Source organism: Magnolia sinica, chromosome 11, assembly GCF_029962835.1.
Source record: "Magnolia sinica isolate HGM2019 chromosome 11, MsV1, whole genome shotgun sequence".
Lineage (NCBI taxonomy): Eukaryota > Viridiplantae > Streptophyta > Magnoliopsida > Magnoliales > Magnoliaceae > Magnolia > Magnolia sinica.
Window position 1 is genome coordinate 8,688,071 of NC_080583.1, and position 67,383 is coordinate 8,755,453.

Consider the following 67,383-nt stretch of genomic DNA (forward strand, 5'->3'; position numbering starts at 1 on the left):
CTCGTGAGCCGGGCATGGTGGAATGGGACACTATGTCCGAGCTGTCGGCCTACGCTGGGGTGACGAGCCTCCCCGTAGTGACCGCGAGCGACCTCACATTCAGCTCCCCCCATGTGCTTGAAGTCGGGGATGGGGGAAACCCGACAGGGTCAAGGATTGCTGGGTCTCGGCCACATACATTGGGGGGTCTTGGCCTCTCAACTAGTTCAGGGCATTTGATACGTGGGGTATATCAGATTCTCAAATCTGCTGGATGAATGGACTTAACTAAGAACCCGGTTAACATCATTATTGCATGGCATTAGCTAGGTTGGCGACTCGGCAGTCGAGGTCGCACTGAGGGAGTGTTGGCATTGGCGATCGTTAGATGTTGTCGTACGAGGGAGTGTTGTGGTGAGGGCATACATTATATCATCCTGCATGCATGCACATTAACAAGACTAGATAGATGTTTATGATTGATTGCTTTTCATTAAATTCTTATTAAAATTGATGCCTGTTGCAACTTAAGACTAATAGCACCCACTGAGTTGATCACTCACTCCTACTCTGGGACGGTGTTTTAAAACACCAACCAGACTCTTTAGTAGTTGCAGGTAGCGATGAGTTCGAGGAGGACGAGCTATTCTACTTCCAGCTGATGGGCGGTTCATCATAGATTAGCAGCCTATTGTGGATCGCTGAGTGGTGAACTCAGCTTATCATCCTTTTTTAATATATTTTTGTAATTTTGTTGGGCAACGCCTTGGGCGACCCTTATATATTCTTTTGGGCATGTGTATATATATATTTATCTCTTTTTATTTCAGTAGACTAGTTATGGTTGTGTTCCATGTTTCAGGTAACTCTAAGCTGTGCATTTAAACTTGATTTAAGCGCATATTAATGAAAACCAGTTATAAGTGACCCCGGGAACTCGGGAGTCGAGCGTATGCACGACCCCCGATTTCCAGGGTGTTACACTTAAGCTAACAAGATATGTCGGATTTCTCTCTCCCAAATAGACATGTATACTCTCGACCAACCTAATCAACCCGTCGAGCCCTCTTGGGTTGGGCTTGGGTTGAGAATTCCCAACCCAGGTTAGGTCAAGGTTTAGGTATATGAACCTTGGGTTGAGTTAGGGTTGAGCACCAACCCAAACCAACCGGCCCGACTTTCAGCCCTAATTTCATATTTGCCCTGCTCAATTTCATGTTTTACCTGCTAAATTTCTCGTTTTCCACACTCAATTTCATGTTTGCCCCACTGAATTTTCAGTTTGACCGCGAAGTGATTGAAATTGACCACGAACTGAATGAAATAGATTTTCGACCATCGACCCGATGGAATCTTGGAAAATAATTAGGTTGGTTAGCTTAATTAGCTTCTCCTACCCCAAAATCATATGTGGTACGTTAAGTAAATCATTCTAGTTTAGGAGATATGCTCGTTAAATAAATAGACAAAGAAATGAATTGATAGATAGAAAAATATTTTTATATACTTATATATACATATTTACTTAATTATGTATTAGAGAAAAATGTAAGGGAGAGAAAGTTCTCCATGTAAAAAAAAATCAGCTGGGCAAAATAGAAAATCAGCAAAGGAAACATGAAAATCACATTAAATGTATGTAGTATATCCATGTCGTCCATCCGTTTTTCCATCTAATTTTAGCGGTTTAGCCCCCAAATTAAAGCATATCAAAAGATCAAGTGGGTCACACCACGGGAAACAGTAGGCATAATGATTTCCACCGTTGAAACCATAATGGGCCCAACAGTGATGTTTGTTTGTTAACAAACCTATTCATAAGATCACACAGACATGGATTAATAGAAAAAATAATTATAAGCTTGATCCAAAACTTCTGTAGCCCCTAAGAAATGATCAACAATAGAAGTTCAATTCAAAATTTCATTTGGTGTGGTCCATTTGAACATTGGATACGTTTAGATTTATCGGCTCAAGCCATGAAATTATCTGTTAAGTTTGCCCCGCTGATTATCTAGTTTGCCCCGTTGAATTTCATGTTTGCCCCGATCAATTTCATGTTTGCCTCGCTGATTTCCTAGTTTGCCTCGCTGATTTTCTAGTTTGCCCCGCTGATTTTCTAGTTTGCCCCGCTGATTTTCTAGTTTGCCCCGCTGATTTCCTAGTTTGCCCCGCTGATTTTTTAGTTTGCCCCATTAATTTTCTAGTTTCCCCCGCTGATCTTTTAGTTTGCCTCGCTGATTTTCCAGTTTACCCCGCTGATTTTATAGTTTGCCCCGCTGATTTTTTAGTTTCCCCCGCTCAATTTCATGTTTGCCCCACTAATTTTCATATTTCCTCCACTGATTTTCTAGTTTGCCCCGCTGATTTCATAATTTGCCCCGCTGATTTTCTAGTTTGCCCCACTGATTTTCTAGTTTCTCCCGCTTAATTTCATGTTTGCCCCTCTGAATTTCTAGTTTGTCCCAGTCAATTGCATGTACGACTGAAAGTTGGGCGGGTTCAACCCAACCAACCCGTGACTGACCCGACATTGGGTTAGGCTCGGGCAGGATATATCAGGTCTGATCTCAAGCTTGGGCTATACAAACACCAACCTGATAAAACTTAGGTTGGACTTGGGTTGCCTGACCCAACCCGAACCCAATCAATATATTAGTTACTTATAAATTATAATTGAGTGTGGATTGTTTGTGTAGAAGGTATACTAGTGATGTCGGGTCTCATTTGTCCACGTCATTTCCAAAGACTCAAGCTAACAAGATATATCGGATTTCTCTCTTCCAAATAGATTGCGTGCTATGCTACATGATTTTTTAAAGGAGTAGTCCTATATATTTAGCTTGGTTTTTTAAAGAAAAAAAATGAATTTCTTTATGATGAATAATTACGTATATAATTAATAAAATCATAGATACAAAAAATAAGTCATATATTGAAATATAATAAACTAATGTAATAATGAAAATATTAGCACGTATACACCCGACCAACCTAATAAAATCATAGATACAAAAAATAAGTCATATATTGAAATATAATAAACTAATGTAATAATGAAAATATTAGCACGTATACACCCGACCAATAGATTGGGTTGGGAATTCTCAACCTAATCAACCCGTCGAGCCCTCTTGGGTTGGGTTTAGGTTGAGAATTCCCAACCCAAGATTGGGTTGGGTTGGGTCAAGGTTTAGGTATGGGAAACTTGGGTTGGGTTAGGGTTGAGCACCAACCTAAACCAACCGGCTCGACTTTCAGCCCTAATTTTATCTTTACCCTTCTCAATTTCATGTTTTATCGGCTAAATTTTTAGTTTTCCCCACTCAATTTCATGTTTGCCCCGCTGAAATTTCAATTTGACCGCGAAGTGATTGAAATTGACCATGAACCGAATGAAATGGATTTTCGACCATCGACCCGATGGAATCTTGGAAAATAAGTAGGTTGTTTGGCTAAATTACCTTCTCCTACCCTAAAATCATATGTGGTATGTTAAGTAAATCATTCTAGTTTAAGAGATATGCTTGTTAAATAAATAGACAAAGAAATGAATTGAAAGATAGAAAAATATCTTTATATTCTTATATATACATATTTACTTAATTATGTATTAGAGAAAATGTAAGGGAGAAAAAGTTCTCTATGTAAAAAAAAAAAAAGTCGGACTGCCGCGGCACTATCGTCGGTTCGGCTGCCACCAAAACGGCAGTAGTGCCGCAGCCTTCGGTGACTATATATGTGATATATATGTGTATATATATATATATATATATATATATATATATATATATATATATATATATATATATATATTGTGATGTTACTTTTGTGGGTCCCATCATGAGGTCTGTGTTATATCCAAAATGTCCATCTATTTGGCGAGCTCATATTATGTCACGCCCCAAACTCGGAAACCGGGGTCACAAAATTTTCGATCGCCGAATCCGGCGCCGACAGCCTCCGTATAACCCCATTCTCGGCTCCCAGCGCCTATTCGTCAGGTTCCGATCCTGGGATGCTACAAGGAGGATTTTCAACATCAGTTTGATTCGTAATAAGCATAACCAAAGGCATAACCCACAAACAACAACCAAAAACTCCATCACATTTACACTATGATCAAAAACTTTACAAGTACAATGAGCATAAAGGGAAATACAATGAAGATGAACAAAACTTCAAAATGATCTGCCACGCGCCCAGGCCTCAGCGCTGCTGCGATCCAACGTCACCTGCACGCAACAATCGTGCATAAGCTTATAGAAAGCTTAGAGGGTGGTGAAAGTGTATGCTCAAGGTGGTAATGCAGTTATGCAGTATCAGAGTAATGCGGAACATGTTGATGAAGGCTAAGAATACCATAGCCGTACTAAGGCCATGCGATGCAAAGCATGAATGATGTCGGCCATACCAAGGCCATGCAATGCGAAATGCAACTCAAGCATACAAATCTTCATCTAAGTCCACATATCGATACAGCTCAAAATTTAAAATATCACCGGATTCTAGTACACTCCAAGCTAGATTGCCGCCCCATCGCGCGCAATAAGGTGAGTGGAAAAGACCTCACTATCCGCCTGCCAATATCGAGCCCGGCTTGTCAATAGCGGACCCATTCCTCGAGCTGGTCAGACTCAGCCTAGCTTTGGCCCCTCCTCTTAGGTGGGTAAAGCCGCACCCCCTTCCAACCGACCACGACACAGTGGAAAGCGTAACTGTCTGGTAATCGGCACTCGACGCTCATGTACCCACTTGGTCTAGACGTTGGAGTAACCTCTTGGTACCATAAGGGTTTAGGAACTTTCACCCAGGGATATCTATAGCACCCCATGTAGAACAGTATTTTCGGTATCCAATTCTGCCAATCACGATACGTCTGTGAAGGCTACGGCCCTGATGTCGCTAGGGCGTACAGTAACCATATCACACAATGCGAATGTATGAATCACACTATCCAGTCATACAGCAATCCTGCGCGTATCGTGCGCTCATGTAGGGCAACACCCCCTGTACGGGAGCCCCTAAATAATCTGCCCAAAGGCATATGCTATGATCAGTCATTCTCATATCAAGCATACATATGATGCATATGATCATGAGTCATGGAACTAAACATGTTATATGGGATGGATGATGTTCACAACGAAGATGGGCCTAGATGGCCTACATATTACACGTATGGGCCCTAGGGGAAGTCATAATGCGGACATTTAACCAACACTATACTTGCAATGGGGACGTCAAACCGCCATTGCTCCCAAGGTATCGCTCATCGTAAATATCATTACATAAATCATGTTGGGATTGCACATTGCAATGGACCTTAGGTATATCCCATTGGGCCTTCAATACATCAAATGAGCCGTATCATATGGGCCTCATATTTATCAAGTGAGCCACATCAATGGGCCGCACCAATGGGCCTTATGTGCATTGCAATGGGCCATAACCCGTGGGCCTTAGAATGCATCAAATGGGCCTAATCTTATGGGCCTTAAGTGTATCAAATGGGCCACACCAATTGGGCCCCATATGTACATCAAATGGGCCTCAACCCATTGGCCCCAGTACATCTTAATGGGCCTTAACCCATGGGCCCCTAATACATCAAATGGGCCTCGACCCATGGGCCCCTAATACATTAAATGGGCCTCGACCCATGGGCCTTACATATATATCAAAGTGGGCCTCAACCATGGGCCATAAGTAAATTGAGATGGGCCTCCCACCACCAGTATATTAAATATGATATAATAATATATATATAGTACATATAATATTATCTATAATATAATATTATATATATATATAAATATACACACACGCGCACACACAACAGGCCCACCGTCCCTGGACGGTGGGGATATAACACAAACATCACAGCGGCCTCCACCGTCCGCCTAGACGGTGGCAATAAAACACTTACATCACTGTGGGCTCCATGTGGGGCCCAACATAATGTTTACGCTCCATCCAACCTGTTGATAAGGCCACGTGGGCCTAGATGAAGGGTGAAAACAAATTTCACCCTGATCCAAAACTTTTGTGGACCCAAAAAGGGTTTCAAAGGTAGAGGTTCAATCCCACTGTTTCCTACGGTGTGGGCCACCCGAGTGCCGTATAGATCTGAAATTTTAAGGGGGCTCACTGTTGTGAGTGGCCCACCTCATGAACGGATTGGATGATAACTAAACATCAAGGTGGGGCCCACAGCTAGAGCCGTGGGTTGCTGCCTGTCCGCCTGTCCGCCTGTCCGCCCGGGCGTTGGTGCGCAGGCAGCGCCTACTGCCTCTTTGACACAGCAGCAGCAGCTACTGTGATGGTTTTTTTTTTTTTAAAAGATGTTTTCCTGCGGTTTTTCACAGGTGGGGCCCACGTTTGATAATCCACTCCGTCCAATGGCCCTCCATAGCTCAAGACAAGCAAAACAAGCCCAATATTGGACCTGTTTCGGTGTATAGAAGCAATAGGGGATATTTCAATGGTAAACCCACTGTTTGCCATGTTATGGCCCGCCTGAAAATCTGATCGGTCCCATCTTTTGGCTCAACGCCTAAAACAAGCTTGGAAAAGGAATGGACGACGTGGATTAAATACCTAAATCAAGGTGGGCCCTATAAGAGTAGGCCATCCCAAATGCTTGTTAACAAGCAAACATTTGTGCTTTCCCTTTTTGTCCAGCGTCTAGGGACGCTGGACGGTTTGGTAGCCCACATGCGTTGGGGTGGGCCTTGCTTAGGTGGGCCATCAAATGATGGATGGTGTGGGTACTACACATATAAGGTGGGCCCCACTTATAAATGGGCCGGATAAAATACCTACCTCAGGGTGGGGTCTAACCTAATGGGCCACACAGCTTCATTATCATCACACATAAAAAAAAGGAAGTAGAGAGGGAGAGAGCAATAGAGAGTGGGACTCGCGTGATGGAGGGACCCCGGCACTATGGGCCCTCCCTTGCACTAAATCATACATCAAGTGGGTCCCATTACACATAGGCCCATTAAATTAAAATCCAACGGTGGAGATCACTTCTCCACTAAATTAGACGGTCTAGATGACCCTAAATATGCAAGAAAAATAAACATCATGATGGGGTCCATGGAGAATGGCCCCATCATGGAATGATCATGATGATCCAAGTGGGCCATCGGCCACATCTTAGGGTCCAAAGTGAGATCCAAACCATTGATCGGTTGGCCTCACTTGGCCCATCTTAAAAACATTAAAACTACCCTGTCAAAGCACCCCACCGCTTGATCTTCTTGCTCCATTGGCTTCCTTAGCTTCTTGTGCTTCTCTTTGATGGAGGAAGATGAGAAATGGATGGCTAGGATGGGAGATCTAGGGATGGAAAGGTGGGCCTCACATGTAGCTTGGAAGAGTTGGAGAGCTCATACGTATGGAATTTTTTTACTTTGGGAGAGTTTGAAAATGAGAGAGAGACTTGTAAAGGGAGAAAGAGAGAGGGAGTGATGGGTGATGGAGTGATGGATGTGGTGGTGATGGGTGTAAGAGGCTTTTTTGACTTTTGTGGCAAAAGTTGTAAGAGAGGGTATGGGTTGTAAGAAACTTTTTGACTTTTAGGGCTTGCTTGGGAAAGGGTGAAAGGTGATGTGTACTTGACATGATGGGATTGATGGGTTGATTGATTGATGTGACACCTTGTAGAGATTCTCTCGAAATTCGCACGCGCGGCGTTTTTCTCGCACCGAACATTGGCCCACATCTCTTGGCCAGAGTATCACATCAGCGCGCGAGTCGTGGCATCGGAACCGCGTCGACGGCGCGGTTGCTATGATATAAGTCCTGAGTTGAGTCTACTTGGGCTGACGGCATGAGAATCAGGGTAGCGCGCAAATACCGATTAAGGGTCGAAGGTTGCCGGAATTCGACTGGAAAGACCGCGGAAGCCTATGGAACGGTACGGTTTAGAATACGGGGCTTACATATTAAAGCTTGAGAGGAAAAATAAGATAGATCTAACTATCAAGTGGACCATACTGTAAAAGGCAGTGGGGAATTGAACGTCTACCGTTGAAACCATTTTAAGGGTTACAGAAGTTTTGGATCATTATGAAATTTGTTTTTCCTCTTCATACAGACCTTTGTAACCTTATGAATAGATTGGATGGAAAATAAATGTCACGGTGGGCCTTACAAAATTTTTAACGATGAAAATCAATTTTCCCACTGCTCTTTGTGGTGTAGTCTAGTTGATCTTTGGATATGATTTTTTTTTTTTTTTGGGATAATGCTCCGAAATGATCTCGAAATATGTATGAACGTTGTGGATATAATAAATACATAACTGTGGGGCCATGTAACTTTGATCTCTTTTGAGCCGTTCGTACAACTCTCGGTTGGAGGAGCGTTAGCGCTCGTCTTCGAAAGGAAGGCAGGGGTATTTTCGTCCTGAAATTCTAACTCCATACGAGGAGGTCCAGGTGCGTATACTAAGTTTGTATTGCTTCCAAAAAATCACTGGATAAAAGGTGGGGTCTACAGACGTAAATTTCTCTACATTCATTCATGAACATCATTTTGGGATATGAGTAAAAAAGTGAGGTAGATCGAAATTGCGAGTGGACGATGCTAAAAAATTAAGAAAATGACGTGGACTATTGAAACTTTATTTGAATACGCATGATATTTATTTGAGACCCAACCTGTTCACTAAGCTAATATATGCATAAATCAAGTGAAAACACAAATATTGGATTGAAAACTTACATAGCCCTTAAAATTTTTTAATGGTGGGCGTCACTCTCCCCTTGTTTGATGTGGTGGGGCCCACTCAAGCTTTAGATATAACTTATTTTTTTTTTGTTCATTCCCTAAAATGATATTTAAAAATGGATTCATTGATGTGGATACAGACTATATATAACAATGGGGCCTGACGTCACTTCATTAGCATGGATTCATTGATGTGGATACAGACTATATATAATAGTGGGGCCTGACGTCACTTCAGTAGCAGGGTTCGCTACTCAACCTGTCGGTAGCTAATCCGTGTTCGATTAACGTGGTCTCACATTTTTACGGTGGATGTGATGTTTTGGACGGGTTAGATGTAAAACACACGACGTGTGGGCCCTACGGTACAGATGCTTGCGCGGTATAGACCACATGAATGGAGGAAGCTCGTGTGATAATAGTCCAAAGGTTGGGTGGATCCCTGACTATGGGGCCCACTGTGATGTATGTGACATGCATCTCACCGTCCATCCATTTTGAAAGCTCATTTTATCGAATAATCCCAAAAATGATGCAGATCCAAATCTTAGATTCACCGTACAACCGAAACAGTCGGGATGCTATTTCCACCGTTAAAATTTCATTGGAGCCACTGAAATGTTTATTTTCCATCCAACCTGTTGATAACGTAAAAAAAACAGTGATGAAGAGACCACACGAGTATTATCTTGATCCAAAACTTTTGTGGTTCACGAGAAGTTTTTAATGGTAGATTAACACTGTTTCATTATTATGGTCCACCTGAGAATTGGACCTGCTTTAATTTTGAAATTATGCATTAAAAAGAGTTTTCAAAATGTATGGACAGCGTGGATTTAAGGAACATGCATAAAGGTGGGCCCCAGGGTCAGGGATCCCACCCACCCTGGATCTACCGACGCCCCCCGGGTTACGGGTAAGGTCTGCGGGAAACGGATTGCGTACCGAGTAACTCAGTACGCCAAGGGTACCACAGTAAACTTTGTGGGGCCCACTGTAATATATGTATTTTATCCACTCCGTTCATCCATTTTACCAGATAATTTCAGAGTTTTATATTGAAATTAAGCATGTCCAAAGCTCAAGTAGACCACACCACACGAAACAGTGCGAATTGAGCATCTACCAGTGAAAAATTCTTAATGGCCATTGAAGTTTTGGATCAAGCTTATATTTATGTTTTCCCTTCATCCATGTCTACGTGATTTTATAGACAAGTTGGATGAACAATAAACTTTACTATGGGGGCTATAAAGGTTTCAACGGTGAAAATCATTATTCGTACGGACGTGGATTGCGTCCTACCCCACCTGGACAGGGCTTTGTGGGGCTATCCTGATGTAAGTATTTTATCCACTCGGTTGATCACTTTTTTCAAATTATTGTAAGGCATGATCGTAAAAATGAAGCAGGTCCACATCTCCAGTGGACCACACCAAAGGAAGCTGCAGTGATAATGACACCCTACATTGAAACATTTCTAAGTGTCCCTGGGATGTTTTTTTTAATATTTTTTTAATAGCAACGGAGCTATTAATAAGGTCATGCAGGCGTGGACGAAGTAAAAAAACAAATATAAGCTTGATCCAAAACTTCTCTAACCCCAAAGAAGTTTTTAATGGTGGAAGTTCAATCCCCACATTGTGATCCACGTAAGCCATGTACCTGCTTCATTTTTTGGCTCATACTTTAAAATAATCTTAGAATAACTATGAACGATATGGATAAAACACTTACATCACGGTGGGCCCCACAGAGCCCTGCCTGGACGGATTACCGTCCAGGAGGGGTAGGACGCAATCTGCGTCCTATTCCCACAGTTTCCTGTAGTGTGGTCAACTTAACCTTTTGATAAACTTTATTTTTGGGCTCAACCATTAAAATGAGCCGTAAAAATGGATTAACGGCGTGGATAAATCACATACATTCACAATGGGCCAAAAGAGTCTACTCAGTAAGATAAATGTGTACTAAGTAACTCAGTACGGAATCTGATTTCAAGTTTGTGACCGAACTATCGTCGCCTCAATTCTCCACCTCGACCCTTGATGCACAATGTGGCCAGTAGACAGATGGCACATATCTCTCACACGTGTGCAGAATCCAGTTAAAAAAAATTCTTTTTCCTTATCCTTTGCATCTCCAAAAGGCAAAGATGCGGAGAAATTACGCTGGTCGAAAAGCCAATCTGATTTCAAGTTTGTGACCGAACTATCGTCACCTCTATTCTCCACCTTGACCCTTGATACACAGCGTGGCCAGTAGACGGACGGCATATATCTCTCACACGTGTGCAGAATCCAGTTCAAACAAAAAAAAAAAATCTCTTTCCTTATCCTCTACATTTTGAAAAGGCGAAGATGCGGAAAAATTACGCTTGTCGAAAAACCGTCGCATGGTTTGTATTCGTCAACATGCTCTGTGCGACTACTTGCACCATTTCCATCTCTCGCTCTCTCCCTCTCCTTCTTCTCCGCTCTTCCCATTTTTACCCCCGGCGTTTGCCAAAATCACATCCTTGCCCCTTTTACTCTCCCTGCCTCTATAAAACACCTTTCAGATCCACCTCTCCCATCTCTAGCTTTTCTCCTTTCTGCTCCATGGCTTCCGAAAGTGCCCTCGAAGATAATCTCGGTTCTAACCCTCTGCTTCAGGACTTCGTCTTCCCTCCGTTCGACGTCGTTGAACCGAAGCACGTCCGGCCTGGGATCCGAGCGCTGCTGAAGAATCTCGTACGGGATTTATTGTAGGTTCTGCTTTTGGATCGTCTGGACAGTTGGATTCTGTGATTGATGGATTGGGTGGTTTGGATTTGCAGGAGAGCGATCTGGTTGAGCTGGAGAAGAAGGTGGAACCCACGTGGACGGGCTTGGTTGAGCCGTTGGAGAAGATCGTTGACCGTCTGCAGGTGGTTTGGGGGATCGTTAATCACTTGAAGTCTGTGAAGGATTGTTCAGAACTTCGGTCTGCTATCGACGAAGTTCAGGTGCTTTTTTTTTAAAAAAAAAATTTGAATTCTAGGGTTTGAATATTTGTGTGAACAAAATGGGAAATTTCTATTTGGGCGGCAATAATGAGGTGGGCCCACTGTGCTGCTATCTAGACCGTTCGTCTGGTGGGACCCATTAGCAATGATGACGATGAGTCGACGACTGCAGACCATTGGCTGAATTGCCATTTTCAAGCAAACTGTTATTGACGGTTTTTTTTTTTTTTTCCTCTCCAACGGTGGAGATTATTGCAGCATGACTGGCCATCTGTGATGAGGTTCACCGGAAAGACTGTTTGGAAGGTCGAAATGTGGGCCTGCATGTGCTGTTACCTACGCCATTTGGTTCAGTTCACTGTTTTTTAATACCACTTTCCTCTAGAGGTGTTGTATGAGTTTTGGATGTTGGGGCCCACCTTTCTGTAATCTACCGTTCATCTTGTGGGCCTGATCATGAACGCGCGGTGAACTCCAATTTTCGTCAATACAAAGTCCCATATCACTCATTTGGTAGTTTCTTTTTCTGCTCTGAATGTCATCGTTGCCTAAACTGTCCATTTGCAGCTCATCGAGCACCTGACGGTTAAGATCGTCTGATGGAGGAGGCCATTTTGTTTGCTGTATGGGCTATCCATGATGGTGCAAAGTGTTTACAATCTTTCCTCTGATATTGAAAGCTGAAACCAACATGTTTATGGCCCAATCCATTCTTTACTACTCCTGCATTATAATGGTTGCTTGGACTCCTCCGTTCCAACTTCTAGATTTTTAATGCTGCTTGTGTTTGTTTCACAGCCAGAGAAGGTTAAATTTCAGCTTAGATTAGGACAAAGCAAACCCATTTACAATGCGTTCAAGTCTATTCAAGAATCTTCATCTTGGCAAACATTGAGTGATGCTCGCAAACGTATAGTGGAAGGTAATTATTCTGCACCTTATTGACTCCATATAGCATTAACGCATGCAATTATGCAAACAATATAGATTTCATTAGAAACCAATTATTCTATAGTTTCTTTGCAGTGGGATTGACCCTTCAATATTGTAGATAGTTCACGGCATCTGATATTGGAAATTTGAGCTTTGCAAAGCTCAATCGTGTGTGCAATAAAGTACATGTACACACCATGCATGTGCCAACATTGCACATAGGTGCGAGATCCAATCCATCCATCAGGTGGGTCTGATCTTGTACATGTTGGAAATCTGGTCCACTCAGCACATAAGCTCCAACATTGGAAACACGTCAATGGGTTAAAAAACTTCAGGGCTGTCCATTTGTTTTGCAAAATGTGGCTGGCGGCTGACCTGACCACTGGACCAACCTGATTCTTGTGCTAGGGCATCAATGTGGTGGTGCTGTTCTGATAGATAGAATGGATCTCAGACCTACTATGCCATGCTAGCACATGTGTGGTGTGCGCGTGAGCTTTATTGCACACACATTTGTGCTTAGCAAGGCTGTTGGAAATATATGTTCTTCAATATATTTTTACAAATATTTCCTTTTTTTTTTTTTGAGAGATAACACAAATTCATTAAAAAAAGGAGCGAAACTACAAGAGAAAAGAGAACAAAAAGAAAGAGAAAAACGGAAAAACAAAGAGAAGGCTACGCCGAGCTGACGTAAGCCATTAAGCAACAAGGAAAATAAAATCCACTTCCCTTAAGGAGGTGTCATACGTGGCCCATTCGATCACCAAATTGAGTGCTTTGAAGGCAACTTTCTCCGCGGAGGAGGAGGAGGAGTTGCGGAAACATCTATTGTTTCTTTCCAACCAAATTGACCACCAAATGGCAAGGATGGCCATTCTCCAAATCTGCGTTTTTGGCTTCCCTATCCTGACGCCGTGCCAGGCTTTGAGCAGCAGATCAACCGACCCAGGAAAGCACCATTTAATGTTGAACCTTCTGGTGAATACTGTCCATATGAGGTAGATGAAAGGACAGTGGACTAGAAGATGGTCAACCGATTCCACTTCCTTCATGCAGCAAAGGCAGATGTTGGGTAGCATCATCCCTCTTTTTCTCAGGTTGTCGATAGTCAGAATGCTCTTGTTGGCAACCAACCAAGCAAAAGCTAAGGTTTTTTTTTTTTTTGGGGGGGGGGTGTTGTAGAAGGACTTGACTGTGAATCGCGAGGACTTGTCCGATTTCCAAATGATTATATCCTCTGCGATGGGGTTAGGATTAGTCCTGTAGACGCTTCTAGCAGCTTGGCATAGTCGGAGATCTCCCAATCTTCGAGATGTCTTCTGCAGCAGATGTCCCAAACCAGCTTTCCTTCTATGAAGGAGAAACAATCAGCCATAGTTATGTTTGAGTTGGAAACCAATCTGTCAATAGTCGGGAACACATCTTTGAGGGGACTGTCACCTACCCAAATATCCTTCCAGAATATGATCTTGTTGCCCTTACCGAGCTCAAAACTGACCCCTCTGAGAACCTCTTTTTGAAGGTGAGAGATGTTCTTCCAGATGGTCGAAACCTTGTACTTAGACTATGGGTTCGTCCACCAGCCCCCGTGCGATCTTCCATATTTGCACTTGATTATCGAACTCCACAAACTGCCATCTTCCAATCCTAACCTCCAGATCCATTTCCTGAGCATAGCCCTATTCATGCACCTGAGATCCTTGATGCCTGCTCCACCCCCTTGAAAATGTAATTTGACTGGTTACCATTTTGTTCACTGGCCACTTATATGTAATTTGACTTAGGAAACTGTCTATCCATGTTTTCTTTCTTTTAATTTTGAACTTTTAAATACAGAGTTGACACCGTAAATGCATATTATTGGAGTAAGAATGCTTTAACTGCCCCTCTTGGTTTGGGTGACTCGTTCTTTGATGTGCAAGTGGTAACCATTAAAATTTAACTGGGGACTATTTTTGGAAGTGTCACCATGGTTCACACCGCTGCAGTGCAATTGCTCAATCTATATTGGAACTGAGATGGGGAACCATGGGTCACTAACGCATTAGGCTATTTGATGCTAGTGTGGGCCACTTTTTTTTTTTTTTTCTTTTCTTTAAAATTATTTTTAACCATGGATGTAAACTGTTACCTTTTAAAAAAAAAAAATAATAATAAAATTATTAATCGATTATGGAACTTTGGTAAGAAACAGACTGTTAAAAAAAGAAGAAGTAAAAAACTGAAAGTGTTCAAGCCTGTAGTTCAATGGTAGACGGGCGTGTTTCAACATTGAGGTCTCAGGTTCCAGCCCAGCTTACCTATAAAATAAGTAAGAAATGGAAAGGATGAAACTATCCATTAACAGTTAAAGGAACTGATACATATCTGTCCACACAGCTCCCTTCACCAAAACACCAGGTAAGAGTTCTCACCTACCTGATGAAAATATATAAAAAGGGGATGGCAAAAGCCCCTTCAAGATGCATGGGTAGGGCACCTTCAAGTTGCATGGATAGTGCATGGGTAGTGCTGGAGTCCCAAGAAATAGCACTCTTAGAATCACCTTCAACTATTAACTGCTCCAAAGGGCCTACAATTTCTCGAAACAGCTGCATGTCACACCTTTGTCACTTCCATTTCTGCCTGATTGCTGTCTCACATCTTGATCAGGCCCACAGATGGCAGAATGCAAGCTTGATTAAGTCTTCCTTGTCTCCTACTGCACTGCCAACACCAGAAACCCCTGGTTTCCCAGCAAGCAGCCATTGACATTGAACTGGTGGGCCCATTCAACTCTTTCTAAGTACTTATTTTTCTCATGATTTCTAGGCTCCCAACTCCCAGAGAGGTCAGACTCTGAAGCTCCTTGGAGACTATGCTTATCACTATTTTAAAAGCCTATGCTTTTCTGTCCAGCTTGTTAGCTATTCTGATACTTTTTATTGGTCATCTGGTTTCATGTGTTTGTAATATGCATGAATATAGTCATTGGTTAGCTTCTTGTATTTAAAGAATTTGTGCAGTCAATCCAGAGCAATTTTACCATATAACTTAATCTTGTGTTTTTGCAGCCCAGATAAAGGAAGCGGTTCTCAATGGTGTTTCCCTCGAAGATGATAAAAGAGACCAATTTAATAAAGTTGAGCAGGTGTGCATCACTGCATGATATTTCCATTTTGTTTTCTTTAATTAGACTGATCCTAGTGCTGTCATATGGGGTTGTTTTGGCATTTAAGAAGTTACTTGCCTCAGGCATTTTATCTGCATCTCCTTGAATTGTACTGCAGGAACTGGAAAAATTGTCACAAAAATTTGGAGAGAATGTTCTAGATGCCACCAAAAAGTTTGAAAAATTGATTACAGATAAGAAGGAAATTGAAGGCCTTCCTGCTACATCACTTGGTTTGGCAGCGCAAGCAGCTTTGTCTAAGGTATCTCTGTTTGAAAGGCCAGGAATGAGCATCTCATTGTTTTGTTGGTTGAAATATGTCCTACCTAAAAATAAATAAAAAAAATATGTCCAACCTAAAGTTTTGCTTTTTGGGTTGTATTTTACTTTAATTACTTCATATGGTTAATATGCCTTCTGTTTTCACATTAGGGTCATGAAAATGCTACTGCTGAAAATGGGCCATGGTTGATTACATTGGACGCTCCATGCTATATGCCTGTTATGCAACATGCACGGAATCGATCTTTGCGTGAAGAAGTGTACCGTGCTTTTGTAACCCGTGCCTCAAGTGGAGACCTTGATAATACACCAATTATTGATAAAATTCTGAAACTTAGATTGGAGAAGGCTAAGCTTCTTGGATACAATAACTATGCTGAGGTATGATGCACTGCTGCTTTGCATTGCCCCTCTCTTACATACTAATGAAGTTTTTTCTTCTGTCAAGGTAAGCATGGCAATGAAAATGGCTACAATTGAAAAGGCAGAAGAGCTCCTGGAAAAGCTGCGTACTGCTTCTTGGGATGCTTCAGTCCAAGGTAGCGTGCTGCTTGTTTTGTACATATCAATTCTCTCATATCACGCTGAGGATCATTCTTTCAACAATTCTCACTCTCTGTGAGTCTTAAGCTTATACGGTGGATGTCTGTAATCTGCTTCAAATCATATGAAAAACTGCAAAGTTCCTCTATTAGAAGTTTTTTTTTTTTCTTTTTTCTTGGTACTAATTTTTTATTCGAAGATCACTATTGCTTAGATAGATACACGTGATTGAAAATTTTTGGAATTACCTTATAACTGTGAATGCCAAAGACAACTGTATGAGGCCAATATTGTCTCCAATAGCCTGACCAGGATATAGGAAAATCTGTCATATTAGCATGACCATGTGGTTCCCATTTGAAAGCGGCCACGATCTAATGAAGCATAGTGAATTCTTGAAAGTTTTTTGGTGGAAAATACTTTCCAAGGAAAATGACATTTACCCCTGATTGGAAGTTCACTTTTGGTGGAAAACATTTTCAAGAATGTGTTTTCATAGAAAAAGTATCAAAAGATATCCTACGTGTCCCCTATATATATATATATATATGATTTTCTCTTCAAAGTTCAAATGCTTTCTTGGAACCTTGATGGAGCAGAATGGCAGAACAGGATTCATGTCCAACCTCAATTACTTGGGATAAGGCTTAGATGATGATGATGTTTTCTTGGAAAATAACTTTCAAAGAAAGCGTCACTATACTTTTATTTTCCAAGCTCCCAAACAGAACCTTAATAGAAAAACATTTAGGTCGTGATTTCTTTTTATTCTGAAATTGGTATTTTCCAAAGTTCTATGACCATGTCCAATTGTATGATAGCTAATTCAACATTTAGTCAATCAAAACTCTATCTTTCCATCTCTGTATGCCTCTATGTTTGCCTCTTTGCCACAGCAATCTAATAATGCAGAAAAGAGTTTCAGTGATCTAATTTTCTTTTGTTGTATGTAGATATGGAAGACCTGAAGACCTTTTCTAAAGATAAAGGTGCTGAAGAAGCTAATGATTTGAATCATTGGGACACTGGCTTTTGGAGTGAGAGGCTTCGTGAGGCAAAGTATGACATCAACGAGGTAGATTTGATTCCATACCTCCCCTCTCTTCTAGTTATGAGTTCTGGTAAATTTGGGAGATTAGGAAGGATGACATTCAGTCTGTGTCTTGGAGTTCTGTTCAATGTTTTAGTGAAGGAGATTGGTGATATTTGTTGGTGAATGGATGTTTCTTTCGTGCTTCTTCTTTGGGAGGTAAATGGGTTGGTGAATTTGTCAGCCAATGAAGGTCTGTTGAGATCAACAGTGTACCTTTTTTTTTTGAAAAAAACAGTGTACCCTTTTTATGTGTTATCATGTCTAGAGATAATTTTTTAGCAAATTTTTTTTTTTTTCAAGCTTCTAACATCAACCTCCAATGGTTAGCTTCATGAGGCTGTGATTTACAGTAGAGAACTAGCGGTTCTTATTACGTAACTCGGAACTCAGAGTAGTGGCTTACCTTTTCTATTCCAGTCTTAAGTGTCTGAGATTTAACAATGCCATAATTAAGTAAAATGGATACTATAAGGTTTTGACTGCATGCATTAAAGGCAATTTGTTAACGGCATGCTCGGATAACTATTAAGGAGCGCAAATGAAAGTACATATTTCTTGATGTTGACAAATACTTGTGTGTGCATGCTTGCAGAGGCTGATGTTCTAGCTTAATGTTGTATGAGGTTCTTCGTGGTAAAAGAAGCTACTTAAAGCCTTGTTCAAATGGTTTATTTGTTTTCTTCTGTTTTTAACTCTGCAGGAAGAGTTACGCCCATTTTTCTCATTGCCAAAAGTTATGGATGGCCTTTTCAGTCTTGCCAAGATGCTTTTCGATATCAACATTGAATCAGCTGATGGCCTAGCCCCGGTAACATATAAGCAGTCTCATCATTGCCTACTCTTTTGGTCCTTTTAATGTTAAACATACATGCTGATCATACATCTTCACTTGTTTTCCAGGTTTGGAACAAAGACGTCAGATTTTACTGTGTCAAAGATTCAGCAGGCAATCCAATTTCGTACTTCTATTTTGACCCTTACTCTAGGCCTTCCGAAAAACGTGGTGGAGCGTGGATGGATGAGGTTGTTGGCCGAAGTCGTGCACTTGCACGTGATGGTGCCTCTGCTAGGTTGCCTGTTGCCCACATGGTGTGCAATCAAACTCCTCCAGTAGGGGACAAACCTAGCCTTATGACATTCCGTGAGGTAAACATTGTTGCTTACTGGAATTCATTTGTTCAAATGGCGTTTATATTTGGCTATTTCACCAAAGTGCTTTAGAAGAGCTTTACAGGTAACAACTTGTGTTAAGAATCTTTAAAAAAAAAAAAAACACTTGTTTAGAATTAAGCCATGCATTTAGCGAACACATGAGAAAATGGGTAGTGTGTGAATACTTTTGCAGATAGTTGTGTAATCAGTGAACGAGAACGCCAATGCTCAACTGTGTAGATGACTTGGCCCGAAAGTCAGGATGGTCCACTTCTCGCTCAGGCTGATCTTGTATGTTGAATGTGGACTGTTGTCTTTTCTTGGAACCGTCTATTTCTTTTTCTTGTATGTGGCCTACCTGATGAGTTGACTGGCCTGATTTTTGGGCCGGGTACAACGCGGTCCAATGCATGCCTTGGATGTGTGTGGGGCTTGCAGAGCACTATGTTTTACGTCTTGGTAAAACTACCTTTTTTATTGCCAGCTGTGATCTTAACTGATTTCTATGTATGTAGGTTGAGACTGTCTTCCATGAGTTCGGTCATGCACTTCAGCATATGCTCACCAAGGAAGATGAAGGTCTAGTTTCAGGTATTCGGGGAATAGAGTGGGATGCTGTTGAACTGCCTTCCCAGTTCATGGAAAATTGGTGTTATCACAGGTACCATGGTCTAAACGAAATTCCTCCCTACATTATATTTCTTAAGCCAATTCCATTATTCTGTCACTGCGTTTACTGTCTGTTGTCAGATAATTTTGCGTGTCAGAACTAAATGCATCACGTTTTACAGCGTGTTGAAAATGAATTGCATCCTCCTATTGGTATTGACTGCATATATTTTATTATCTCGTTGGATGCTGCAGGGATACTCTGTTGAGTATTGCAAAACACTATGAAACTGGAGAGAATCTTCCTGAAGAAGTTTATTTGAAGCTTCTTGCAGCGAGGACTTTCCGTGCAGGCTCACTAAGTCTTCGACAGGTTAGATTCATGTGCTCATCGATATTGGGCCAATGTATGAAGTTCTGCAAATTGACAGTTTTGATTGTGGGGCCTGCCATTTGGAATGTACAACTCTGATTATTTATTTATTTATTGATCCCTAATGCATTGTCGAACACTGACCCAGTTAGCGCGGCAGGCAGATAAAAATGATCCGCCTGGACAAGCGGATTATTCTCATCTGCCCAGGCACTGATCTTCTAAAGCTTAAGGTGAGGCCCACCTTTTGTGGAGTCCATAGGTTACAATGATGGACAGTCCTTGCTGATGCAGGACAATTAACCACTTGCTCTAAAAGCAGCTCGAACTGTTAGAGCATGGCGAATCAATCCCTTTATCTCATTACCCAGGCCCCACATCTCATGGGTTAGGACCTCGGCCGAAACCCCCCTCGTGGGCCCCAACTCACATGGGTACTACCTCACACGAGCCACCCGCCTCACACGGGCCACCCACCCCGAGTGTGCCTCTGCATCCCACAGGCAACCCCACTAAAGCCCGGTGTGAAAATGCCCCTGCATTACTTGGCATCATTGATCCTTCATCGTGGGCTTTATTTTAATGATTTATTCTACTAATTTTCTTTTATTTTTTAAACATTGATCTTTGAATGAAGATGTAATCTTTAAAAAAATATATTTAATGAAGATGCATTTGATGCCCAATCCCTTTTGCATTTACTCATTAGGAGTTCTAGTTTTGATTTTAGAATGATACCTTCTATCTTACGCAATACTATTATGACGTTAAACTTGCATTACTTTTTCCATGTTTTGAAAGATGGTACAGTGGAGCTCTGGTAGCACTTCCAGTTGCTTTTGGTTGTCTTGCTAATGATGATGCCCCCAATTTAGCACAATGCATCATGCTATATATTTATCATAATTTTGATTGTATATTACTACGATATATTTATCCTAATGACGGAGTTCTTCAGTTGGGAAACTCATCTTGTTGCTGCATAGGCAGCTAGATACACAGACCTGTTTAATCTTAGGCATGCATCACAACTCTTCGTAGTTGGCAAAAACTTGAATTGGAATGAATATATAGCTCCAAACTTTGATGGAGTCCAAAGTCCACCTTGATCGCTGTCAGAACTGGATGTTGAAACAATGTCATTTATTTTCTGAAGAAATAACTTGGTACACACGATTTCTCCTATTCATAATTGCAAGATATGGTTCCTGCTATCCTGGAGCAAGTGGAGCTATAATTAATGCATTTAATGTGCCACCTTGAAATTATTTGCAGAGCCCTGTTAGTTGCTACCACCCCAATCCTAGATCCGAGCCATTTGCCAGGCTGGCTCTACTGAATTTGTACCATTGACAATCTTCAAAAAACTAAAAAAACAAAAAGAAGAAGCAGCAGCAGAAGAAGAAATCTGTACCATGGATCCTAAATCAGGCTCATCAATTCATTGATTGGGCTTCACGTGTGATTTTTTTAGATACATCGGGCCCACTGACGATCTGACTGGCTTGACTTTTGGGTTACTGAACATAGGGCTGCAACTTGGGTTTGGGTCAACCTGAACCTGATTGACCCAACCTGTCTGTTGGGTGGGGTTGGGCTGTCATGGTCCTTGGGTTCGTGTTGGAAAACACCAACCTGATTTGAATTCGGGTTGGGTTCGGGTTGAGCTTATTCAGGTTAGGTTACGTTGGGTTGGGAATAATTAAATGTATTTTGGTTGGCTTGAGGTCAGATCAGGTCGAGTACATAGGACTTTTGCTTTGGGTTTGAGTTGGGCACCTCGATTGGGATTTGGGTCTGGTTGGGTTGTGGGTTGGGCTTGGGTTGACCCTCAACCCAACCCAACCCGCTCAAGTTGCACCCCTAACAGAACATACATGGTTGGGGTCCGCATCAACCCACTAGATGATCCGGGTCTCCCCAATCATGTGAAATTGGCTTGTGTAGGTTTAGTAGGATTCAAATGGCTAACCTTTTGGGCCCCCTTTCTTATTTTAGTGGCTATCCTGCTATGTATTTTGTACTGTCCTTTTAATGCGTCCAGGTACATAATAATTTGCCACCTTGTTTTTATTTTACAGATACGATTTGCAAGTGTAGATTTGGAACTGCACACAAAGTATGTTCCTGATGGGTCAGAATCTGTCTATGATATTGATCAAAGAATAAGTAAAAAGACACAAGTCGTTCCGCCGCTGCCAGAGGACAGGTTCCTTTGTAGTTTCAGCCATATATTTGCAGGTTTGTTTATTTTTTCTATTATTCTCAGTGTTCGAAATATCAATATCGCTCTACATATCGCATCCTTGGGATACAAATACGTATTGGTTATCGCATGGAATATATCGTTTGTACTGGGTAATTTATCGTACTTTTTAGGAAACATGGGGAAACATTGGGAAGATGGTTGAATTTTTCAATAAAACTTCATGGATTGTTAAGAAAGACCTTAATGCACACTTTTAAATCATAACATTTAAAAAAAGAAAAGAAAAAGGTAACAGAGATTATATTGATGAAACCGAAGAACAACAGACGAGGATCCTCCCGTTGAGTTAGCAAGAAAGACAATCTCCGATGCTTATCATATTATATTCCTTTAAATTAATCAAATTATAACCCCATTCTGCTAAGTATTGTTGAACTCTCTGAATTGTTGAACCTGACGATTTAGAGGTTCCGTTGAAACATCTCCCATTTCTTTCTTCCCAAACCGACCACGAAACTGCCAACAGACACATTCTCCACATCGTGGTTATATGATTCCCTAATTTTGGCCCAAGCCAAGCTTTTAGCAGACCATCAAATGAGGGAGGGAAGCACCAAGAAATATTGAAAGAACTGAGGATAGCTGACCACACGCGAACAGTGTAGGGGCAGTGAACAAAAAGATGATCCACCGATTCCTCATCGGCCATACAACAAAGGCATATGTTAGTGATTATCATTCCCCTCTTCCTCAAGTTGTCGATGGTCAGTACTTTCTTCTTCCCTACTAGCTAGCTGAAAAACCAAGATCTTTGGAGGAACTTTGAATTTCCAGACTTTTCCCATCATGATATTTTCCACCCTTGAAGAGTTTGAAGCTATGGACATATAACTAGATTTGACCGAAAACGGTTTAGATCTATCTCACCTCCAAACAAGCCTGTCTTCACGCATATGATCTAGATTACAACTGATGATAAGACTTTGTAGAGACACATTCGTCGATCTCCCAATCATGTAGATTTCTTCTACAGTTGATGTTCCAAACACCTTCGTCCCCGACTCTAGAATAGCAATCAGCCACCAGGATGGATCGGAACAGAGCGAGCCGATACATGTTCGGGAAATTTTCTTTAAGAGGTGAGTCCCCCACCCAAATGTCTTCCCAGAAGCGAGTTTTGTCTCCTTTACCTATTGCAATGCTAATCCCTTTGAGAACCTCCCTTTTCGATGACAGGATGCCTCTCCATATAGTCGAGACTTTGTAGGCTGAAGAATCTTTTGTCAACCATCCTCCCTCTAAGCAACCGTACTTACTTTTTATAAGCGAGTTCCACAACGTCCCATCTTCTGTTCCCAACGTCCACAACTCTACATCCATTTACCTAAGAGAGCCCTGTTCATGATTTTTAGATCTCTGACCCCTGCACCCCCTTCCTGAATCAAATTGAATGCATAACATTTAGAGTGTATATGATGATCATTTCATCGAACACTCCTAAATACTTTAAAATTAGTCTCAATTGATAGCTGGTTGAAGGGAAATTTCGAGAAAAAATTAATATTTTAATAATTTTTAATTAAAAATGATTTTAATTTTCTAAAAATTGATGACGACTTGACAAATCAGTGGATCGGCCCTCATATATGCTTGATTTCGTGTTCGGAGTGTAACATTACAAGCAATTTAGGAAAAAATGGGGAAATTCCAAAATTTCCCAAATCGGACCTCCTGCACTCAAATTTCAAAATTAGAGTGTATGTGATGATCATTTAATCAAATACTACTACATACTTTGAAATTAGTCTCAATCGATAGTTGGTTGAAGTAAAATTTTGAAAAAAAAATGGAGAACATGAAGAACCAATGGATATCGAAATCAAAGCTCCAATCCATGATTTTTCATGCAAAACATGAAGAACCAATGAATTTGTAACTATTTGACACTGATTTAACGTAATTTCAACAAAAAAAAAAAGGGATCGAAAATTGAAAATGCTCATTGGATCGAACATGTGGGATATATCGGCACTACTTGTGCATTTCATATCTCACAGGTGAGATACAAGATATATCGTGGGATACATCGGCTGATATCGTCGATATTTAAAACATTGATTATTCTTAAAATTTCCTATAATTTTCTAATACTTTTAGCTCATAAGATTCTCCTCTGTTTTTATTTATTTATTACCTTTAAAAAAAACTTATTTTTTCATGATTTGTTCATTTATAGGTGGATATGCAGCTGGCTACTATAGCTACAAGGTATCTTTGTTACTCTTTTCATCTGTGTTTATATTGTCCTTTTGTGTTTATTGATCTTTCTTTAAATCTTATCCATAATGATTCACTTTTGCAGAGGCATGCTGTGCTTATTCTGCTCATAACAGTAGATTCCTTTGGTTGTTAATTCTGAGCAAGTTTTTGGAAATTCCGTGTTCTTGAATTTGAATTTTGAGACGTGTTTCAGATTTTTGTGTGTAAGAGTTCTCATAGTCATGAAAAATAATTCCGGTTGAGAAATGCTATAGTGATTAGTGTGAAGGTTGAAGAGGTGAATTGAGGCCAACATGCCAACACAACACACTTATTCAAGCCTTCGAGGTCCAGGCCAACTGCGGACATGTCCGGTCCATCCGCCAATCCAATCGTCAGGTGTGCTACACCTGTTTGAGGAAAATGGACTGTTAGAAAGGAAATCAACAAAGGCCTTATAGTCGATGTATGAGTGTGACCGACCTGATGACCGGACCAGCCTGGCTTTTAGGATAGGGGTGTGTTTAAGTTGAGCCATACATGAACGTGGTCTAGATCTTGCACATGCATGCATCTTTGGCACGCATTGGAATCCACCTCTTCAGTCACTCATGGTATTGGAATTGTCTACAACACCTTGTTTTACGCAATGCTTAAAACACCCCAGCACTTTGGGGCCACCATGTCGTACATGTGAAATCTTAATCCACCCATCACCTGTAACCTTATTTTCTATACACACAAAAGATCATCCGTGAAGTCTAAGCTTGAAAGATTTCTAGCGTCAAAAAGGCATCCATCCTTCCTAATCATGGGTGGTCTTTATGATGATGATGTAACTGCAGGCTCTCTGTTATTTGTTTTCTTCTTCTCATTTTTTGCTATTATTTTTCATGCTTCTTTTTTATACTTGGATATGTTAACACCCAGTGGGCCGAGGTGTTGTCAGCTGATGCTTTCTCGGCATTTGAAGATGCTGGGTTGGACAACCATAAGGTACGCCTCTATTCTTAGAATGCCCTCCGTAAAACACACATTTGACTGCTTTTCAAACAATATTTCTTGGCATGATCAGTTTTTCTAAATGATCTCTGTTTCTTCTCTAATGTTATTAATATTGCCTCTAGTAGTCACTTTCCTTTTGTGAGTTCATATGACTCTTTTGCATGTTAAATCCATCGTCTTGAATTTGGTATGATTGGTTGATTGATTGATTGATCTTCTGTACTGCAACAGGCTGTTGTAGAAACAGGTCACAAGTTCCGAGAAACCATTCTTGCTCTAGGGGGTGGAAAATCACCGCTCGAGGTAAGACATTAATTGAAAGGTTTACCTTGACATTTTCAGATTGAAACAATCAAATCTACATGGTTGCCCCATTGTCTGAAGTCGGGTTTGAGCACATCTCTGATCCTTCTTTGCATTGGCAATGCCTTTCATGTGTTTGGGTTGTTTTTGCATAATTCCTGATTCCTGTGACTGTGCTCCCAAATCATGTTTTATGGGGCTTCCTAAGCCCATACATAATACATTGGTGATCTTAGGGTGACGGAAACAGTACTGCCTTTTCCATTATTAGCTCAACCATGATGTGGTGGCATTGCATTTCATTGGCCTTGAACAGAGAACCCCCAAAAGTTTTAGTAGATTTGTTAAATCAATGACCCTATGAGATTTGAAGGAGAGTTAATGTACCCAATTTCGTGTGTTGTTTTCAGGTTTTTGTGAAATTCCGTGGGCGTGAACCTTCCCCGGATCCCCTGCTCAGGCACAATGGCCTATTACCGGTTCCCATATCCGCTTGAGGTTGACCCAAGATGGCGCCGAATGGTGCATGTACACCTACAATTCTAAAATCCGTTCCATGTTTGGTGAAATCTGCAGAATGTCTACATGTTAAGATTCGGGGCAGGTTTTAGGAAAACCAAGGCACTGAATAAAAGCTTATACAAGTGATTGGAGGTTTACAACTCTGGGTACGACTCGACACAAGTCACATAGAATCGATTTGCATGCACTCTTTGTAGAGTTCCATACTTTTGATACTGCTTTATATTCGTGCACCAAACATGGTCTAAATATCGGCAGATGCAAATTTGATGGTTGAGATCGTATCAACCTGCTGCAAACTCAACAGCAGCAATCATATCGGTAGTTTACTTGGGTGATTGGACACATGACTTTGGAAGTGTGACCCAACTTCCATTGCTCATTGTGGGCGATTTCAACCTTATTTTTGAACGTGTCATGAAAACTGCATGGTTTTGCCATTTGCAAACCCGTGGAATAGATCTTTGTTGGCTCCTTTACAAGGGGAATGATATAGTAGAGCTGGTCGAACTGTAATAAGGTAGAGCGGTGGTCAATGTAAGCCATATGGTGTAACTAAAAGCAATGTTTTCAAATGCTTTTACATGCTGCATGGCATACACTGGTATGTACTGTATCGTTCCCCCATTTGCAGTTGGGGATATGCATACCTATGTTTCCACAGTAACCATCTTTCGATTTGCCAACACTCTATTGGATTCTATGACCTTGTCTGAAATTGTGTAATTCTTCTCAGCTTCTGCTCTCGCGTCTCCCATGAGTCTCATCCCTTAACACAGACTTGGAGCAGATGGACGGTTGGTAATGACCACTGGCCATAATCAAGGTAGTCTGTGCTCAGATTGATCCCATTGAACTCGGTAGGGCATCTGATCCTGCCCTTTCCATGAAGGTCGGCACTTAAGAGCATAGCCACATATACAGTTTTCATGATTTCAGATGTTCATTTGTACTAGTCAATTCTTCCAAGAGAAGAACTTGGATACTCTGCCATGGTGTGAGGTTTGATACGCAGGCACAAAGGAATTGTACATTTGGCATGCAAGTTGCTCATATTAAAACCTTCAAATTGTGAGCCCCAGGTTAGATGGATCATGAACCAGTGGATATGGTTACTTAACTAGGCCCTTGGTGGACATTTAATAGAAGGTTGAGATGAGAAATATCCAATGGTTGTAATTCAGAAAACAAGTGTCCATGGATCAGAGGTAAGAATTTAGGGTGGGTCCTGCAATTCAGAGAATTTAATTTGAGTTGATGTATTGCAAGCGTGTAGACTTTGTGATTGCCTGCGTATCAACCATCTCTCCGCTAGAGCAGTAAGTATGGGCATTGGAAACGGCGATTTATCATTTGGTATCGCGGATCTAGTTACACTTGCATGTCGAATGGTTGAGTCGTCAGGGATCGAGGACACTAGCCAATAGCCATCTAATCAGGGAACCTCCACTGGTGAACGGTCAAACATCCACTGGGGGATATTGAATAAAAGTGATGGACGGGAGTGTCTGGTAAATGTAATTTTTAAGCATAAGCCGTCCATGATGGGGCCCAGTAAATGGATGGACCCTAATGATACATCACAATGCCACGTCTGGCATGGAGAGATGGCTCTACCATTTGGATACATGGCCCTGAAAGGGGGGTTTGAGAAGAGAGTCAGCAATGGTCCCATTTAATTGAAAATTTCAAAATTTGTGGTTAAGATCTTACAATGTTGGAAATTTGAAGGTCACATCCCGTCCAATCAGTAGTGGGGGCAATAGAACAAGGGTCCGGATTACCTACGCTGATTGCCTGCAGCCCTATCTGATATCCCGAGCACAAGTTCTGTGGGGCTACTGTGATGCATGTGTTTTATATACACTGTCCATGCACTCTGCCAGCTGACTTTAGGACATGATACAAAAAGTCCGACAGATCGAAAACTCAAGTGTACCACACCAAGGAAACAGTGGGAATAAGGAGGCCAACTGTTGAAAACTTCCTATCCCACACTGTACGCAATCCAATACTTCAGGGAAGTGGATTGCCCTGCCCTGGACGATAATCCGCCTAGGCAGGGCTCTGTGGGGCCCACCGTGATGTATGAGTTTTATCTGTGCAGTCCATCCATTTTATTAGATCATTTTATAACATGAACTCAAAAATGACGATCGATCTCTCATTTCTTGTGATCGGCAGAAGTTTTGGATCAATCCAATATTTGTGTTTTCCCTTCGTCTAGGTCTGTATGGCCTTTTGAACAGGTTGGAGGCAAATAAACATAACCGTGGTCCCTAGGACTCGGATTGCCAGTAGCATGACGTGGCCAAAACTCTGTGGTGCCACTGTATGTACGTGTTTTATCCTCACCGTCCATTCGTAAAAGGAAGCAGATCCAAAGCTCAAGTGGACCACACCACATGAAACACTGATCAAAGTACGAAATGGAACCGTCCGGGCGAGTCCGACGATTTCAACCGTCCATCTTTTTACTGCTCTAGTTTGAGATGTTTGCTAAGCCCACACGTGTGCGCAACAAAGCTCATGTACACACCAGACGTGCTAACATTCACAATAGGTCCGAGATCTAATCCATCCATCGGAATGGCACCACTGTATCGAGGTCCTAGACGAAGAATTAGGTTGATCCACTGGTCAGGTAGGCCACGGTTCGCAAAAAATAAAAAATAAAAAAATGTACTGAAGCTTTCTAACCCATCCACCTATTTCAAGGCCCACACGCTAAGTGGACCAGATATATTGTTGGAAAAGCACGTAAGAGGTGGGACCAATCTGATGGATGGACTGGATCTTGCACCCAAGTGACATGCTGGCACACGTGTGGTCTATGCATGAGCTTTATGGCACACGCGAAAGGTCCTATTTTTATCTACGGAAAGTGTCGGTCACAATCGTACGTTTATTTTTAGGCCTTTTTTCTACAGTGGCCACATAACATAGGCTCCACAACATGGACGGTTGTGATCATTGGATAACTCTGCATGTGGGCCCCAGTGGCAGCAACGTAATTTGCTACTGGAGGGTGCTCTGTGGGCCACACCATGACGTGTGTGTTTTAATCAGGCCGTCCATCCAGTTTTATAGATCACTTTAGGGCATGATCACAAAACTGAGGCAGATCCAGATCTCATGTGGACTACACCACTGGAAATAATGGTGATTGGACCCCACCATTAAAAACTTCTCGAGGGCCACAAAAGTCTGGGATGAAACTGATATTTAATTTTTTCCCTTAATCCATGACCTTTTTTTACCTAAGCAACAGGCTAAATGGAAAATAAACATTACAGTGGGCCCTAGGAAGTTTTTAATGGTGGGCATTCAATCTCCACTGTTTTCTTGTGGTGTGGTCCACTCAAGAATTTTATCTGTCTAATCTTTTAGCTCACAACATAAAATGATCTGAAAAAATAGATTGACGTCGTGGATAAAACATATACATCATGGTGGGTCCCACAGAGCACTGTCCAGTAGCCACCTGGCTGCTGACAGCGTCAGTAGGCAATCGCGTCCAGTTGCGACTGAGGAAAGACGAACACTAACGAGAGAAACTTTGATATGTAAGTGAGTAATGGTTGACGCTCATGCACTCAGGAACTGTACACGTGGCACACAATTAATTTAAACTAACGATCCAACTTTTGGGTCCTGAGTTAGATAGGTCGTAAAACGGACAACGATTTTGATCTCTTAATTGGGGGACACAGAAATGAAAAACAATCAACGGTCCCTGATTCAAAACATTATTGCCCATGTATCGGAGGTTAGAGCTGATCAATCAATCTGAAATTTGGAAGATAAAATAACTATAGTAGGACCCACAATTTGATCGGTTTAATTTTAGTTTATATTTATCACGTGCATAGCATCTGAGTGTCTGTGTATCAACCATCACACTCGGCCGTGTATCAAATAACTCCCCTCCGTATAATTCCTCTCTCTCTCTCTCCAAAACCCTAAAACCCAGAGCCCGGAAGAAGAAGAAGAAGAAGAACAGATAAGATACCACTGCAATGACGGTATCTCTCTCTCTCTCTCTCTGTGTGTGTGTGTCTTGTTATGGCGCGCCGTTTGATGGCCTACCGCTGGGAATGGCGATGATGGCTAGGTTAGAGAGATTTCTTGCAGGCATGATCCACCCACTATTGGGTGGGGCCCGCCATCATCGCATTCTCTTGGCTCATGCTCCAAATTGCATTTACGTTACTTTCAAGTTGGATTTGAAAGTTTTGTAAGTGCGATTCGAGGGCTGCTTCTCCATTGTAAGTGCTGAGAAATGCAGTAAAAGAGAAAAACTTTGTTACTTGGGCGGAGTGTGATGGATGATACGCAGGCACTCGGAAACAGCAGTCTAGGCAAATCATGTATAGCAAATTAGACCGCTCAGATAGTGGCCCAACTATCTGAGCGGTCTAATTGTGCCTTGACCGGTTGATTAATCGACGTCTAATAGACGGTCAATATGAAGTACAATCGCTGTTTCTGATTCAACGAACAAATCTCCATAAATCAGAGATTACGAACATGCAATTTGATGTTGTTCTAATATTGTAAAATATCGGCAGTTGGTTGCATAATTTAGAAGGTCTTAGAGAGTTTTATTTATTCATACACACATATATACATGAACCATTTGTACAAAAGCAAGTGCATGTGTATCATTGTTCACACTCGGCCAGAGTATCAAATGTTTCCTCGGCAATAAACATAAATAAATTGATTATTTCACTTAGTTGAACCAGTTATAGCAATTCAATTCTAAAGTGCATCCAAACACAATTGGAACTTCTTGGTTGGGTGATTACTAGGATAAAGTCTTGAAACATGTGAGCTTGACTTCAGGTTAGTGATGCAAACAAACCGAGAAGTCAAGCTTGCTCCCAATCGGAACTTTTTGGGATATTATTGGGAAATTCTTTGTAAAAAAATTGTTATAAATGAAAATTAGTTTGAGGTTTTTAGTATGGGTTCTTATGGGGACGTTAGCAATGTCCCCAAATCTTCTAAATGCCATATGGGATGCCTATCGTCGATCTGAACCATCCAATACAACTAGGGGCAACCCATGATGAAAATCACACCGTTAGACGATCATAAACATCTGATCAATGGCATGGAAAATGGGCAGGCAAGATTGAGCAGAGGAACAAGGTAGTTCAAATCATCATCTTAAAACATCTATTTGATATATTCCACTCTCTATTGCTTATGATTCCCAAGTAGCACTTTGGTTTGATGATTCTGACCATGTGATCTGTGACTAGTAAGCAGTGGACGGTTGCAACAACTTGGCTCATTCAAAGAGATAGGATAATCTGATCAGTGTGATCCTAGCATCATGGCTTGCTCCCAATGGTACTATTGAACGAACCGTCTCAATTGAGGATTGGGCATACCACGTGTCATTCAAAAGGATTGGGGACATTGCTCACCTTTTAAATATAATTATATAGTTATTTAGCTAATATTCAAGTAATGTTAGCATAAATATTGGGATAATTTCTTGATAAAATTGTGTTAAAGAACTGGCGATATTGATGTTGTTATTGATGGTTCCTCATCATCTTTGCTGTTTTTTTGGCTTTTTTTTTTTTGGACTTTTTTTCTGTTAATAACATCTCTGCACAATTCAGATGGGCATACACGAGTATGACATCAAACCAAATGTTACCTAAATCGCCAACCCCCCTATGTTTTCCCATGATCTGGAATATGGTAGCCGATGAGATAATTAATGAGGGACTTGGAAGATGATTTGGTGCCACACGAGGATCGTAGACCTAGACACTGAGTCGAGCTTGGCACAACTCAGCTCGGTTAGGCCAGCAGCCTACCCCAATTCGAGTTCGGCTCGGCTCGGTCCTCGAGCCTGACTGGCCAGCTCAAGCCAAGCTCGAGCCTTTGAGCCAAGTTCGAGTTTTCCTTTTAGTTTTTATACGGGCAGGCCCTTTTTTAATATTATATATAATATAAAATATAATATATTAATTAAGTTATATATAGCTCAAGCCGAGTTCAAGTTTTCTTTTTAGTTTTTATACGAGCGGGCTCTTTTTTTAATATTATATATAATATAAAATATAATATATTAATTAAGTTATATATATATATATATTATTATTAGCTTATAACTCAAGCTAAGCCGAGCCGAATCGAGTCGAGTTCAGGCCGAGCCAACTCGAGCTCGGCTTGAAATTTTTCTGAGCTCAAAAAATCAGCTCAGCTCGAACCCAACTTTCAAGATAAGCCGAGCGAGTTAACCGAGCTAGCTCGGTTCATGTCCAACTCTAGTTATCAACGATGGGGCAACATGCTAACTCCTTACATAAGGTAGTCACAGGACCTCACACAGGTCGAGGGACAATCGACCAATGCCCAACAATGAAGCCGAGCCCCAACCCGAGGGGAGGTGGTTATGGACGAGGGGCTAATACACCTAAGATGGGGTAAAAACAACACTCATTTTGCATGCTTTAAGTGCGAGCGGCCGGAATATTGCTCTTTTCAATGTCATGAATATCAATCCACAATTAATGAATTTGGTTGAAGGAGGAGAATATATTGAAGATACTCTCGACCGTATGAAAACAAATGATGACATAATATGAAAACATGCATATGAGGATGGGGTGCATGCAGGGAAAGATTTTTTTTTTTTGAAGATAACGAGAACTTTATTGATGCAAAGAAGAAAAACAGAAAGAAAAGGGAGAGTTGGACCGCTAAGATAGCCGACCAGCTACTCTTCTAAAAAGAGCAAATTACAACCCGTAAGCTTTTCGACAGAAGAGGCCCACTCAACTATAAAGTGAATCACCCTATGAACAGTAGCCTCAAACGAGTTCGAAATACCATTAAAACATCTCCCATTCCTTTCTTCCCACACTGCCCACCAAACAACCAAGAGAGACATTCTCCAAAGCTTAAACCTTTGCTTTCCACACCTCATACCATGCTAGGCCTGAAGCAAGCCACGAGCTGAATTTGGAAAGGTCCAGTGAACTTGAAAGCGAGATAGAATTTCTGTCCAAATCCAGTATGTGAACGGGCAATGGACAAAGAGGTGGTCCACTGTTTCTTCATTTGCCATGCAACATAAACATATATTATTGATGAACATGCCCCTTTTTCTTGCCAACCAACCATCTAAAAATTGCTATCTTTGGGGAACTTGATATTTCCAAACATGATGTGACGAAGCCTCTTCAATTGAAGGAGGATTGGTAGCAATATAACTGTAGAGGGACTTAACCGAGAATTTTCCTGATTTGTCGAGACGCCAAACTAATCTATCTGCGATGGACTGATCCGGTTTGCTGTTGTAAATACGATTAAGGAGTGCTACATATTCTTCTACCTCTCGATCTCGAAGATTTCTTTTGCACACCGGATTCCACACCACTATTCCCCCAAGGACCGCGTAGCAGGCATCCACTGTGATGGATTGATTGTGGGTGAGACGGAAAATACGCTGGAAAGCGACTCTAAGTGCTTCATCGCCCACCCAAATGTCTTCCCAAAAACAAGTGTGTTCGCAGTTTCCAATTGCGATACCAGTGCCTTTGAGAACCTCCGCCGTGGTGGACAATACTCCTTTCCAAAGAGGTGAAGCTTTGTAGTTGGAGGAATTCTTTATCCACTAACTTCCCTTTGAGCGCCCATACATAACTTTTGACCAGCTTGTTCCAAAGAGTTTCATTCTCGGTCCCTAGCCTCCAGGTCCATTTTCCCAATAGAGCCTGATTCATAATTTTAAGATCTTTTACGCCTGCCCATCCTTCTTGGATATGCTTGCAAACTTCCTTCCAACTGACTAGGTGTAATTTTTTCTTGTCTTCCTTCCCATGCCATAGAAAATCTCGTCTAAGCCTTTATAGTATTACCAATGTCGACGCTGGACATTTGAACAGAGACATGAAATAAAGAGGGAGATTCGACAGCGCTGCCTTGATGAGGGTGAGTCGACTGCCCAGAGATAGGTATTTGCATTTCCATCTAGCGAGATACGATCCAAATCTGTCGATGACCTTGTCCAATAATGACTTCGGAGGCTTTCCGATACACAGCAGGAGACCCACAAACATGGTTGAGAAATGACCCGCCGAACATCGAAAGAAATCTGCATATTTCTTTATCTCATCTTCCTCCATATTTACCCCGAACATTTTGGACTTTGCCATATTAACTCTCAAACCCGAGACTGCTTTCAAAGCATGCTAGGAAAGATATAACAAATGCGTATAGTGATGGGGGCGAGTTGTTGGTTATCTAACGGACTATGCTATTAGTTGCCTCAGGTGGTTGATGAGGAGCGATGGTTGATGATAACCAGGTTGCACCAGTAGTATACCATGTAGATGTTCCCGTATCATAGCAACTCGTGATCTAGATAGCCTTGCATAAGACTATACATGCTTATGATATAAGACGGCATGTATGCAAAAACCATACATGAATGCATGATCATACAACTGTGTATGCAGCCATACCCATAACATGCATGCTATATTTCAAGTAGTAGAATAATATCAATAGTTATGTAATCTCTTTTCGGTTATTTTAGAAAGATCAGATTGTGTTCTAATTAGTAAAGATGTTTGAGTTGAAAAAGGAAACTCTGTAAAGTCTATAAGTATGGCCTAGGGCTATACATATGAGATGGATGATGAATATGTCGTATAAAATTGAGTTTCTGTGATGGGAATCATATCTGTATTGGTGTGATGCCTTCAAAAGCCCTAGGGCTCAATGCGTTGAGTCTGGTGATCCGTGAGCCTTTAAAAAAATTCTCTACGTTAATTCTAATCTGCAAATGGTTTCTTCCTTTTCATTCTAGCTGCATTACAACTGGAATGAAGCATTCCCATTAGCTCAGCAGCATTCGAGCAATTGATCAAGAAAAAAAACATTTCAGGTCAGATGTGTGCCCTTTGAGAAATGAGTTACTGTAGATGATTTATATGTGGTGGATTGCCTATGGTTATCAGGTTATGTGGTTGATGAAGAGCCAATTGAGATGGCTTGCGATGTGCTATCTATGGCAGCAGGAAGTGGCCCCAATAAGATAGGGAACTTCGATTTGGATTGAAGGGCATGAGAAGAGAATGAGGGGAAGATCTAAAAGGACTTGGATGTAGGTGTTAACAATGATAATGATTATATTCAATGTCTGCTTTTAGTATTAAAAAGAGATAGATGATTATATCCAATGTCTGCTTTAAGGGGTTCCAGTCCTTGCCTCAGTGGTACTCCGAGGAGTTTCAACACGAGTTCTTGGGTTCGATACCTAAAGGTGGTGAAATCCCACTACGGCGTGCGTGGGTGTGTGTCGGGTGCGTGTGTTAAAAAAATAAATAAATAAATAATGTCTGCTTTAAGTGTTAAAAAGAGAGAGTAAGTGATGGATCCACTAGATATATGGTTTTCACAATTAGAAGGGAGAAGAAAAAGGTTTTCTAGGTTAAAATTTGAGTATTCCAATTTCTTGATCATGGAAAGGATAGCATATATGAGAAGACAATGTGGCCCCATGCATCTGTATGTTTAGCATATATGAGAAGACGATGTGGCCCCATGCATCTGTATGTTTTCTCCCCTTGAATATGTAGTTCTCTTATGTTTAGCATTCTGCCTCTTCTCATTTGTGCTCCATGCACCTGTCTATTATTCATCACTTTCATGTGTGTGTGTGTGTGTGTTGATTGGAAAACAAAACACTATTCTCTGGACTGATTGCTTGATGTAATTTCCCAGCTTCGATGTTGCATTAGTGTTTGAGAAGCTTATTACAATTTAAAAGCTGGACCCAAACTTCTGGAGAAGGCTAAGATGATGAATGCTATTTAGAGTTTGCTGGTTTTGATGATAGTCATTTGAAATTGCAGACACCTGTCAACCCGAAGCCTTTCTTGAACAATCTTACTGGGAAGCCTGTCATTGCGAAGCTTAAGTGGGGAATGGAATACAAAGGTATTTCATTGTTACTACATTGCTATAGTTTGGGGGACTTGTTTGGACAGATGCCAAAATGCAAATGGGATAGCCAACTGGCATCCGATGCACAAGTGGGATGAGAAGTGGAAATAACAATAAATCAGGCCATCTGTGAATTGTGGCAAAGTAATGGAGAAAAACCACTTGCCAAGCTGCAAAATTCATGTTATGCTAGATGCGAGAAACAGTCTTGTTCAATTTGCAGATTCGAAGATTTGTGCATCCCGTGATATACAGTTTGTCATCTGTCCAAGCAGCTTTGAGATGATTCCGTTGGGAAAATACATTTTATTTTAACTCTCAGAAAATACATTTTATTTTGTCATGGAATCTATAAGCCATGTCTGGAGATGTTTTGCTTCTTTTTGGAGAGCAATACATGTACTCAGTTGCCATTGATTATGGAATGAAACACATCTAGGTATGCAAATGGGCCAGACCTTTGCTAGTTTGAGCCCAAATTTTGAACTGATCGTGCTGGGCCTATTCCAAAATATGATTTTCTTGTCCTGGTTGCAGCCCATTCGCTATCTTACACATATCCAAGTCATCAGCAACTGCATTTTGTAAATGTGGCACATGGATAAGGGAACCAAACCAATCACCTGACAGGCTCCCACTTAGATGGACCAGAGTCCAAATCACACAGACTGGACAATCCCGAGCTTAAGCTTAGGCTATCTTTGAGGAAAGGTCAATGGGTAAGGAAAATATTAACTGAAGTCCCATTGATTGTCCATTTTCTCTAAGAAAATCCTACAGCTGAAAGCATAGGATGTGAGTTTCAGCCTATTATGGCCCATTGCGGTAAGACCGGCACAATCAATGATTCGACCCTCATACACACATGCCATATGTACTGGGAAAGAATTGCCTTGTTCTGACACAAATACAAGTAACCAATATTTATGTTTTTCTGTATTCAATCCAAATATTATTCATCTTATGTGCTTCTTTCAGGTTACCTTGTTTCAGTAGATTCGTACATGAACTTGCAGGTAATACATTTGAGTTTTATCACTTCATTATAGAGTCGTATTAGATTTTAATTGCTTGTCCTAGCTACAGTAATATTACGTAATACTGACCAAAACCCTGTGTGTGTAAGTTTAGGGACTAAAGAATTTCTGTATTCATTAATGTACAAAAAAAGCCCCCTACTTTTGAAGTTTGGTATAAAGAGCCCCTGTTGTTAAATTCTATCAGCTTAGCAATTTTTATTCCACGTTTACCCTTGCTTGACGTGAAAAGCCAAAAGCAGTTCACATTCAACCAATAAAATGCAGGATTTCGGAAACCTTCAACCTTGGAGATCTTGTGCATGAGCCATCCATCATGGGCCTCTGATATCAACGTTCTAGATCATTGAACCATGGGCCTGTTATTCAAAATAAAAACCCACTCATACTCTACAAATATACACTCGCCATTGTTTCTAAAGTAACTACGTATTCCGCAGGATAGAAAACCATTGTATGATGATTGGTACGCGTGCCCTAAGTCTGTATACATGGCATACATGTAACTTAAATTGAACCATTCAAATCTTGGGCCCTAATTTTGATGAATCGTGCGGAGGAGTCGGTGGATCATCTTTTTATTCACTGCTCCTCCAGGATTGTGTGGTTAGGCATATTCCAATCTTCGGGTGTTTCGTGGGTTATGCCTACATTGATTGATGCTTTGTTTGCTCCTATTACAGGGTGTTTTCATTGTTATCTGAGTGGGCGCCTTGATTTGTTCTAAGTTTGGAGTTGGGGTTTTGCATTTTCCTTTTATGTTTGTTTGTTTTCTTTGCTTTTTCTGTATGCTTTGTATAGCTTCTCTCTTTTTGGCCTTTGGCCCTAATAAATTGAATTGTCTTTAAAAAAAAATATTGATGGATCATAAACCAAATTAAAACCACTAATTTTTAAGTAATTTTACAAAAAAAAAAAACTACCTAATTAATATAGAATTTAAGTTCCGGTACCTTTTTCAAAAAGGTTTTCAATAAGCTACCTCATTAATATAAGTAATTATCATTAGAGTCCCATCCATTAGATTTATTACCTGCGTATCAGGTGGGCCCATGTGTGCAAAGGAGTCTGCGGCTCAGGTGAGCCCCACAGTGATGTTTATATGAAATAAACCCCAACCACCCTCTGTTAGGCCCAGAGCCCAAACTCAAATCCATCCGCCATTCAAGTGGACCACACGATTGGAGATAGTGTACAGGGCAACACACACCCTCCAAACCATTTCCCTTGTTGTGGTCCATATGAATCATGGATGAGGCTGATTTTTGGGCCCCAGGCATAGATTTTCGTGTCACATCTAATGGTTGGAGTGAATTTCATATAATCATCACGGTAGATCTTGTAAAAATTAAAGGGTGGACATCTTTCTCCCAACTGTTTCCTTTGGTGTGGCCCACTTGAATCCAAATGTCAATCTAATGTTTTTTCCCTGTACCTAACGTGGGATTACATATCTACTGGTCGGAGTGGATTTTACACACACATCACAGTGGGCCCTGCCAAAAATCAAGGGCAGCATCCCTCTCACAATTGTTCCTAAAAACCAGATATTTTAGTTGATGTATTAAATAAAAAAAAAGGAATTTCATGTGATGCCCCACCTTGATTTTTGACGAGATCCACTGATGTATTTATGAGATCCACTTCAACCATTAGACTCAGGGCCAAGACATCATGTTAACCCGTGATTTAGGTGGACCACACCTAAGGAAGTAGTTAAGAGAGACGTTCACCCTTGAGTTTTACAGGGCTTACCATGATGATATATGAAATCCACTCCAATCATTAGAAGCCACACCAAAATTTAGGCCTCGGGCCCAAAAATCAAGCCCATATGAGATTCAGGTGGGCCACACCAAGGGAAACAGTTTGAAGGGTGACTATTTCTTTGTACACTGTTTCCAATTGTGTCGTCCACGCGAATCACAGATGGAGCTGATTTTTGGGCCCTGGGCCTAATAAGGGATGACGCACTTGGTGATCAGGGTGGATTTTGCATAAACATCAGGGTGGGGCCAACGCCTTTGCTTGCATGGTTGCCCGGAACCGCAGTTAAGAAATCTAACAAAGGTACTCTAATGAGCATTACTTGGATTCATGAGATAGCTTATTGAAAACCTTTTTGAAAAAAGGTACCTAAATGTAAATTCTATATTAAGTAGATAGTTTTCTGTAAAGGGAAAAGGTTCTATGCGTTCGAGCTCATGGGAACTTCCCATGAGGTCGAGTTGTGTGGGCCCACTGTGATGCGTGTCGAACATCTACCCCATTAGTCAGATGCACCATTCCATGGTGGACCTAGGGCTTAAAAATCAAGTCAATCCGTGACTTGTGTGGGCCACACCACATACAAAAGTTGAGAGGGGTTGCCCTCCATTAAAACATTCATAATTATTTTTTGGTCCCATCGAGATGTGGTTCACAAATCCAGCCCATCCATTATGTGTGTCCCACTTGGATGAGGGGTTAGACCAAGTTTCAGACGCATCCAAATTTCAGGTGGGCCCCACCAAGTGCTTTTATATGTTTTAGGATGTCTTCACATGATTTTAGATGGTATGGCCCACCTGAGTTCCGTATACGGTTGATTTTTGGGATATCCCATAATTTCAAGGGGACCCATCAAATGCACGGTGTTGATGTTCGACATACATCATGGTGGGGCCCACACAACTCGACCTCATGGGAAGTTCCCATGAGCTCGACCGCATAGAACCTTTTCCCTTCTGTAAAATTTCCTAATTTTTAACTTGATAATTGGTGGGCATCTGTTGTCGGTTGAAATGAAAAAATAGCAAACGGTCCTAATCCAATAAGCAAATATTTATTAATCAGAGTTTAGTATTGCTCGATCGACTAGATTTTGTGATGATGGCCTGTCATTGATAGTTACAGTATGAGATACCAAATAGCCCCTCATTTTGTAAAGAGATGTTTCCGCTTCTCCTTTTTCTCCCGTGCACTGTTTCTCATGCGGATCCCAAAGTGTATGTGAGTTGTCCCAAAAATCAGGGTAGTCTATCTCAGTAAGCCACACTACTTATGTTGAATTTAGTTTTTGGTCAATCTTTTTTAATCATTCATTTTTTCTCACAAAGCTTTTGCCCATTTATAAGCCAATCATCTAGATCTCAATCTACATCACATAAATGGTTTACACCATTAGACGAACAGATCAGATTGAACATAAAGGTATCAGATTTACAAGAGCGGTAGGATTTGTTAGGTGATTCGTCACAGAACTGCACTAGGTACCTGCCAAGGTTTCCTTCATAAACTGAGAACCACAGGTGGAACTTTCATGAGATCCACACTGTGCATCAGGCACACTGCCTCATGTTATTCATTTACCCCAAAATCGTGATGATCCAAAACTCAGGTAGGCACAACATAGCAAACAATTGGGACGGTATGCTAATCATTAGTTTTGAGTACGGCCCACTGTGGTGTTTATATGCCATTCAATCCATTCATCTAATGTGCCTTATCATGATGAAGGAATTGCCCCAAATCACAATATTTCCAAAACTCAAGTGGGCCATAACATGTAATTTAGAGGTTTTAGGTATAAATTTTTTTGGGTGGCCCACCTTAGTGTTGAATCACCTGATTTTTGGGATCAAGGACAAACGAGGGGTGGTGATCCTGATGGATGGGGCAGATTTCATGCACATTAAGTCGTTTCCCTCATGTTAGAGATGGCACCCCAAGTAGGTGCCTAGTGCAAGGTATCCCAAATGTTTTCCATTTCTTCAAGACTCTTGCTCTGCCATGAGGGCAAACGTGGAACTCAATTAACGGAAGTGTATGGCGGGGGCTCTTTAATACCTATCATAAAACTGGGTTCTTTTTCGGACATTAATTTAGACTGGGATTTTTTATTTTATTTTTATTATTTTTTTGAGAGAGAGATTTAGACCGGGATTTTCATGACCCGATGCTTATAAGCAGGGGATCTTTGGTCATTGATGCAGGACATGGAAAATTAAATATGATATGCAAGATTGCAGGCTTATATCACACCAATTCAGAAACAATCACACAAATTCCACATCCCACATGAAAATCCAAACATTCAATCAAAGGGGAATCTATGCGGGTCCAAGCCGACACAGGCTAGGACTGGACCAATAAAATTATAAACCAAACAATGTCAAAGGGAAATAAAATCAACTACTCATGCATAAAAATCAGTCCCTAATCCAAGGGATTCCCTAATTTCAATTCAAGGAACCCTAAGGTAATAAAAAGGGGCAAATCAATTAGGGATCATGTAATATAGGGTTAGGATTCATGAAAAAATTGACTATGAGAGGATAAAGAAGATAAAAACCTGAACCAAAAGATGATCCCGCGTGTGGACAGCAACAATGGTCCAGATGGACGTGCATGTGATCCCGGCCGTACGTGTGTGGGGCCCACTATTCAGAAAAAGGCCACCTTGGCCCTGGTCGGCCAGGGATGGACTCCAAAACCTGCAAATTTCAGCTCGATCCGATGTACGGTTTGTACGTAGTGCTCTGCCGAAGTTTCAGCTCGCCTGCGGGCTGAAATCTGAAAACCAAGAAATCTGATGCAACAAAAGGACAAATTCGAAGTATGGATGGTGGGGAAGATGGGAAAAAAAAAAAAAAAAGATGATGGAAGATGGGGGTGAATTGGGATCGATGTGGCTTCGCACCACGGTAGTTAGCCCTTCGAAAAGGGAGGGCTTCGCACCCACTTTTGAATTCTTCCACAACTCACGAAGAGAGCAGAAAAATAAAGCAGGAATTTTTTTATTAACTTCAATGAATGAAAAGAACTACAAGGGGTGCCTATTTATAGGGAGAACCCTATACCCAAAAACTCGCACCATGTGCGACACCTATTACTTGGCGATGAAGTAAACTAAAATAAAAACCAAACGAGGAAATCTAAAGCGTTCATGATGTTCTAAATAATAACAATAAGCAAAACATAAAATATAAAACCAATCTGACGAGTGGGCCACGATCATGAGATCTCATGGTGGGCTTTTCTTGACTATCGGGCCACTTTTCTGAACCAAAACTTGACTTTTAGCTAGGAGGCCCTCCCTGGACGTCGTCATCGAGGCAGATCGATGGTGGGGTCCTCCATCTATGCACATACGTTTAAGAAGCAGCAATCAGTTAGTGCATGGGATTTCTTGGATTCTGGAACTCGTAACCATCTCTGCAAATAATAACAAACCAAATCAAATCAAAAAAAATCCAAACATTCCATCAAATGGGAAATCCTGAGGACAAAAAATAATGACAACAAATTATAAACCAACAATTCAAAGAATTATATACTCAGATAAAAATTCAGAATCAAGGATCCCGAGTCAATCAGAGCCTACTAATAAGGGTATTTAGGTATGTATATAGCTGGATATTAGAAATGGACCAAACCTAAGAGGTAAGATCGGACCAAAAGATTTACTCGTAGATGACCAATGTAGTTGGATAAAGTGCCCTGTTGCAAATCATTGGGGACCAATTTAACAAAGACCCTTGTACGTGAAAGGCATAGGAGTTCAATAACCAATAAAGCTGGATGAAGGTTCACTTGGGATCTGTGATTGCAACTCACTGGCCCAAATCAAAAGTGCTTGATCATGAACTGTGCCAAAATCACAAAATGACAATATAATGAGAAATTCATAACATTGAAGATGAATGAATTCGACGGATGAAACCATTGTAGAGTTAGACTCGCAAGGTGTTGCACCACTTATATACTTCCAAATAACATAAACAAAGACAATTTGAAATTTGATGAGTTCAATGAATACAATTTTTATACAGACCATCAAGAGACCCTATGCCAAATCCACATCTTCGGGGTTTTGGTTGCCATAGTAACTTTATAAACCAAACGGGATTTTCAAGGTTTCTGAGTGGCATATATCAATAGAAATAGGGGTATCCATTTCCTTAGTGGTCGTTGCTATGCGGGTTTTCTTGATTCGCCATTTTCCTCCCAAAATATTTCTTTAGAAACATCCTGACGTCAAACGAATAAAACACTAGTGTATCCATTTCAAAAAATACTAGGAGGCGTGAATTCGTTCGGACGTTTCCAAAGTTTCCCAAGTCCAAGTTAAACGAAGTTAAATTCCCATCCTGAGTATCAGGGTTGGGGACCAAGTCTGAAAGGAGTCGGTGTGGAGAGGGCAATGCGTTTGAAAGTAACCAACCGCCTCGAGGCCGAGCCAAAAATGGATCCGGACACTCATGGCCATAGGGTGGAGAAGGTAGTATGGGAGATAGAGGCTGGAAAATGAGTCGGGAATGGTGGTATGGACAATACGCCCGATCATTTTGAGCAGTTGTAGGAGTAGAGGTTGGAAAATGGTGAGAAAGTGGTATGGAAGGTAGAGTCTTGAAAAAAGTGGAAAGAGTGGTATCAGTGGTTCCGAAAATGGGTCGGGATGGGTGTATGGATAAGTTTTCTTGACCTAAGAAGGTAATAACCGTGGGAGAAAATTTCACCAGGTGGGCCCCAAAGTGGAAAAATCGCCTCAAATTGGCCGTTCAAAAATCAAATGTTATGTGATGGTAAAGAAAGACGAATTATTCGCCCTGAATTACAGATCCCCAGCATGATGGACCAATACCCATAGAGAAATTCCTTACAGTCCAACTATGTTTACATTTTACGGTCCGGACCTAAGATGTATAAACGTCACTGAGTTCCGGGCTACATGGTACATAAAGCCCCCAATATTGAACCTCCAAAATTTAACCGGTCCAAAAGGCAATGCCCATTAATTGATGCTCACCAAGCTAGTTGCAGGTATTGGTGTCCAATTTGCCAATTCGGCCTATGGGAGGACATAGGACAGCTCGAAATTTTCAGTGATAATCAGAGTGCACTGGCTGGTGGAACCTATAAAAAGTGGGGCAACTACCTTGTTGCAGATTCCGTGACCCTTAAAAATGTGACATAGTACTCTCAAGGGGATCTTGGTACATCGAGAAAATCCTTAAAAATCATTAATGTAAATGCCTCGTAGTAATACTTACCGCAAGGAAGGTTTGTCCAGCCCATGTTGTACCCCCAAAATAGGGTCGTAGTCCCTCATGGTGGGTGTCCTGACATCACCTAATTGTCTCACCAATCCTTATTAGTGACCTCAATCAACATCGATTGGATGTCACCAATGGACTAACGTGGGGGTCTATAGTCCTTAAACTCAAATATTCTGCCCACATGATCATTCAAAACTAACCATATATAAGGTCCACATGTTGAGTGACAAGTTGTCATAAATGAGGTGCAAACCAAATGCCTAAGTGTGGAATTCACTGTTTAAGATTAGGCTCATCCAAATTCTATAGTTAAATGAATCCAATTATGAGGACCCTAAACACGGTTAAAATTCGATAATATGGGAGCAAGCAAACTAAACCCTAAAAGTTCCAATTCACCAAAGAACCCTGTCTCCAAATTTCTGAATGAAAATTAAATTGATGCAAGATTGCAGCTTATATCACACCAATTCGAAACAATCACACAAATTCCACATCCCACATGAAAATCCAAACATTCAATCAAAGGGGAATCTATGCGGGTCCAAGCCGACACAGGGGACTGGACCAATAAAATTATAAACCAAACAATGTCAAAGGGAAATAAAATCAACTACTCATGCATAAAAATCAGTCCCTAATCCAAGGGATTCCCTAATTTCAATTCAAGGAACCCTAAGGTAATAAAAAGGGGCAAATCAATTAGGGATCATGTAATATAGGGTTAGGATTCATGAAAAAATTGACTATGAGAGGATAAAGAAGATAAAAACCTGAACCAAAAGATGATCCCGCGTGTGGACAGCAACAATGGTCCAGATGGACGTGCGTGTGATCCCGGCCGTACGTGTGTGGGGCCCACTATTCAGAAAAAGGCCACCTTGGCCCGGTCGGCCAGGATGGACTCTGCAAATTTCAGCTCGATCCGATGTACGGTTTGTACGTAGTGCTCTGCCGAAGTTTCAGCTCGCCTGCGGGCTGAAATCTGAAAACCTGCTTCAATGAAGAAATCTGATGCAACAAAAGGACAAATTTGACATATGGATGGTGGGGGAAGATGGAAAAAAAAGATGATGGAAGATGGGGGTGAATTGGGATCGATGTGGCTTCGCACCACGGTAGTTAGCCCTTCGAAAAGGGAGGGCTTCGCACCCACTTTTGAATTCTTCCACAACTCACGAAGAGAGCAGAAAAATAAAGCAGGAATTTTTTTATTAACTTCAATGAATGAAAAGAACTACAAGGGGTGCCTATTTATAGGGAGAACCCTATACCCAAAAACTCGCACCATGTGCGACACCTATTACTTGGCGATGAAGTAAACTAAAATAAAAACCAAACGAGGAAATCTAAAGCGTTCATGATGTTCTAAATAATAACAATAAGCAAAACATAAAATATAAAACCAATCTGACGAGTGGGCCACGATCATGAGATCTCATGGTGGGCTTTTCTTGACTATTGGGCCACTTTTCTGAACCAAAACTTGACTTTTAGCTAGGAGGCCCTCCCTGGACGTCGTCATCGAGGCAGATCGATGGTGGGGTCCTCCATCTACGTACGTACGTGCGTAGGAGTGGCGGCGTGAGTGCGCGTGTGCGCGTGATGTCCCCATCAGTCATTCTACCTAATATTATTTACTGTTTTGGTCTTTTCCTGCAGCTGGCCAATACTGAAGAATACATTGATGGACAATTTACGGGAAATCTTGGAGAAATTCTGATAAGGTAACTGCCTCTAACAACATAAGTTCTTTCTGTTTTGGTTCTTGGTAAGATGTTTATACAAATCCAAATTATTGTAACCATTCCTATTACAGTTTCATTTTGCACATGCCATGAGTTGGAGGTTTCAAATCTTCACCTCAGGCTTGAGTAGGATTTTGGATCCCGCTCACATCCTAATGGGGCATGTGAGTGAGATCTGGGCCATTCATCAGGCAGGACCCACTATGCGTCATGCCACAGGAACCATGCTGGTCCGTGTATCAGGTGAATCACAAGCATATGAGGAAAAAAAATGAGGACAGTGAGAAAGTAATTAATCAAGAGCCCATGTTCAATAGGCACATTGAGCCCGCCAGGTGACTGGACCTGCCAGATATTCAGCCCATGAAAATACATGGTGGCCACTTGATGAATGGCCTGGATCTTGCATTGTGTGAACTAGCATAGTGGCCTTAGCAGGGTTCAACTATCTGTATACAGATCTTTGTGCTACAGGGTACGTGCCTGAACATCAACCAATGCACATTTCCCTTCAATAAAAATATTTGCCCAGTCTATCTATGGTGTATGATATTATTAAAAGAGAAACTTTGATACTCTGGCCAATTGTGATGGTTCATATGCATGCACTCGGAAATTTTACCTGTGACACATATGCAATTCAACTCAAACTGTCCAAATCATGGGCCACACTCTGATGGGTCGTAAACAAAAGATTACACAAAAACCGACGTCATAATTGATTGATTGGTGGACATCTTGCAGGCAGTTGAGATGAAAGATGGTCCATCGTCTATCGATTAATCAGAGATTAGGATCGTCCTAATCAAATATGGTTTTGGGGCAATGACCTAACCACATTAGGTCCCATGACTTCGATGGTTTTAATTTGAGCTGCATGTGTGCCGTGTTTAGCTTTCATACTACACATCCAATCTCTGCCTCACATTCATATGGGCTGTTACCTCGTCTCTACTGTATTACACAGATGCAACAATGTTCTTTATCTTCGAGGTGTACCAGAGGATGAAGAAATCGAAGATGCAGACAAAGATTAAAAGTGAGAATTTTTTTCATGGAGAAGCTGGTCTTCCATTTCACTCTCATTCTTCAATCGGTCTGTAACTTCGATGTTAGATTCTATCTCATGTCTCACTAAAAATTACTGTTGTTGCAAGCTTCCAAGTCTCAAGTAAGATTATAGTTTGGCATCTTGTGTTAGGTTGCAGTATATTGGTTTTGTTAAGCAGATCCTTTTCTTTGGATATAATACAAGCTGTTTGGGAATTTTTCTATGCTCTGATGTCATTCATTGGATACTGCTTTGCTTAAGCCCACACACAACACATGTATAAGGTAGCTTATGTACATGTCACAGTCTCCCATGTTGTTGAAGTTCCACCTGCACAAATATCAGCACCCATGTGTTTGAAATCATCCTGCACTTTCATCAGTATTCATATTCACTCAGCTAGGCTCCAAATCTTTAGTTGCAGGATTCACCTAACTAGATGCCACTCCCACTTCGAAACATGCTTTGGACTCACACCGCCACTCCCACTTGCAGGTGTTTACCTGCTCCATGCCATGATCTGTTGGCTGCATCTTGCAACTATACTGCAAACTGCAATTGTGTTCTTTTTCATGCTGGAGTTGAAACTCATTTTGAACACTAAAAGCAACTGTGATTTTATCATTTGCCTTGATTGAACTGAATGTTTATGACTCGATTCAGTTGTTTATTCAAACGTTCCCCCATCTAAAAAAACAAGTCATTCCAATACTTTGATCTACATTCCGCCCCACTTTCTATTTGGGAAAGAAACGAAGAAATCCCACCGTTCAAGTTCCAGGGTGGACCTCCATATGACAATGACAATTCAATTTCTAATCTGTTGTTGTGGGGCCCAGACGTCCCACCAAACCTCTAGAAAAGAGGATTTACCCCAATTTTGTTGAAGGCCCTAAAAGGGCGGGGGAAAGCCTGGATGAGCTATGCTCTAACTGAAGTTATGGCCCTAGATAGAGGGAGCGGCGTAAAAGGATTCTTGTGGCCAATCCCAATTAGTTAGGATAAGGCTTGGATGATGACAATGACAATTCAATTGCCCATTTGTTTTTGTGGGCCCAGACATTCTACCGAATTGATCGAAAAGAGGATTTATCCAAATTTTGTTGAAGGCCCTAAAAGGGTAGGGCAAAGGCCCAAAAGGACGTGGGTAGAAGTAGTAAGAAAAGACTGGAAGACCTATGGTCTAACTGAAGTTATGGCCCTAGATAGAGGGAACAGGGGAAAGGATTCGTGTAGCCAACCCCGATTAATAGGGATATGGCTTGGATGATGATGATGATAATGAACATTCCCTGACACCCCACCCAAAATCGTCACACCCATGATGCAATGCTTTCTATATCATAATCACAATGCAAGATTTGGGGTGCGTTTGGTCGCACCAAATATCATAAATTTCATTCTCAGTCCAAAATTGAGGAAACTTGGTGCAAGCAAACTCCCCCTACTGATTACTCCCCCCATTTATAAAGCTTCAATCATTTGAATTATGAACTATCCCTTACCATTTAAATCAATGCCTTCTGATTTAAAGTAGAGGCATGTATTAATATCAACTAATTCAGTCGATTACACAGTATTTTTTCTTTCCCAAATACAGCCACACAAAATCTACCTAAGGAACTTGGTGTGAGTGTTCTTACCACCAACAAGATTCTCAACAACATGCCAAACAGTTCAAATGTAAAAAAACAATGTCTATAGAGAAAATGGAAATTATAGCAACCTAGCTTTATGATCTTTACGTCCTTTGATTCTTCGAGGCGAAGCGGAGGACCAAATAAAACAATATCCGATACAAGACGGCCCACCCCAATAGATACAGGATCATGTTCCACTTCTCCATCTTTTCAGTGCGGATCGCCATCTTCGTTAAGATGGAGGTGCCGTTCACTCTCTCTCCATTGAGATTAAACGCAAAGGTATTGTTATTTCGGTATTGATTCATCAAGAGCCCTTCATATGGATACTTCATTGTTGAGACTGTGTTCATCCATTTCCACCATCCCGGAATATCGTGGCTATTCAAGAAGTAACCGCAGAACAAGAAGAAGAGGGCGGTGAAGGCGATCACCGCGGCATAACCCAGTATGTAGTTTGGCACGATAGAACTGATGAAGACCACGAATGAGTTGGTGGACAGCAGGGAGGCATACAGTGCGAGCCAGAAGTAGAGGAAGCTTCCGCTTAAGCCCAATGCCTTCCACACGATCGCTGCGTATGTGGCCGCCTGGATGGCAAGGAAAGGGAGGTTGGTGATGAGGCCTGATATGGTGTAGGAAGAGGCCCTGTAGGCATTGTGGGAGGTCTCGCGGATGAAGATGAAGCGCTCCTGGATGAAGGCAGGGACGGCGTCATTGGACGAGAAGAAGAAGAGGCAAACGGTGAAGATGAAGAAGCTGATGCGGTTCGTAATCCCTTGCATGTTCTCCTTTGGGTTAATGAACATGGTTGCCATCATGATGCCCATGACTGTGAGGACCATTTGCCTGGAGAGGAAAAGCTCCGGTGTGCGCCGGATGTTTATGAAGTTGCGGCGAATGAGGACCCATATCTCGGGGAAGAATGAGTTGGAGAACTTGGGACCAAGATGGTGGCGGGCCCCGTTGTACTTGGCAGAGATGCTGGGGGTCAGGTAATCGTTCTCATTGACAGTGTAGTCGCTGCTGTGAGGGGTCGGAGTGCCGGGAAGTATCTCGCTGGAATACGTATAATACCCCGGCGAAGCACTGCAACATTCGAGATATAGTGACAGAAGCACATGTCAAGCTAGTTGAATTGTAACCAACCAACAAAGGTATAATCTAGAAAGTCCAAGCTTGTATTGATTGTTGCTGTCAGTACCACGGAATGCATTTTTAACATCTAATTGATATAGAAGCCATTAATGTCATCATTGACTAGTGAGTTGGTAGTCTGGTCTCGGGTTGACTCATGTCTCGCCCTACTTGACTGAGTCAGGGGTGCCTCCTCCAGGTGACTCATGGTGTGGAACCCGATCAGGTCCGACTGAGACCAAGTCGAAGTGGGACTCTTATAAGTCACGAGGACTCTTCCACGCCCTTTCTAAATTCTTAGGATCAATTTGAATGATGTCCTTCTATCATTTTCTATAATTTGTGCCCATGCGATCATGCAGTTTGTAAAATGAATCTCAGCACAAAAATGATTTTCAGAGACGGTAATCTACCACCAACAGACATAGTGTTGCATTTGTTCAGAATCCGTCCATACTGTCCATTGGGTGTGACGTCCGTCATGTGACCATACCCTCATTGAAAAATCAAACCCACCCATTCTTCGCATGAGCCATAATAGTGAGGAAATGGGTTGAGGCATCAAGCATGCTTGTCGAGGAGAAATGAGTTGGGATGGTTTTTCATTGTCATCCAAGCAGAACCTTAGGGCTTGTTTGGATCCACGGCATAACCTAATAGATTTTATAAAAGAGGTGTTGTTTGGATAGCAAGTAAATTGATTAGATAATTGTTATTTTGTATTTTGCTATAGGTAAGGTTAATGATTACTTTGCGGAATTTATTATTTTTTATCTATTCAAATAATGACTCGTCTTAATTAAGATAATCTAATTTCTTTTTCGATTTTCAGTATCCAAATACACCATTTAAACTTTACAATTTTTTATTTTTTATTTTTTTATTTTTTCTTTTGAATCACATAAATTGTTAATCTACCTATATGAATGAATCACATACCTGGGTGGATTTTGCATTTTCTGATTGACGGGTAGATTTTGCATCTTTTGGCCGCGCCCTTGCCTGGAAGAAGTGAAACTCAGTGTCTCCAAGATCCCTTTCTGGCTCCCACTCCATGGAGACCTGGATGATGAGCCCCACGGGCTCCTAACGCTACGATCGAAATCGGTGGATACCCTCTGGGTCCCATTCCCCGCCGAGAGGTGGAGTCGCTTGCCCGATCTCCCTCCATCACCAGCTCCTAATGCCCGATTGTGTGGAGTCTCCCCATGATGCGGTGGCCAAGGAGATGGTGTTTGCATTACCGATGATATCATCGACAGCTCCTCGTCTGTGATGGGTGGTGGCTTTAACCCTGTGAGGCAAAAATCGGCCAATGCTTCAACGCCTAGTTCAGATTGATCATATGCTTGGATCACATCTAGGAGGTGCTCGATCGCGTTCTCCCCCTTAGGGATCTTGCGGCCCATGCGGCCGAGATGGCGGGGCACGTCCTTGGGGGACCCTTGGAACATAAGCTGCCCGCGTGCAAGTATTACAAGGTGGTCAAGGAGCATCTGAATTCGATACGACGGTTGATGGATGGTGAGGATCACGGTGCTACCAGCACGGGCGATGTGATGCACCTTTTCGATGACACTGTGAGCACTGGTGGAGTCCAGGCCCGACGTGGGCTCATCCAAGAAGAGCAATGGGGGCCCGTGGATTATGTCGACACCGATTGAGACCCGGCGCCGCTCCCCACCGGACACACCACGGGTCCCTTCGTCACCGATGTAAGTGTTCTGAGATGTCTGCAACAGATGATTCAAATTTAGATTAACCAAGCCAAACAAGAACAAATCTAGCCACACAAATCGTGAATTAGAGATGATATCGTGTTTTAGTTGTGAATAAAACCATCTCCACTGTCTGTGGCCGTCGCTGTTAACCCGGGCCCTGGCCCACTTCTTGGATGGACCATTTCATATAGAGCAGAGAACTTGCAAATAGAAATTTCCCAATGGCCTGATCAACATCCTACAGCGGGGAACTGTTATTGGTGATATTGTCCAAGAGGAATTATAAGGTCCTGCTGCATCACAAGCGTCCATTTTTTTTTAATTATAAGCAGGGCCCATGATCCAGTGATCCATACCGATGATATGATTTGCCCAACGGTGGATGTGGGATATCCCAAAACTATTCCATATCCGATTATGCTAACCATGAGATACTGTTTTTGTCCTTGCAATCTATTTTTAAGCCACTAATCGAATGTAAGAATCTTCAACTGTATTGGGTATCACCCAATCCTTGTTAGGTTCCTTCATATCAACGGTCAGGATTCCCACAACGTGGCCCCACATGGACAAATTAGCGGTTCTGATGCCCCTATTACTCCACCACAAAGGTGTCCCGTTATGGACGATTCAGATCAATTTTGGGCTGTTCTATCCTAGAATGATTTGGGTCAATCAGAAATTGAATTTTGATGGGCCATATCCATCAAAGAGGTAGTCAGTGAGTTAGATGGAGCAATTTTATGAAAGCCCAAGTGGGCCCCACCGCATCTTGAAAAATCAAAGCAAGTGGGGCCCATGTTCTTATCACCGTCGGATCTTGATTGGATACTGATAACTTTGATCAGTACTGCATCATGTCCCATGAATCTAACCAAGAACTGAATTTTGAATCACATACCGCCAATCCCAGCTGTTCGATCAGCTTCTCGACCCGCTGCCGCTTATCAGCCCGTGAGATGGACCCGAGTCGGAAATCCGCAGCGAACATCAGCGTCTCGTAAACGGTCAGCATCGGGAAAAGCCGGTCCTCTTGCATTATGTATGCAGATGTCCGTTTAATCAAGCTGGGCCCGACTTCAGCTCCATCCAACGACACCCGTCCCTTGAGACTCCCACTCGCAATCCTGCCCGCTAATCCATCCAAGAATGTAGACTTCCCAGCCCCACTGGGCCCCATCACCGCAGTTACACATCCCTTCGGTGCATAGCCGGTGATCTGGTGCAACAGGTCCACTTCTTGTGTGGTCCACTTATCATCCACCTTCAGCTTCTTCGTGACTGAGTACGTTAGATTGGTGAATTCCAGCCCGCCTGTGAAATTGGACGGCTTGATGATGTCGATGACTGCATCGCCACCGTTGATGTTGATATTACCGTGACCATGGTGATCGGGCATGGTGGAGATGAAGGGAGGAGATTATTTAGGGAAATCTGTGATTTTCCCCACTAGGGGTTGTAGGGATTGAAGGGTTATAAAAAGGGGAGAGAGTATACCAAATACAGCAGGTGGGACATGTTAAGGAGGTCCTTCCAAGGTTTTGGTGGATTGGCTTTATTGAAATAGCCGTTGGGGTCGTTTTAATCAAAGAGGATTTATACGTCCTCGACCCAACGAGATGTATGGTATACTCTGGTTTTCAGTTTGCATAGCTGCTATCTATGTTCATACATCCAGACCATTGATGAGTTTGATCTCTCCATGGATGGACTTCACCTTAAATTTCTTCTCTATTGGATGATCCTAAGGTTTCAATTTTGAGACTGGATTATAGATGGTTGAGAATATAAGTAACAGCAGCGGTCCATATTTAGCTGTAAAAAGAGATCAAGATTGATGGCTAGGATATTGATAGTGTGACCAACTATCAACGGTCTTGATCACTGACCACGTGTGGTCCACTTGTACTAAATGGAAACCCGAGTACGGTGTCGATAACGTCTGTGTGGAGGATCTTGTAATACCTGGAAGTTTACTTGATTCCCGTGATCCTCATCTTTAGGTTTTGGGGTTTGTGGGGGAAAGATTACCAAAATGCCCATTGTGGCCTGTTTGGGTACATTTAAAATAAAAATAAAAATAGGTGTGCGTGTTTTTCATGCAGTTTGGTTGTATTTTGTAGATGTTTGATGATGTTATAAACATGGAGAACTCAGGCATGGTAACAAGCTATCGTGGGGCCCACGTAGTGAGTACATTAGCCAATGTACCTACTACGTTCAATGTTAGGCCTGAGGCCAAAATCAGCCAAATTTGAAACTTAAGTGGGCCACACATCATAGGGAGCAAGAAGGGACGCCTACCCACAAAGACTTTCTAAATTTATTGTGGGACCATCTTGTCATGCATATGTTGTTTGTTAGGGTATTTCAGCAAATTTTAAATTAAAAAACAGAATTATCTTAAAATAATTTTTTTATTTTTATTGTACATAAGTTTAGTCACATATGAATTGCAAAGGAACAGTAAAGTTTTACTTGTATCTTTTGAAAAGTGCAACATTATACTTTAGCTGGTAGGTGCATATGAAGCTGGTCTGGAGGAAAAATTAGATTGGAAACCAATTAACCAAGCCGGTACACATGGATACTCGAGACCATGGTGCACATGTTCTGCACTGGAGAAATCCTACTGAGGGACATGAACTATCTCAAAGAGAGAGATTGAGCCCGCACATCTCGTCGACTAAGATTACTACTTTCAAAATCATCTAAATAGTGTGCCTATATCTCATAAAATTATTTTTAACAATCATGATAGAGTTTAGAAACAGCATAAGCAAAATAACATCAAATTTGATTTACTTTTATTCAAGCATGAATAATATAAACATAAAGTGTACTTTTAACGGAGAATGGGATAGAGGTTTGATGCTTGTTTTCTCTCCCCTTCTTCTTATAAACTAGTTACTCTAGAATCTTTGTTTGTTAAGGGAGATTTTCTTTAGCATGGAACTCTATGGGACTTATTAGGCTATCCTTCCATATTTGTATACTCATATCATAACCCATGACATCTAGTGTTCCTTATTGTAAAGGGATCTCTCTTAAGCACTCCATATAGATTTATTAAACTTCAAAGCAACACTTATAATATATTGCGACATCATATCTTTAGAATTTGGGTACTTCGAAGTTTGTTGGTACCCTCTGGCATCCAAGAAATGATACATGTCTTTGAATTTTGTGGAAGGGAGTTCCACCTCATGTTGTATTTGGAGCTCATTTCTCATGGCTCTAAGTCAGTCCTTGAAATGCTCTTGGAGATAATCAATTTCAGATGGTTAAAGAGGAAGTTGTTGTTGTCTAGATATCTTCAATCTATACAGAAGTAGGGGATTTCGATCGATTGAACAGACTACTTGATCAATCGAGTGAACCCTGAATTAAACAAATTTCTCTCTGAATAGTTTTGGACAAGTTTGATCGATCGACCGACCTTAGAGGTTCGAACAATCGACATAATTCAAAAAAATCATGTTAACTCTCTAAACACTTTTGAACATGTTCGATTGATTAAACATGGGGAATTAATCGATCGAAGGTTGCTCGATCGATGCTTAGATCGACGACATTTGCAGTTTTGTGTAATTGTGCAATTTATTTCCTATTTCAAATACAACACTATATATATGGATGTAATACGTGATTAGGGTAGGACAATGAGAGCTAAATCATTTTAGAGTTTTTTTAAAGGGAGGAAACTTGGGTTTTCGCATTTTTAAGTTAATTTATTTCTTATACTTTCATTTTTATAATGGAATGCTTATCACTGTGTCATGATTTTTTTCTGCAAGGGTTTTTTCATGTAAAATTATGTGTTCTTTATGTTTATTTGTGTTTTTCTTTTGTTGTGTGATTCGTACTTGGGATCTGCTTCTGCGGCTCCACAGTTGTGCTCCTTGTAGAGCTCGGTTCACATTCTTTTCGTAATAATCAATCTCTTCGACATTTCTATTATTCTTAGTGGGGGAATTTTGCTAGAAGGGAATTGTTGGATGAGGGAGTTGGAAAGAAACCCCAACTGCAGGGTGAGGTTGGCTATCGAGATATACATGAGTGGAGAGTAAAGGGTTGGGATTGACTGGATTGTAAATGTTATATTTAACCGAGATGTAAATGTTGCAATTGGCTAAAATGTAAATGTTATGGTTGATTAGAAAGTATTGAGGATGCCCCTATTAGAATTAAAAAGAACTCTCATTAAGGGAAGGTTACTAGAATTGATTGGAATGAGATTGACTAGAGTATGTCTGTTGCGAGACTGACTGGCTCTCGTTAAGGGAGAAAAATGGCCTAGTAACTAACTCTCTACGAGGACCTGTTGTTGGCTCTCGTTAGGGGGAAGATGTATTGGAATTTGAATTTCTACAGCTAGTGTATTGAAAGTGAATCATGTTAGGGGGCTTGGAATTGATTGATGGTTGAGTCGAATAGACCCATGCGAATGATGGGTTGTTGTGCGTTGCGGATGGATGGCGTAGCCACTACTTGGAGGAAGCATGCCACAAGGTCCTTGACTCTATAAATTAAAGGCTAAATTAGCTATTGAGGGGTGGCAATGGGTTGCGCAGCCACGAATCTGGGTGACTCGAGAGGATATGGCAAGTCAGGTGCGTCTCCTAAGATAAACATGGCTACTTGTACGCTGGTTCAGATGATGCTTTGGTAGGAGTGCATGGACTTTGAGGGGCAACAAACCTGCAGGCAATTTTTTGGCACAATGATGGCAGAGGGATTTACTGATATTCTTTTCTTGGTTCACTATTTGTCGCCTTTCTTTTTCTCTTGTTTTATTTTATTTTTTTTATTTTTCTAATTACAATGAAAGGTTAATTGGTAGAGAATAGATGGAACTAGTGGAGGGAAGTAAGCGGACAAGTAAAATTTGAATGCAAGATATTAGCAAGAAAGTAAATGGACTAGTGTACACTAGAATGCAAGATGATGTATAAAAAGTAAATGGACTCGTGTGCATTGGAATGCATGATTCACATATAGAAAGTAAATGGACTCGTGTGCACTGGAATGCAGGATGCACATACAGAAAGTAAATGGATCATTGTGCATTGGAATGCAAGATGCTCGTATAAAAAGTAAATAAACTAGTATGCACTTGGAATGCAAGATGCACTTATAGAAAGTCAATGGACCAGCACGCATTGAAATGTTACTTAGTTAGCAATGTAGTAAGTGAGTTAGCATAAGACCAATAATTACTAGAAAGTTAGTGGACCAGCATTACATTAGAATGTCTGAAGTTATGAAATCCCTTGAATTTTGAAAATTTCCATGTTTCTAGTCGAGCCTAGCTAGTGGCTAGTTAACTCCTCAATGGAGTTGACAGTTCTATAAATGTCACAGGGAGCGTGTGCCTTACTTTGCTTTCACGTGCAATGGTTTGATTAGGCGAGATAGGGTTTGATATTGATTCGGATATGAAATATGTTTAGACTAAAGTCGCCACTAGAAAAATGAAGCTTTGGAATTTATGATTGGCTAAAAATCGTATAATCGCTCGTGGGTTGGAGGTTCAGAAGATTCTCTCACTCATGTGACTCCAGTGGTTGATCTACACTGTAAATTTCAAGTAAGGGCGTCGATTACAGAAAAGGAAGGGATTCTGAATCATTTTCACCCACATAACGTGTAGTCTCTACTTTATAAGATTTTTTTAGCTTTTTAGGGATTTAGTGAAACTTCAACATACTACATTAACTCATACTTCGCAAGGTGTCCAAATTTCGGGTAAGCAAAAGTGAGAGAGGGAGAGAGAGAGGGAGAGAGAGAGAGAGAGAGAGAGAGTGTTTGAATATGTGAACTTTGCAAGTATCTTAGAATGTGTGAAGAGCGCATGGGTTGATCTAAGATATGAGAAGGCAAGGGGGAAATCGAAATCTTTTTTGCAATAAAAGGGATGGTCAGATATTTCTGATTCCAACCCTACTCTTCTAACTTTAGTACTTCTTCTGCTTCTATTCAGCACACTCAGTTAGACAAGTGAGCAACATCATCAAGATCTTGTGATCAAAGCGAAAAGTATCATGTATAATAGCCTTTCGACAACTATGCACCAACTCCAGACAACCTTGGACTTCTCTGAACCAGCACAACTATGCTGCCTTTGCTCCTCAGATGGTCTATTGTGATGGGTTTAAATTGGCATTCAATCGATGCCTCAGGCATCGGCTGAAGACCCATACCTTCATTTTTTACAGCTTTGGTAGGCTCTCTTAAGGTGGCTATTATTACATCGGTCAGGTGTTGGTTTTAATAATCGGTGCCTTAGGAACCTGTTATGGGATTTTGCCATTTTTTGCATTGTAGTAATTGTATTCGGTGGTTCCAAGGTTTATGGGGATCCATCTGTAATCAGGCTTGGGTGTTAGGTGCTCGAGTCCGATAGTTTCCTCTGAGATGTGTTAAAAACCTTCGGTAGTTGACTTTTGACCCGACTTAGGAGATCAACTTTCATCTTATTTAAACAAGCTACAAGCTAGCTAATCTGACCTCTTAATAATCTTTGGGTTCGTGTCGTGGCTCCTTCTAGCCAGATCATCTAGGTTTTTGGGGCTGACCAGAGGTGGTTGTATCCATGTTATTCATGTTTAAGCTTCTAAAGGACCTTGATAATATGGCCGAAATTGGATTGGTCATCCACTTGATTTGTTGATATGATCTGTCAGCATTTCTAAGACATTCCTGAGATGCATCCTACCTAACTTGCATAGTCTCTTAATGTATGTCAAGTTCCATGTAGTTTTTTTTATAAAAAAAAAATTGAAGCCTTGCTGAGGTCGAAAATAATTTTAATCTTATTTCGGGTGGGGTGTCGATATATACCTTGTCTAACAACATTGAAATTTGGAGATTTCCTCATATACACCACATAGACCCATGTAATCACCTTGTCACGAGGTATCATTCATATGCTTCTACGTACTGCTTTAAGGCCCATTGTCGTAAGGCCTACCATATATAACGATCATTATTAATCATCCAAAAAGAAATATAAACTATTAATTTTACATAACAATGTATATGATAATTCTAAAATCAATTGTTTAATAAAAAATAAATTTATAAAAATAAGTTTTTCCGGCTATATTTATTAATCATTTGGATTTGTGATATAAAGCAAACCCTTAAGGGCCATATATCCTTTGTTGAAAATCCTAGTGCATGTAAAAACGCAATCGACTACTCAACTCACTATCATCCACTAAAAAGGTCCAAGGTCTTCTCAAGTCTAAGAATAAGCCTAACAAGTATCGGAAATACAAGGTAATGAGAGAGAGTAAAATCTAACTTGATTTTCTAAATCTAACTATTATGTACACATGTACGCACCTACACGTGTGAGATGATATCTTGTGATAGAGACTCAACATAACACAATATTTACACTATAAATAATCACCTATGGATTAAGTTATCTCAACTTATTTGTTAGCTATGATAATATTCTAAGTTTACGAAGAACAAAACGATTTGGGCTTCAATGTATTTCACATTAAACTTGTCTTACTTTATTTCCCAAGGATACAAAAACCTTGATAAAGTTTCTCAACTAATTTTGTCTCAATCATATCCATTTCATATAAACGATTAACAATAAAATAATAAATAAAGTATTAATGAAAGAAATATATACATATAAAAGAGCATATATTTCAATAGTTCACTCCATGCATATGGCATGCCCCACTAAGATGAAGGGACAGGCAAAAATTCAGGCCATTCCAAAACTCAGATGGTCTTCTACACATGAATTAGTTGTCTTCGGGGCATGATGTAACATTATTTTATTTGATAGATAGAGGGCGTGTTTGGAAAGTCGAATTTGGAAGTAATGTATTGCATTAATGCAATCATGACATTATGCAACCCTTTGGAAGAACTGGGATTGCCAAGGGCCTGTTTGATTTGGTGTAAATATAAGTAATGGTAACAACATAATAATAAATTGTGACAATTGTTTGAAATATGTAAGGAATTTCATCTTGAATTTCAAATACAAGCCAATATTATAGAAGCAAAAACTCAACAGGCCGCACTAAGACGTGTACTATATCTACATCGTTCATTCATTTTCTCGTACCATTTTAGGGCATGAGCCTAAAAATGAGGTAGATTCAAAGCTCAAGTGGACCACACCACAGAAAATAGTGGGTTCAATGGTGAGTATCATTATTCCCACTACTTCCTTTGGTGTGGTCCACTTGAGCTTTGGATCTACCCAATTTTTGGGCTCATATCCTAAGAAGATCTCACAAAATAAATTAACAGCCTAGATAAAACACATACATCATGGAGGAGCCCACAGAGTTTTGCCATATAAGCATGTAAGTAAGTGATGCAAATAAAGTGAGAGTTTAAATTGCCCTGCCTCTCGAATCTTGGTGTAATAAATACAAAAGTAAATAATTATTATTTATTTAAATTAATTTACAAATAATCACATGGAAACAAATAGACCCCTAGTGTAGAAGACAACACAGCCCCACCATGATGTGTGTTATATCCACACTGTCCATCGATTTTGCCAATCATTCCAGTGCATTAGCCCAAAAATGAGACAGGTCCAAGGCTCATGTGGACCACACCATAAAAGGCAATGGAATAATGATGCCCACCATTGAAACCTTCTTGGGCCACCATAATGTTTATTTTTCACCCAATCTATTCATATGGTTACAAAGACATGAATGAAGTGAAAATACAAACATCAGCTTCATCTAAAACTTTTGTGGGCCCCAAGAAGTTTTCAATGGTAGGCATTCAATCCTCCATTGTTTTCTATAATGTGGTCCACTTGAAGATTTGTTGCTTAATATTTCAAGGTATAAGTCAACGTGCATTGCTGGAGATGATCATTATAATAAGCCAATGCATGCATTCGTGCATTCAGGCCGGCATTCAAAGGCATATTTTTTAGGGATTTTGTTTTGTTTTGCATTCTTCAGGCAGGCTATTTTGAGATAGACGTTATAATAATGCCAAGGTCGTATCCTTTATAGGGACATTAGCAATGTCTCCAATGCTTTCAGATGCCATGTGGGACAGCCAATGGTGGATTTGGACAGTCCATCCATCGGTCTTTAGAACGAAGGGCAGGCGTTATGTAAAAATACAGACATGGATCCAAAGGAGGTATCTTTTGAGGCCATTTTATTCTCAGTACATCTAGGAAGTGGGTCAGGTGGTTCATGGGCTGACCTGGCCCTGCATGCATTTCACTCTATTTGTAAGTGGCCTCTTGTGATCTGAGCCGTCCATCTTGTGGCATCCATCATGGATGGACCACAGCTGAAAATTGACACTGACCCACAATCACAGCCGGCCGACGGGTGACCCCCAAATGAATGGTTTGAATAAAAAGCAGCGTGGTTCACATTGACCCACTCTGGCAGGTATTGGGCTTAAGTATGGCCGAGCCAAGGAACCTGCCCTTTAGGCTCATAAATTAATTGGGATGGACTTCAGCTTGCGTCTGACTTGTTTAACACTATGGTTTTGGGACTTGGTGAGTCCCATGCAACTCATCTGAGTCGGCTCGATCTCAGTTGGACCTGACCTGGTTTGGCACCATGAATAACCTAGACGAATCAGCTTCATGTGGGATGAATCCGATCTTGATCGAGGTCAATCCAGGTGGTCCAAGCCGCCATGCTTTTAACCATGTTTAACACAGGTGGCTCAGACCCGAAACGGTACATAGTGCTCCATAGCGAGCTGGTTTTGCCCATGAACGATACAGCCGTATTGACCTGATATGGGCACAAACACAACATTTCGGTGGGGGACAATACAGTGCACCAAAACCAATTGTTTAGGTCCTGTTTGAGAGCTTGTACTGGAATGCATTAGAATTCAAATCATAAATCAAGATAATTCTAAATTTTCAATTGTGTTTGGCCACTTGTAATGGGAATGTACTATATTAATTCAAAAATAAAAAATGCATTAGAATTTTATAATATATTACAAAAAAATTTAATTTAATTACTAAATTAACTTTAATATTTTAAATTAGTGTACAAATGTGATATTTGATAAAATGATTATAATAAGCTCATTAAAATATATACTTCGACAAAACATAATAAAATTTGAGTCTCCTGTGGGCCATAAGCATATGAACACAAACAAATGACTTGCCAATGGTTTGTAATTGTAGATTTACATGGCCAATGTTTGGACCAATAGGATAATTCTATTGATATAATTTATTTTTATTTTTATTTTTTACATACGCATACACCACACACTCACGCCTAGGGGAATTTCACCACCATTAAGAAACCTGACAACATTTTTATTACACATACCCCTAAATTATGCCATGTCTCTATTTGGGAATTCGGCTGGACTGTGGTGGTCCTTACCTTCTTTTTTAATTTTCTGGAGTTAGCTTGTTAGTACACACACTCCATGTTAGCCACCCCCGCTAGGATCGATACCAAGACCTCAAGTGTTGAAACGAGGTATCTCCAGTCAATCTGCCAGTTGAGCTATGGATCTGGGTGTTGATGGTCCTTAACTAATTGGTTGGATGTTTACCTGCTTCTGCCCAACCCCCATTTGCCACCCTTATAAAGGATGGTTTGATTATTTTTCCCCCCCTCCTTTACATCCTTTTTTGCACTCCCCTCGGTCCACCTAGAGATGGTCCAGATTAAACTACACATGGCCGTGTTGGCATTGGAGAAGGAGAACCTACAACGCTGTGTGGGGCCCACTCTAATGTTTGGGTGACATCCGATCAGTCCATCATGTGTTCCCCCTCAGGTTATTCTTGGTGCCCAAAAGTTAGGGTAGATTTAAAATTCGAATTTGCCACACCACGGGGAACAGTTGAGATGGGTGCAGATTGGGCACTACCCCGCCGAGACCTAGCTAGAGATGGAAAATCCTGTAAGGGGCTCCGTTGGGCCACCTTGATGTATATGTTTTGTCCGTACTGTCTGTCCATATGGAAAGATCATTTTAAGGTATGAGCCTAAAAATCAGGCAATTGAAGGCTGAAGTGGACCACAGTAAAGCTGATATTTATATTTTCCCTTTGTACATGTCCAAGTGACTCTACGAACATCGCGATCAGCCTTACTAAGTTTTCAATGATACACACTCCTTCCTGTGGTGTGGTTCACTTGAGCCTTTCACTAGTCTTGTTTTTGAATTCATGACCTAAAATGATGACCGGTCAAGATAGAGAGACAACATGGATAAAACATATGCATCTTAGTAGACCCCACAGAGCCCCAGACACCACCATCTGTCTCTAACTAAGTCATGGATGGTTGTACTTGAGCAGATTGCGTGCTAGTGTTACTCAATACCATAAGCATACGGAGTGAACATAGTGGCGTCCAATGTGATTTATGTATTTTATCCACTCCGGGTATCCATTTTACATGTAATTTTAGGAACAACCCAAAAATAAAGTATATCCAAAGCTTAAGTGGACCACATAATAAGGAACAGTAAGAATTAAATGTCTACTGTTGAAAATTTCTTGGGGGCACAAGTTTTGGATGGATCTAGTATTTGTGTTGTACCTTCATCCATGTTGTGTGAGCTTATGAACAGGTTGGATGACAAATAAACATCATTGTGGGCCCTAAAAAGGTTTCAACTATGGAAATCATTATTCCCATTATTTCCTTCCTCTGGTATGGTCCACTTGAGCCCTTGATATACTTTAATTTTGGATTCAACCCATAAAATGAGGTGGAAAAATGGATGGATGGAGTGGATAAACTACATACTTTCACAGTGGGCCCAACAGAGTTTACTCAATGCACTGAGTAACTCAATACGCAATCCGATTTCAAATAGTACCCAATCTAATACTAGGTATTACCCAATCCGCACCCTTATAGATTGCGCAATCACGGCGGCCCTCAAACATCGCAATGTAGCCTAAGCTTATACAAAGTGGGATATTAATTAAAATAGCCTTCAATTATGATATCATAAAAGTGATGACCTCAGCATCTAAGTCATTATTATTTTAGCCCTCTGAATACTCTTTGGCTTTTTCCATGATAAAAATGCCCCTATGTTAGTCACCCTCTCATACGGTAATAGCTTTCGCGGAAGCCAAGATGGGCTTTTGAAACTAAATCAATGATTGAGACCACCCATTGGCCAATTTAATCCATTTACTTTCATCGAACAACCAGGAACCCAAAGTACGGCGATTTAAAAAAATAAAAATAGAGTTCTTTGTGACATACAACTTCATTAACGTTGTGCGTTAATTATGAACTCTTTCCTCTTGTTTAGTTCATTGGTGAAGAGTTTTGCCCTCAAACTTGGGTCGATGGCATGAAATTAAAATCTATTTTTTTATATAAATGGATTGGATTTGCTCCAAGACAATCTATTGGGCCCCACATAGGGTCTCATATGGGTTTAAAAGGTGAGGCCCTTGCGTGGGAAGGTCTTTAGGCGTCTTATTCTTTCTTCTTCATTTTTTTTCACAAGAGGGGATCACACGATGAGCTGAATCCTCTTCAACGGTTTATAGTTTTATGGACGGACACTACACTCCCTAGTGATGATATATATATATATATAAAAAAAAAAATTTGGCCAACCTCTAGCAAATTTTCGAACGTAAAAAAGAGTTTTTTTTTCTCTAGCCACAATATCTGACGTAGAAGCTATAACAACCAAATGTGGATTCTTTCGTGTATTGTGCTTTTTTTTGTTAGTGAGTATCAACGGTGGAGTTTGTGACGGGAAGGGTATGGTGCTTGCCTTTGTAGTTGTTTTTTTTTATTTGGTTGGGTATGAATGGTGAGAGTTTCTGAAGGGAATGAGGATATAGAATAATATTGTAATTGATGATTTTTTACAATTGAAAAATGTTGTAATGGATATATTTTGTAATTGAAGAATTGTTGTAATGGATGAATGTAATGAATGTTAGAATGGATATATATTGTAATGGAAAATGATGTCCAAATGAGATGATTCTAACGACATTTAAAATTTCATTAAGTTATCTTTCCAATGAGCACAAGATGACCCAAATTAGACATATAATGAGGGAGTTATGACCATTTTCATTTTCATCAGATCGACAATCCATAGTGCGTATTGGCAATTCACAGTCCTTGATGAACTTTGGGCCCACTTTTGGGTAATCAAATAGTTTCAAAGTAAGGTGACTCTAAAGGCATTTTAAAGTTCATCAAATTATCTTTTAAACAAGTACAAGATCACCCAAATTAAATATATAACGAAAGACTTATAACCATTTTTGTAAGATCGACGATCCATAGTGCGTACCGGTGATCTACAGTCCTTGATGAACTCTGGGCCCAAAATTACTATGGGTCATCGATACTCACTATGGATCACCGGTACTCACAATGAATTGTCAGTCCCATGAAAATAGTCATAATTCCCTTGTTACATGTTTAATTTAGGTTATCTTATACTTTTTGAAAAGATAATTTGATAAAATTTCAAATGAATTTGGAATCACCTCATTTGAACCCCAATTAATTACCCAAAAGTAATCTCAAAGTTACTATAGGTTACCAATACCCATTGTGAATCATTGGTCCCATGAAAATGGTCATAACTCATTCATTACATGTCCGGTTTGGATAATCGTGTACTTGTTGGAAAGGTAATTTGATGAAATTTAAAATGGAGTTAAAATGACCTTTTTAGGACACCATTTGATTGCCCAAATGTAGGCCTAAAGTTTAGTTATCGGATATCTCATTCGGTGATAAAATGCCATAATGAACTTTAGGCCCACTTCTGAACAATCAAGTGGTGTTGAAATGAGGTAATTTCAAATTCATTTAAATGTTCATTAAATTATATTTTTGATAAGTATAAGATCATCCAAATCGGATATGTAATGAGCGAGTTATGACCATTTTCGTGGGATGGGTGATTCATAGTAAGTAATGGCGATCCACAATGATTATCGGTAACCTATAGTAACTTTAAGCCCACTTTTGTGGGAAATCAAATAGTATTCAAATGAAGTATTTTCAAAGTTATTTGAAAGTTTATCAAATTATCTTTCTAACAAGTACGAGATCATCCATATCAGATATATAACAAGGGAGTTATATGATCGTTTTTATAAGATTTATGACTCATAAGGGGTTATGATGATTATGATTGTTCATCAATCTCAACATTTTTCTAGTACAACATTCTTCCATTATAATATTTATTCATTTTAACATTCATCATATTCATCCATTATAACATTTTTTTTTCATTTCAAAATTCATTCATTGCAACATTATTTCATTATAAAATTCATCCAATTTACAAACTCTTGTCATTCATACATATAATTTATTTTTTTTACAAAAACAATTATAAACCACCATACCCTCCATTTCACAAACTCCCACTATTAATACCCACCAACAAAAATAAAAACAACACACGAAACTCACTATTATCCTAACATAAACCTACATGTGGCCGTTATACCTTCAACGTCGAAGAGCCTGATCGGAAATTTGAAAAAACACTTAAAAGTTTACTAGAATAGAGGAAATGATGTCGAATGTACATTGGAATCTCGTCAGAGTGAGTTCCACAAAGGTGGTAATGATTCTAATGGCCAAATGGTCCCCTCTCATGAAAAATAATAATAATAATAAATAAAAAGAAAAATAAAAATAAAAGATAAAAATTGTTAAATGACCTTTCCCGCGCAAGAGACCCATCTATTGAACCCATAACACGTCTTAAGTAGATCTAACTAGATTATCTTAGAGCAAATTTAAGTCGTTCACATAAAAATAAATTTTAATTTCATGTCATCTGTCGAAGTTTGAGGGAAAAACTCATCATAGATGGATTACACTAGATAAAACAGTTCAAAATTAACGCATAACGTTAATGCAATTGTGAGTTCAAACAACTTCAATTTATTTAAATAACTCTATCGTGAGTTTTTCGACTCTTTAATGAAAGTGAACGGATTATATCAGCCTAAGGATGACCTCAATCGTTAATTTAATAGAATTATTTAGGTGGAAGAAAGGCCTTAGGCCTCAATCAATCATTTAGTAGGATTATATAAGGTAGAAGGAGGACCAATCATTAATTTAGTGGCCCACACCCAATTCCCACAGCTCTTTTGACATCCGTGAAATGCTACCAGTGCACCGGGGGTCAACTCCATGGAGACATTCGGGTTTTGAAAAAAGCAAAATTGTACCCAAATTGCTAAAATAATAGCTTTGATGCTGAAGACAACATCTTTATTACATCGTAAGGACTATTTTAATTAAAATTAATATCCCGTGAAAAGCTTGGATCCACCTCTTTTTCTGTACATGGCTCGTGTGTGCGGTATACACAAACTTTCAATTCTACAAAGTGGCCCCATGCCTCATCAATCCGGACCAATCTATATCATGTCCCACCGTGTACGGACCGTGTCTCAAAATTATTCTCGATACAACAATCTTAGCCTTTTGATTTTTGACCTCCATGCAGAAAGTTAAGAAGAAAAATATATCAACGGTCCAAATTTAACTAAAAAAAACTCTTAAGATCGTTGTCTGAAAACCTTTCATTCTAGGAGATTTTTTCATACATATTCCATCACGGTGGTAATCAACAGATCAATGGTCTGGATTACTGAACCATAGGCCCCACTTATCAGAATTGGGAACTTGTCGTTTTCTAATTACATACGCGTGAGGAAGACATATGAAATCACGCACGGGCGAATTCGTCACAATGAAAAACTTATATGAGATCTGATCTTTCCATCAGGTGTTCAACACTATCTAAATCTTCCAGCGTAAAAAATCAGGCCATTTTACCTGGGCCACAATACATCAAAACAATTATAGGCTACAAAAATTGTAACCTCA

At 40.6% G+C, this 67,383-nt stretch overlaps 3 protein-coding genes across 6 annotated transcripts; 2 read left to right on the plus strand and 1 right to left on the minus strand.

Annotated features, from left to right (window-relative positions):
• Positions 1-11,066: 11,066 nt before the first annotated feature.
• LOC131218752 (probable cytosolic oligopeptidase A) lies at positions 11,067-26,396 on the plus strand. Its single transcript, XM_058213521.1, has 17 exons — positions 11,067-11,453; positions 11,540-11,707; positions 12,506-12,629; positions 15,700-15,776; positions 15,916-16,059; positions 16,230-16,460; positions 16,528-16,618; positions 17,576-17,697; positions 18,416-18,523; positions 18,616-18,861; positions 19,383-19,528; positions 19,732-19,849; positions 21,931-22,090; positions 24,295-24,326; positions 25,248-25,313; positions 25,554-25,625; positions 26,036-26,396. The coding sequence occupies exons 1-17, from the start codon at positions 11,082-11,084 to the stop codon at positions 26,120-26,122; spliced, it is 2,364 nt and encodes a 787-aa protein (XP_058069504.1). The 5' UTR covers positions 11,067-11,081; the 3' UTR covers positions 26,123-26,396.
• Positions 26,397-30,026: 3,630 nt separating this feature from the next.
• On the plus strand, positions 30,027-47,518 carry LOC131218753 (probable small nuclear ribonucleoprotein F). 4 transcript variants are annotated; one of them, XM_058213524.1, is made up of 6 exons: positions 30,027-30,172; positions 36,038-36,122; positions 37,107-37,144; positions 45,868-45,932; positions 46,921-46,992; positions 47,500-47,518. In XM_058213524.1, the coding sequence occupies exons 1-5, from the start codon at positions 30,167-30,169 to the stop codon at positions 46,988-46,990; spliced, it is 264 nt and encodes an 87-aa protein (XP_058069507.1). In that variant the 5' UTR covers positions 30,027-30,166; the 3' UTR covers positions 46,991-46,992; positions 47,500-47,518. The 4 variants fall into 4 exon arrangements, with proteins under 4 accessions (XP_058069507.1, XP_058069506.1, XP_058069505.1 ...); XM_058213523.1 differs by lacking the exon at positions 47,500-47,518 and adding an exon at positions 47,429-47,447; XM_058213525.1 differs by lacking the exon at positions 47,500-47,518 and adding an exon at positions 35,141-35,286 and having other exon boundaries at positions 30,090-30,172; positions 46,921-47,227.
• Positions 47,519-48,658: 1,140 nt separating this feature from the next.
• On the minus strand, positions 48,659-52,991 carry LOC131218754 (ABC transporter G family member STR2-like). The gene is made up of 3 exons (XM_058213526.1): positions 52,404-52,991; positions 50,721-51,514; positions 48,659-49,733 (listed from the first exon to the last, which is right to left on the minus strand). Exons 1-3 carry the CDS (start codon positions 52,899-52,901, stop codon positions 48,746-48,748), a joined length of 2,280 nt encoding a protein of 759 aa, XP_058069509.1. The 5' UTR covers positions 52,902-52,991; the 3' UTR covers positions 48,659-48,745.
• Positions 52,992-67,383: the final 14,392 nt, after the last annotated feature.

Coding starts and splice junctions, on each gene's coding strand:
- LOC131218752 (XM_058213521.1), top strand. CDS start 11,082: ATGCGGAAAAATTACGCTTGTCGAAAAACCGTCGCATGGTTTGTATTC. Junction 16,619..17,575: donor TTGGGATGCTTCAGTCCAAG/GTAGCGTGCTGC, acceptor TGTTGTATGTAG/ATATGGAAGACCTGAAGACC. Junction 18,862..19,382: donor GCCTTATGACATTCCGTGAG/GTAAACATTGTT, acceptor CTATGTATGTAG/GTTGAGACTGTCTTCCATGA.
- LOC131218753 (XM_058213524.1), top strand. Junction 36,123..37,106: donor GTGGGGAATGGAATACAAAG/GTATTTCATTGT, acceptor TGCTTCTTTCAG/GTTACCTTGTTTCAGTAGAT. Junction 45,933..46,920: donor CTTGGAGAAATTCTGATAAG/GTAACTGCCTCT, acceptor TGTATTACACAG/ATGCAACAATGTTCTTTATC.
- LOC131218754 (XM_058213526.1), bottom strand. CDS start 52,901: ATGCCCGATCACCATGGTCACGGTAATATCAACATCAACGGTGGCGAT. Junction 51,515..52,403: donor TCGAACAGCTGGGATTGGCG/GTATGTGATTCA, acceptor CATCTGTTGCAG/ACATCTCAGAACACTTACAT. Junction 49,734..50,720: donor AAAATGCAAAATCCACCCAG/GTATGTGATTCA, acceptor CGAATGTTGCAG/TGCTTCGCCGGGGTATTATA.